The sequence below is a fragment of the Peromyscus maniculatus genome, chromosome X (genome assembly GCF_049852395.1).
Source record: "Peromyscus maniculatus bairdii isolate BWxNUB_F1_BW_parent chromosome X, HU_Pman_BW_mat_3.1, whole genome shotgun sequence".
In the NCBI taxonomy this organism is placed as follows: Eukaryota; Metazoa; Chordata; class Mammalia; order Rodentia; family Cricetidae; genus Peromyscus; species Peromyscus maniculatus.
Genome location: NC_134875.1, coordinates 55,483,415 through 55,555,503, shown reverse-complemented (window position 1 = coordinate 55,555,503; position 72,089 = coordinate 55,483,415). Strand labels below are relative to the sequence as shown.

Genomic DNA, 72,089 nt, shown 5'->3' with positions numbered 1-72,089 from the left:
CGTGGCTCGTGGCTTACCAGCATCTTCACATGCTGCTTGTCCTGGCAGTGGCTGGCAGCGTCTCCTTCTGCCTTCCTGTTCTTTTATTTCTCCTCTCTGTTAGTCCCGCCTATACTTCCTGCCTAGCCACGACCAATCAGGTTTTATTTATTGACCAATCAGAGCAACTTGACATACAGACCATTCCCCAGTACAGCCAAGTGCAGACCATCTCAGACACCTGCACTCAGGCCCATGGTCCTAATCATCCTCTATGCAAACCTGCTGGGTAATGCCACAAGGAACCCAAGAAGGGCTCCCACAGGACATACATTAACATCCCACAGCACTCCCCAGTTAAAGTTCTCTCATTGCTCTATTTATCCCTGCATAGTGTCTGTGTCTGAAGCCCTTCTAGGGCTCCTTTCCCTCCCTCTCCCATGATTCTGTTCTTTTCAGGTTTCTATGGTTACTTTAGGTTGCATACTCTAAAGATTCAAAGTGACTCTTGCTTTTTATTAACAACAGCGCTGTTATAATTGTATAATTGTATAATTGACTCATTGTATTCCCTTCCAGACAAAATTTAATAAGAGCAAATCAGAGGATTAATGGTACTTACTGACAGCCTCAGTCAGAAATCTTTCTACCTTTTTCAAACTCACCCCAAAAACACCTGACACAATTCAAGTTCTCTAAGTCACCCCAATACCATCTTATTGAGATATTCTGTCATTCTCTATGGTGCACATTTTTCCTCTTGCAATCAGTAGTCTTCACTTTCTTGGCTACAGGTGTGTTCTTGATGATCATGTGTCTAGACACTCTGTTCTCAATTGGTTGGCCATCCTGGAGTGGCCACACAGGGTTTCCTAAATCCTGTTATTCCTTGTTTGCACAGGACCTGGACTCATTGCTTATCAAAAATCTATGAGTGACAGAATCTGTTACAGAAAGTTGCATGAAATTTCACGTAGATTATCTATGATATAGTATGGAGTGTGAAGTAAAAGGAATGATTGGGACAAAGACAGCAAATAGTTGCCATGGTGAAAGGATCCATATTTCTGATACTACAGCCCCTGAGATATAAAGCTTGGTTATGAATCCAAAGTCACCTACATTAGAGAAAATAGCAAAAGACATTAACATACAAAATTAATTTATTTACAGTTCTGGCCTAAATTAAGGAAAGCCATTTGGTTATCTCAGGACCACTCCCTTGCAAGTCCCCAACTCTTCACTCTAGTCAGGTTGAACTGCCTGTCCCTACCCCCACTTTCCAACCACTTCCATCAGTCCTGACCCTGTCACCAGGCCCAGCTCCTCTTTGAAGAAACTCTAATGACATCAATGATGCCTTCCTTCTTTTCTGTATTAAGATGGCTCTGCAAAGATTATCACAACTTCCTCAGGGACCAAGTGATATGACTACTATGACCTCTTCACCCCATTGACTACTGGAGGTGCAGAGTGGGAAAGATGTTCAGTGAACATGTATGTGACCAGGCAGTTTAAGACAGAAAAGAAGATAATCCTGGGGGTAATTCAAACTCTGGGGCTCAGGGAAATCTCCATCCTATAGCTCTACCATCCCTTCCTGCAGACCTGGCCACCTCTGCTTAGAGCTCCAATAAGACCCAGATCATTTGCACTCCTGATATGATCACAAAACACCACGACAGAGAACAGGAACAAAAGAATTGAGGTGGTGATGATTCCTCCGGAGCCCAAATGATTACACTGTATATCACAGAGATGGCACAATTCCATTTGTAGAGATCGCTGTGTTTGTCAGTTAATTCTTACATTTCCAAATACTTACCCAAAGCACAGTGGTGCTGTTGAAGTTAAAAAGAAACATCCCATCAAGTGGTGATGGCACATGCCTTTAATCTCAGCACTTGGGAGGCAGAGGCAAGCAGATCTCTGTGAGTTCAAGGCCAGCCTGGTCTACAGAGTGGGTTCCAGGACAGCCAGGGCTACACAGAGAAACCCTGTCTCAGAAAAACCTAAATAAACAGATAAATAGATAGATAGATAGATAGATAGATAGATAGATAGATAGATAGATAGATAGATAGATAGATGAATGAATGAATGAATGAATGAATGAATGAATGAATGAATGAAGCGCCCCTATTAAATGTGGAATAGCAGAGTAATGGGAGATTACCATTATCAGGTATTTGTTTTTCTGACTCTACAGCCTAGACTTGGATACAAGAGAAAACCCTCCTCCTCAGAAGCCTGACCAGAGCAAGGAGAAATGGCATGTACCACTGGTTAGTGTACAACTACTCCGGAGAGCAATAAAGGAACCTAGCAAATATCTGGTAAAACTAAAAGTGATCCTATACAATAACCCTACAGTTACACTAATGATACTCAATCTAGAAAATAGAAATAACATTCACTACCACACTGTTTGTTTTATTAAACCTGCAGGAACATGATTGCTAGTAAATTATCTTAAAAATATATTATAATTCATTCATTCAAGAGAATCACATACAATGATGGGGAATGAATGGAGTAGATCTCCAACCACTCAATGAATGGAGTAGTTCTCCAATTATTCAATAAATGGAGCATATATAGGACTCTGAGTAAAATACAAAGTATGACAAGAGAGAGACAAAGACATCTATACAAAGTACTCCAACACGAAGACAAACTTAAAGCTATGCAAAAAGAATGCTTTGTTCTAATTAGGGATATAATCAGTGGTATACAAGGTATGGATTATAAAGCTGTGGTCATAACACATTAAGTAAAATACTTAATGGGCAAGCATGAGGACCTGAGTCCCATCCCCAGAGACACAATTAAAAAGCCAAGCATGGTAGTACAAGCTTATAATCGCAGCATAGTGGAGGCTAGCCTAGTCTAGCCTAACATAACTGCTGAGTTCCAGGCCAATGAAAGAACTTGGCTCAAATTAAGAAAAAAGTTCAAAGGTATACAGCAGCTGGTGACCTGAGGGTGACCTTTTGCCTGCGCACACACGCACACATGCATGCACATACCCAGCCACAAAAATATGCATCCCTCAAGTATGCAAACATGAACACACATACACATAAAGTAGAAATCATAACTGTGAATTCTAATTGAATTGTTAGCTCTGCAAGAAGGGAAGGGGCAATGAAAAGAGGGTAGACTTAAGGACTCTGTGGTGGTTGAGATAGATAATTTATGTCTTAATCCAAGCTCATAGCTACTGCATTATTTGCTATAGCTTTGATTTTTTGCAACATTTCAGAATTAACAAGCAATATTTATATGATCTTTACGATTTTCAAGTAATCTCTATGAATTTTAGAAACAATAAAAAGAGATATATAAAAATGTATTTGGAATTTCATCAGGTACCAAGATAAAGACCCGCCTTTGGGGAAGAAAGGCTAGCACACACTCACACACACACACATATATTACATGCATATAGTGATTTCTGAGGCAGTGAGCAGGACCCAGAGAGTGCAGTTATTGCTTTCTTAAAGGCAAACTCATAAATAATATTAGCGTTACTATAAATAAAATCTAGGTTAAATTTTATCTCTTCAAGCCAGTAGCTATACCTTACAAGCAAATGCCCTCAAAATAACAGCCTTGAAAACTCTTTACAAGTAATTAAATCTGGAATTATTCTAAAGCTTGTCCCACAGTGCCCTGAAGCCTCCACAACTCATATTGCTCTAATTTCCCAGGCACTTCCCTAGAGTATTGCTCAATTCCCATTATGATGAACTATATATTTAAATAAAATGATTACAACAATTTAAAACCACATTCTCAACTGGCGTGGTGCCATTGTCTGAAATTCCCACACACGGGAGGCTAAAGAAAGAAGATGGCAAGTTCTAGCTCAGCATGGACTATGTGATGAGACCCTGTTTACAAAACCACACAAGGATAAAACCTCCAATTCAAAACAAATGCAAAGTCTATAGGAGAGTAAGAATTCTGCCTATGTTGCTTGGAAATTACAGTTCATATATTAGGATGACATGTTTGAAATATGAAACACATTAATTAACAAAAAGATGGACAAAAGAGATTCACTTAAAGCTATGCACACACCAAAAAGAAATCTTAGCATATAAAGCTCACAACAAGTAATGAAGTGTAAATAATGATTGAGATAAATCATATTAAATGAGAAGGCAATCTAAAGATAAGTATGCATAATGTGATTATAAGTCTGAATATGTGTATGTGGATATAAATTTGTAAATATACAAATACAAATTAATTTTCCATCCAAAGGCCAATCAATTTGAGTAATATGCACCAACCTACTCACAGAGGCCTCATTTCAAATGAACATCAACAGGGGAGGTGATACAAAGTAATTTCACTTTATAGATATGTATTTGTGTAAGAGGCTCCACTTGACATGCCCAAATTCCAGGAATAAAATCCTTAATTTGTTTTTTTTTTTTCAGAGAGCAATCTGAGAAGCAGCCTAAGGATCTGCCCCCTGTCTTATCTTCAGCCAGCAGACTATTCAGAAAGGAGAAAAGACAACCAATCCTTCCAAAGCCTAGACTTGCCCCTCTGATCAGGAGGTCAGTCTTATCTCTGAGATTTATGGTGTGTGTGCTTTTCTCCTTGTCCTCTGTTCTCTGTGATGGGGTAAGAGTGAGGGAGGTAGGGGGTGGGGGGCTCACAAACACCAAAGTCACTAAGCATTCCTCCTGAGCCAGCTGTTTGGATGATATCCAGGTTGAAGGTTAACTCAAAGTAAACAAACCATTTTCAGTGTGTGCATGTGCACTCTTTCCTACAGAACAAATACAAATATGTTCTTGTAATATAGAATTCCAAGTGCCCCAATCATTGTGTCCCTGTCATTTATTACAGCATTGCCCTTTTTTCCCTGTGCATAATAGAGTTACCCCATCATCATCTTGAAGTTGCCGAGTGATAATGTTAATTGACACTAGTGGAAAGGGAGGTGTCATGGGACTCTCGCCTGGGATTCCAACTATTACTGACTTTTCCAGTCCCTCTGCTGCAAGTGATCTGAAGATATGCTAGAGCGCATAGGAAGTAGAAGATTAACTTCTAAAGGACAGATTCCAGATGCAGCTTCCACGAGGTTGTCATCTGTATTTGCCTAGGACTTCATGGTTATGCAATTGTTCTGGAGTCTCCCATACACCTTAAAGTAATGTTTACCCCTGCTCTGTAGATATGTCCAATAAACATGTTGTTTTGCCAAGATGGGTGGAATTATTACTTTGGTCTGTTGTCAGCTCCCTATCTGGAGTGACTAAATAGTTGTATCCTTCTCCCCAAGAAAAGTTCACACAACAGTATCCTCTTATTCTTTACAATGTAGTGTGTTTAGGAATACACTATCAAGATAATAATTTGGAGAGAACAATTACTTACTATTGGATTGACACAAGTAAATGCTCATGTTTGTTAGGCACTAGTTTAAAGCACTTAGGACATTTTACTTGTTACTGTTGTAATAGAAGAAAGAGACTAATTCATAACCACGCTCAAATTTTAAATATGAAGATAAGTAGGGAGTTTTTTGTCAAAGAGCAGAGTTGGAGGGTAAAGAGATTCTTGCAAAGCTGACTTAACAAGGTTCCTGATAAAATTAAGACAATATGATCAGGAATCAAGGGTGAGGATAGAGGAAATGAATCAATCACACTTTAAGAATGATCAGATTGTCAGGAGTTGAAATGAGCAAAGTTCTGTGCTAAAACTTACTCTGGGAGGCAAAAAATAGAACACAAGGATAATATACAGTTAAAGAAAAAAGTTCAGAAGAACCAGTGTAAATTTAGTTAGGGAGAGATTTTTTTTTTTGCCACAAATATACACCCAATGATTTTTAAATAGATACAAAGTACAGAGTTTGAGGAAAGAAGTTTAAAACAATTGCCTTTGACATGGTAGGTGCATGTGTGTATTTGTGTGTACATATATATGCTGCTTCTGTAGCTAAAATATAACAAAACTGTGTATTCTGTGTTCTTGGATCTAAAACTCTATCTCCCTAGACACAGATTCATGGGTATGGTTTTCCACCTCTGAGTCAGAACTAAGGGTTGGAGCTTAGAGATGTAAAAAAAAAAAGTGATGCGAAAAAGATTGCTTCTCCTGGGTAGAAAATTCCATAGAACCATACCAAAGTCCTTATCTCTTCCCTGTCACTCCTACAAAGTGTCCAAATGAGACACTCTGGATGTGACCAACAAAAGGTCATTTATACATTTTTCTTTTGGTTCTTCTTTATTAAAAATTAAAACTCCTAGTTTTTGAAATTAGGATTCACATTATACTAACTCACAAAATAATTAGAGGAGTATCTACAGCCAGTCCCACTTCAAAACTTCCCATGTGTATTAAAAGCATAAACATTACATCTTGTTGCTATTGACATCATATATTTTATTCATTGACCATCTGCTTTCCTGCTGTTCCTCATAATGTTAGCTAATATGACCACATTGCAGAGATGGTCTCTTCTGGAAAGAATTTCATTAACACACCAAGATCACATCCTTGTCAATGCTACCCACTCATTCTTCCCACCCCCTCTCTAATATCCGGTCTCCAGGATGCTCTAGACAAAGCTGCTCAGACCAGTTTCCCTGCATCATTCTCTGAGTTCAGAGGCAGGCTGTTGCATAGCAACAGAGGCTCAGCGTCAAATATAGACTCTGGAAGGAAAAGTGGCCCCAGGTAATGTCAATGCTATTAGAAAAGTAAACAAAGCATATCTCCAAAACAGCCACAAAAGCAGCCCACATCCTCTTCCTACCAAGGCCCCTCACTCCATGTTCCTAACCCAGTAGGTCCAGCAATTTCTGTTCTTGGTGAATTGTACCATTCTTTTATCCCTTTACTTTCTGAAAGCCTCAGAATCTCACCCACAGAAGGGGTTACATTTGAATAGAACTTGTACTCAGTACCAGCATAGTGGTATTCCACCTTCAGTGCCACCCTGTGAAGGAGTGGTCTTAATCCCATTCTTTGTCATGGATCATAAAACTATGTCTCTAAGATGGTGAGAACCAGGCTTGCCTTTTCCCAAGATTAATTAATGGAGCTAGCACAATGCTGAGATTCTGCAGGCCTGCCTTCAGTGTCTACTTTCTAGAAGCATTTAGAATCATAGCGCCTAGGCCAGCCTCTCAATTAAATTATTGATGATCCAGGTTCTTGTTTACAAGTGAGAGATCTTTGCTTAAGAGTCACCTGTTGTCCACCTAGCTGGATCTCTTATCTTCTTCTAAGTGGGAGCCTGAGGCTCTGTCCCATCTCAGTGGAATCTTGAAAGCAGCCCTGACTTCCTGTGTCCTTCAAAAGAGTCAACTCTCCCCACGACCACCTTCAACATCCCCAAATGAGAACAACAACAATGCTGTCCATCCTCACAATGTCAAGAACCAGTTTCCAAGGCACACAGTCATGGCTGCTGGAATTCCAGATGGTTCCAAGGAGGTGAAATGCACCATCTTCATTACTGGGCATCATGGCTCATAACTGATTTATCTGATTCAGGACCACACTTTTCCTTATCTCTTATATCAAAGCCCCCTCTTCTCAGGACTTTCCTATAAGTATCTGCTAGGATACCTATAAGAGTATGCTAGCATACCTCCCCATAGCTAAGGAAGTCCCAGAAAGTATGCATTCCTCAAGCCACAGATAGACCACCTTAGTTATTTAGTACAGAGAACCATGTGCACAGTAAATCAGAGGCACCTCTAAGACCCACACTGAGGTTACCACCTCCAACTGATGACATCATATTGTGATGGTACATGCCTGTAATCTTAGCACTCAGGAGCCTGAGTTCAGTACGATCTTGGGGTTTCATGAGGAGTTCTATATATACTGTACTTTTCAATAATAAAAGTTTTCCTATATTATTTATCACACTTTGGCTTCATTGAAAATAATTTTGAAAATTAATTTCTAGCATTGTGACAGAAAGATTTAATGATAATTCACTAGCCTCTCTAATCTATGTTTATTCTGTTTCTTTTCCTCAAATCATTTCCAGGTACAGAATATGATGACTATCTGAAATTATGACATCCCAAACTTTGAATTACCACATGACTCAGCAATTCCATTCCTACTTTTACACTCAAAAGAAACAAAAATATTATTTGACAATTTCAAATCTTGTACATAAAAGCTAGAGTGTCGAGTGAGGTAACCCAGACTCAGAAGGACAAACATGGTTTGTACTCACTCATAAGTTGATACTAGATGTAAAGCAAAGAATAACCAGACTACAACCCACAGCTCCAGAGAAGCTAGATAACAAGGAGGACCCTAAGAGGGACACATGGATATCACTGGGAAGGGGAAATAGATGAGATCTCCTGAGTAAACTGGGGATGAGGGGGGACAATAGAGGGGAGGGCTGGGGGATGAGAACATGAGGGAACGGGATGGTTGAGCTGGAACAGGGACAGAGTGGGAGAGCAATGGAAGAGATATCTTGATAGAGGGAGACATCATGGTATAGGGAGAAACCTGGTGCTAGGGAAGTTCCCAGGAATCCACAAGGATGACCCCAGCTTAGACTACTAGCAGTGGTGGAGAAGGTGCCTGAACTGGCCTTCCCCTGTAATCAGATTGGTGAATATCCTGTCATCATAGAGCCTTCATCCAATAACTGATGGAAGCAGATGCAGAGATCCACAGCCAAGCACCAGGCCCCCTTCCAGGAGTCCACTTGAGAGGGAAGAGGGATTCTATGAGGAATCAAGATCATGATGGGGAAACCTACAGAGACAATAGAACCAAGCTAGTGGGAACTCATGAATTTTAGATCAATAGCTGTGGAGCCTGCATGGGACTGGACTAGGCCCTCTGCATAAATAAGACAGTTATGTAGCTTGCTCTGTTTAAGGGGCTCCTGGCAGTGGGATCAGAATCTATCCCTGGTGCATGAGCTGGCTTTCTGGAGCCCATTACCTATGGTAGGATACCTTGCTCAGACTTGATGCATGGGAAGGGGCTTGGACCTGCCTCAATTGAATGTACTAGGCTTTGCTGACTCCGCACTGGAGGCCTTATTTTTTTGGAGGAGGGGATGATGGGTGGGTTGATGGGGAAGGCTGTAGGAGGAGCAGGAGGAAGGATGAGAGGGGGATCTGTGATTGGTAAAATGAATAAAAAAAATTCTTAATAAAGAAAAAAAAAGGCCACTTGCCTAGCACACATGTGGACCTAAGTTGAGTCCCCAGAACTTAAAAAAAAAAGTACATAAAAAGTTTGTAGTAGCATTATTTATAGTTGTCACAAGGCAGAAACAGCTCAATCTCCCATTTATATGAAATGCTGACAACAAGCAAATCATAGAGATCAAAGGCAAATCAGTAGCTGTTCAGGTCAGGTATGAGTGTAAGATTAACTGTTTTTAAGAACTATAGAAATCAGATAATGGTGAAAATGTCTAAAACTTAATTAAGTTATGGTTGTACAACACTACCTAGTTATTAAAAATCATCAAATGGGGGCTGGAGAGATGGCTCAGCCATTAAGAGCACTGACTGCTCTTCCAGAGGACCTGGGTTTAATTCCCAGAACCCACATGGCAGCTCACAACTGTCTGTAACTCCAGTTCCACGAGACTTGATGCCCTCACACAGACATACATGCAGGCAAAACACCAATGCACATAAAATAAAAATAAATTAAAAAATAAAAATAAAAATCATCAAATGTGTTTTTTGTAAGTATGAATTTTATTGTTTATGAAATATTTCCCAGTGAACTTGTTAGAAATGTGATGCAGTTCTCTTTTTCTTGTTATACCAGAAATTTTTTATTTAAAAAGAGGTCTTAATGTACATGTTTTAAATAAACATGAATGTGTATAAAATGATAGCAATAGCTGGGTGATGGTAGTGCACACCTTTATTCCCAGCACTTCGGAGACAGAGGCAGGTAGATCTCTGTGAGTTCGAGGCTAGCCTGGTCTACAGAGTGAGATCCAGGATAGCCTGGTCTGTTACACAGAGAACCCTGTCTCAGGAAAAAAATGATAGCTCTAGCCAAGCTCTACAAAGTCTATATTCTGTGCTCCTCTAAGTAACTGTTTTCCTTCCACATCCCACATGTGATCTCAGATCTAACTTGGGTGCAAAATTCTACATATTTCTGTTTATTTCTATATTTTTCTGACTATGGCAATGCCCCAAGCATGGGTCCACAAGAGGGTGCAGAGCCTTCCTTGTGTAATGTGATTTCAGGATCATTACTGTCTTCACAAATCTCCAGACCTTCTCATCAGACTCTACTTGGGGATCTGAATCTTGTGCATTTCATTGTGGCAGTACTTCATACCAACAACTATCCTATAACAAAGTTATCTTCAGGACATACTGAAGGATATGTACACGGCTCTGATTATAAAGATTTCCGTTTTCAGAATTCCTTCCTTTCCCTTAATAGCTTGGCTTTAGGAAGGAGATCAAATGGGAAACAAAACCATAATGCCAAAGAATTTACACACACACACACACACACACACACACACACACACACACACACACACACATCTATACAAGGCATGTTTTGTTAACATTATACTACAACTCTCCCAGTTTTGTGGTCTCAAAGAGTATATACTGAGCTCATCTTGCAATCACATTAGCTCTACCATGATCTGTGCCTTATAACTGCATACAGAATCTGAAAAGGTCCTGTACCTACTGTTTAGACAGTAGCAGTATCAGAACACTAACAACAAGAGGTTGTGAAATTGATTTTTCATAGCCACAGGGTGAATTTTAGAAGACAACAGAAGAATATTTATTCCAATTTTGGATTTTATCTTGTTTTGTTTGGAAAAACTCTTATCCACCACATCATTTACTATTGATTAGTAATGGAGATTGAACCCGGGGCTTTGCACATGCTAAGAAAATGTTCCATTTTAACTACACCCTCAAGTCCTTATCTTTTAAAAAAAATATTAAATTTTATACTGCTCAGAGCACGCTTCCAAGACGGACAATGTTGCCGATCATCTTTGTCCAGCACAGATGAAACGCTGCGGGGCAGTGAGGGGAAGGCCAGTGCTCAAGGCTGCGGAGTTACGGAGGAGGACGGCCTGCGTGTGCACTCAGAACCTCGCACTCCGGAGCCTGAGCAACTGCCAAAGACTTATTGTTAGGGGAGAGACAAGCTCTGTACAATGGAGCATACGTAAAACACCATTAAAATAACACTCAGTGTGTTAACATTTATGTAAACAACTAACTGTGCCGTGTGCTAGAAAAAAGTTTGTGACCTCGCAGAGAGAATATCTGCTGCAGCCAAGGGACCCGAGCCAAATCACCTGGGGTAGGGATGGAGGGAGAAATGAAATGTTAGCAGAGAATATAAGAGACTCAGGAAACTTTAAATCTAGGGGTGGGGGCGGCTCCTCTCAGACCGAAACCCACGCACACATCATCCCTCTTCTCTTGTATTTACCAGGGGAATAATGGATCTCCTCTAATAGAACCCTGTAGGTCTTGTGTTCAAGAACATTTGGTTGCTGAGAAATGGAAAAAACAGACTATTGTGTGTCAAATAAATGCCTGTCACCTTGAATTTTTTTTTGTCCCTGCACAGTCAGGACATAGGTGGAATTTTTGCGTGGTGTAATGTGTCTGGATAGATCCAAGGACTGGTGATATTAGGGCAGGTCCAGCATTTTTCTACACAGATGTTACTAACATGTGGTGATAGCAGGGCAGGTCCAGCATTTTTCTACACAGATGTTACTAACATGTGGTGATAGCAGGGCAGGTCCAGCATTTTTCTACACAGATGTTACTAACATGTGGTGATAGCAGGGCAGGTCCAGCATTTTTCTACACAGATGTTACTAACATGTGGTGATAGCAGGGCAGGTCCAGCATTTTTCTACACAGATGTTACTAACATGTGGTGATAGCAGGACAGGTCCAGCATTTTTCTACACAGATGTTACTAACATGTGGTGATAGCAGGGCAGGTCCAGCATTTTTCTACACAGATGTTACTAACATGTGGTGATAGCAGGGCAGGTCCAGCATTTTTCTACACAGATGTTACTAACATGTGGTGATAGCAGGGCAGGTCCAGCATTTTTCTACACAGATGTTACTAACATGTGGTGATAGCAGGGCAGGTCCAGCATTTTTCTATACAGATGTTACTAACTAACATGCCATACACTTCTGGGGCAGCCACTAGGCCCACCCAGCACCAGTGAGCTCCTCAGATCAAGGCATAGATGGGCCCTGTCTTCCCCAGGTCGGGGCCTGATTTGGGTTTGCTTGGAGGCATGATGTGAAACATCTCTTGTCACATTATGAAGACCCAAGAATAGAAAGCTTCATCACTGTAGATGTCAGGCAAGGAACAGAGGAATAATTTTTATGGTGCCGGGTCTAGATCTAAAACTTAGCCAGAGCTTGCTGCTGTGTCCCACTTTATGCCAAGCACGCTGAACATGTTTCCTCTGTTCCCTTCGGGGCATCTCTGTAGGAAAAGCCTGGCCTGTCCTTTTTCACAGATGAACAAGCTCAGGCTCATCTCCAGGTGTGTGGCAGGGCTGGCCAGAGTCCATCCCTTAACCCCGAGGGGACCCTGAGCACTCCCAGGTGCACTTTCATCTTATTTCAGAGGGGAGGAAGGAAGTAATCTCCGTTTTAGATGTTCCTGTGATAGTTTCAGTAGGATTCCTCCCATTAGTTCAGCAAGTGCAGAACACTCTCAGCCTATCCCCCTTCCTTTTTCTCTGTGCCCTGGTATGAGTCACTCAAAGTTGCAAACTTTCCTCCAAATCCCCAGATGATATGCATCTCTATTGTTTTTGTTTGTTTGTTTGTTTTGTTGTTGTTGTTGTTGTTGTTGTTGTGAGTCAGAGGTCAGAGTTCTTTGTGTAGCCCTAGCTGTCCTGGAACTTACTCTGTAGATCAGGCTGGCCTTGAACTCACAGAGATCCACCCACCTGCCTCTGCCTTCTGAGTGCTGGGATTAAAGGCATGTGCCACCACTGCCTGGCTTTCCATTGTTCTTTATAGTTCCTTTTCATTTTGTTTTGTTTTGGGTTTGGAAAAAGGTCTTACTATAGCCTGGATTAACTTTGAAGTTCTTTTTTTTTTTTTTTTTTTTTTTTTTTTTTTGGTTTTTCGAGATAGGGTTTCTCTGTGTAGCTTTGCGCCTTTCCTGGAACTCACTTGGTAGCCCAGGCTGGCCTCGAACTCACAGAGATCCACCTGGCTCTGCCTCCCGAGTGCTGGGATTAAAGGCGTGCGCCACCACCGCCCGGCAACTTTGAAGTTCTTATTCTCCTGCCTCAACCTCCAAAAGGCTAGAATTACAGGAGCTACTAGCATTCCTAGCTTCTTTTTCTCTCTCTTTTGTGTGTGTGTGTGTGTGTGTGTGTGTGTGTGTGTGTGTGTGTGTTAATCAGATTGTATATGTGTATACATGTATGTGCAGGGGCATGAAGACACCAGAATTTGACACCTCATGTCTTTCAGTATTAGTCTCTGCTTGTGTATGTGGTGTGTGTGTGTGTGTGTGTGTGTGTGTGTGTGTGTGTGTGTGTGAAAGTGTGAAAACCAAAAGTTGATGTTGATTTCATCCTTCATGTATTTTGAGACAAGGTCTCTCACTGAACCTGGAGCTCAATAATTGGGCTAGACTGGCCTGCCACAAATTATCAGGGATCCACATGTCTTCTCACCTGCTCCAGGATCATAGGCACACACTGTTGACATGGCCAGCTTTTTCACAGTTTTATGGATTTGAACGCAGGTCTTTATGCTTGCCCAACAAGCACTTTACTGATGAGCCATCTTCCTAGGTCCCTTCCTCCTCCTCCTCCTCCTCCTCCTCCTCCTCCTCCTCCTCCTCCTCCTCCTCTTTCTTTTTTAAAATCTATTGTAATAATAAGTTTTTAGTTCCTGGAGCTGGAATGATAGCTCAGTACTTAAAAGTATTTACTGCTCTTGCAGAGCACCCAAGATTGGTTCATAGCACCCACATAGTGGTTCACAACTGGCCATTACTCTAGTTCCAAGGGATCCAACACACTCTTTAAATCTCCAAGGATACCAGATATACATGTGGTACACATGTACACATGCAAGCAAAACATATATAAGCACATACATATGTAAGCAAAAAAACACGTAAATTTTAAGATCAATTAAAAATATTGTCCATGTTTAATGTTATGAATGGAAATTTAATACATTTCCCATATATGTACAAATGTATTTATAATTTCTTTACAATAATTTTTCATAAATATTCTTTCAAAACCATGAAATATACTATTATACATTGGTACAATACATTCAGAGTATTACTACTAATGTGTGTTGTTCACAATGTTATTTGAAAGTGTCTATTTCTCTATTCATTAGAAATAATGTGAACCGAGAGCTGATCGCTAAAATATATAAAGAACTCAAGAAGCTAGACATCAAAATACCAAATAATCCAATTTAAAAATGGGGTACTGATCTAAACAGAGAATTCTCAACAGAAGAATCCCAAATAGCCCAGATATACTTAAAGAATTGTTCAACAGCCTTAGCCATCAGGGAAACGCAAATCAAAATGACTCTGAGATACCATCTTACACCTGTCCGAATGGCTATGATCAAAAACACTGATGACAGCTTATGTTGGAGAGGATGTGGAGCAAGGGGAATATCCCTCCACTGCTGGTAGGAGTGTAAACTTGAACAGCCACTTTAGAAATCGATATGGCAGTTTCTCAGAAAATTGGGACCCAGCTATATCATTCCTCAGCATATACCCAAAGGATGCTCAATCATACCACAAGGACACTTGCTCAACTATGTTCATAGCAGCATTATTTGTAATAGCCAGAACCTAGAAACAATCTAGATGCCCCTCAACCAAAGAACAAATAAAGAAAATGTGGTACATTTACACAATGGAGTTTTATTCAGAGGTTTAAAAAAATGACATCATGGAATTTTCAAGCAAATGGACTGAATTAGAAAAAAATCATCCTGAGTGAGGTCACCCAGACCTAGAAAGACAAATGGGGTATGTACTCACTCATAAGCGGATATTAGTTGTAAAGTAAAGGATAACCAGGCTACAATTTACAGCCCCAGAGAGGCTAAGTAACAAGGATGGCCCAAAGAGGGATGCATGGATTTCCCTGGGAAGGGGAAATAGAAGAGATCTCCTGGGTAAACTGGGGGAGGGGTGGGAACATGAGGGATTGAGTTGGGTGGGTTGGGGGTGGGATGGAGGGGGAGAATGATAAAAGAGATGTCTTGATGGGTGGGGGCATTTTGGGGTTGGAGAAAAACCTGGTGCCATGGAAACTCCTAGGAATCCACAGGATAACCCCACCTAAGACTCCCAGCTATAGTGGATAGAGTACTTATCCGTCTCCTGTAATTATAATGGCAACTACCCAATTATCATCAGGGAGCCTTCATCCATTTACTGATGGAAACAAATTCAGAGATCCACAGCCAAGCACTGGGCTCTGAGAACGCTGTTGAATAGAGGGAGGAGGGATTGTACCATCCAGGGTGGTCAAGGTCATCACAAGGAAACAAACCCACAGACACAACAAACCTGGGCTCATAGGAGCTCACAGACTCTGGACCAACAGCTAGGGAGCCTGCATAGAACCGACCTAGGCCCTCTGCATTTGGGTGACAGTTGTGTAGCTTGATCTATTTGTGGGACTCCTAGCAGTGGAATCAGGTCCTGTCCCTGGCGCTTGAGCTGGCTTTTGGGAACCTGTTCCCCACACTGGGTTGCCTTGCCCAGCCTTGATACATAAGGAAGAGCTTAATCCTACCTCAATTTGATATGCCATGCTTTGTTGACATCCATAGGAGGCCTGCCCCTTTCTGAACAGAAACAGAGGAGGAGTGGATGGGGGAGAGCTGAGGGGAGGTGGGGAGAGGTATCAGGAAAAGAGGAGGGAGGGGGAAATACTGTGGTTGGGATGTAAAATAAATGGAAAAAATAATAAAAAGGAAATAATGTTAACCACTGCTATTCTGGTCTCCCGTGGTTGTATTTACTGCCTCCCACAATTCCTTCATATGTATGTAACATTAGGTTTTTACAACTCCAGATTATGTGGAGTGTTTGAATATGCCTATCATAGACTCTTTGGGTGGCAATTTCAGAGTGTGTGTATTGCTAAAGGGAAGATGAGGGCAATAGAGAAATCTCCCAGGATAATCCAATATGATTTAGTTGAATAATTAAGATTCTGCATATGAAATAAAGATAATGCGCCAACCCTTCTTGAAATAAGTCTGAGATTTCATAAATGACATTTTAAAATATATTCCTAGTTCACGTAGTCCAAAGATTAGAAGTAGTCTTTTAGTGTTCAGCCACACATATCAAACTACACAGTTTGTACTGTATGTCTTATATACACTCCCCCAAAGGGCTACCTCATCTCCAAAATTCTGAGGGGATATTCCTGAATGAATGTATACAGATAGAACTTACTAAGGTCACTTTTACAGCAAACAAAATTCCTCATAAAAGGGGCATTCTGCTTTCCCAGAGTATTCTGTCAGTTGCCTGCTTCTCCTCCTAGACGTTCCCATTATGCTTCTCACACGGTTGTCAGCAGAGCGAAGACATTCTGCTTTCAAAACAGAGGTGGGGGTCGTGAAAGGGAGACAGGGAGAGTTATGTGATAATAAGCCTGTTCATCATGGTTGCCACAGTAACGACCAAAGCAAGGAAACCATGACAACCAGAACACTTAATGGAGAGCAAGGTGATTTGGCGAGAAGAGCAGGGTCCTGCTTGCAGGGAAATGCTTTGTTAACCTGGTGCATTTCTTCAGCTAATTATCTGCTTCCCTTCCCAGTATCTCTAATGAATATGCTTTTTAAGATGGGCTGAATAGAGACAGTGTTTTTGTTTTGTTTTGCTTTGTTTTGTTTTTTGAGAAATGCAAGGGCACAGAGGGAGGACTACAAAAAGACATTTACAGTTTCTAGAACATCCTGTGAATCATGGTTGTCATAGAAACCTGACGTCAATATAGGAACCAAACATGATATTTTGATGGAGACGTAGGTAATGTGGTGAGAAAAGCAGATGTTTGGTCTCTGCTAAAGGTGTGGGTCTCCCATGGTGGCGGCTGAACCTCTCTGAATAGTTGAGAGGCTCAAAGATTTCAGAACCAAGTCAACTGCTTTCCACTTTGGGACTTAGTTATGTATTGTCTCCTGAGAGAAGTGGGGTCCTCTTGGCCCCCAAATAATGTGCTGTCATATTCCAGGTTGTCCTGGGCCCGTTTTCCATTTCCAGGTGGGTGGTATACAGGAAGATGAGACAGGAAATAGTTCTGTTTCCAGCTCAGCTTCCCCAACTGGGTATCAGAATACTCACTCACAAGATGCAAGACACCTAATTGACCAGTAGTCAATGATTCTCTTGTATATCCCAGATAGTTACTGAGTTATGGCATTGTTTGCATATTTAAGATTTTGATATGTATTATTTCATGGTACCATCTTTTAAAATATTTTATTACATTTATTTGTGTGTGGAGCAGGTAACTGGGATTGACCTTAGGAGTCAGTCTTGACAGCCACCTCACCATTTTGAAAAAAATCATTTTCTAATGATTGTTATGAAGCTAGGGGATTTATCAAGCATTAGCTAAAGTTGTCAAAATGTCAAGACACCAAAATTAAGCAGTTTCAAAAATAGTAAAACCGGGGTTGGGGATTTAGCTCAGTGGTAGAGCGCTTGTCTAGCAAGCACAAGGCCCTGCCTGGGTTCAGTCCTCAGCTCCGGAAAAAAAAAAGACAAAAAAAAAAAAAGTAGAACCATACATATTGGTCTGTTATATCATTAGCTAACTATGTCCTCTAAAATAACTAGCTAGACCTCCACACTATTATCATTGGTTCCCAGTAAGTGGGATTTCCTGTTCTGTAGTACCTAGCTTCCCTGACCCCCCCCCTAATGACCTTTCCCTCCATAAGTACAGCACAGAACCTGCAGCTTATTAGACACATGCTATGCCACTACCCTGTACCTCCAACCCAAATCTCTCTTGTTTATTTCAGTGTACTATTTCAGTACATGGCAACATCGCAATTTGTTTTAACCACTCACTTACTCACCTGCCTTTTTATATCTTTCAGATTTTCCCACCGTTTGGACCACTAGCAGATTCTACAGAATCTACTTTCCAAACCATTGGTCATTCACTTGGAATTTTATTTAATCGATAAATTACATGCACCCTTCCTATGTAATGCAATCTTGTATGCTGGAGAAATCACCACCCCCCAATATGTTTAAATTCAGATAGCCTTAAACAATGTCTTAGTGTATTGAAGATGAAACACCTTCTATATCCCAGCCCCAAGTCTTTCTTTCATTTTCATTACATTCATCTAAGCCTGCTCTTTGCATCTAGAATTTAGACCATCCCGGTAAAAACAGTGGTTGACAGAAGCTACTTGTCAACTGTGTCCTGACTGCCATTGTTTAAGAGATAAGGCCTGTTTAGAATGTGGTCTGCTTTTGCATTACAGAATTGGCACATGTGCGTTTTCCTTTCTCCTAGTAATTTCAAACACACAAGGTGAGTCCTGCAGAGGTGTTTTGATTCCTGTGTGTTGACGGATCTTACAAAGCTGTTCTGAATGAGGCCTTGACTCTGCTTTTTTACCCCGAAGCCTGCTGTATAAGCATTGCTCCCATCTGGAAGCTATGGAGCTGGGCAAGGGGTCCTGCCACACAGTCCCTCCTCGTTTCTTCTTATGTGAATTCATTGCTGGGTTAACTATGTGAGTAAACAGAGAAGCCTGCTGTGTATTCAACGGATTTTGTTTAGGAGTGTAGGGAGAAGTGTGCCCGGAAATTCCTCTCATCTGTGGCCTTTTCTGAAATCCAGAAGGAGGAGACATGCTCTGATTGCTAAATGCATAGTCCATCCTAGAGAAGCTTCCACCCTTCTACTAGGTAACTGATTTCTCTAGGCCACCCACCCAGGCCTGGCCTGTTGGTGCATGAGGAAGCAGCGTCAGAGGCACCCCATCTTTTTACCAAGTTCCCCTGTTTTCAAGGTACTCTCTCTTCTGTCATTGAGCCGTTTTCCAATGGGAATGACAATGACGTTTTGTTTTGTTGTGTTTTCTTATTCAACTTACTTTTCATTGCCCAAACCAGGATAGTTTCATAGCAGATGAGATGGGAAAATGTATGAAATTAATAAGTCACTAAATATACCTTAGATTAGATTACTTTCAAATATGCACTGTTTATATTGGAGCTCCTCTCTGTTTCTCTTTCTTTTTTTTGTGCTGGGGTGATGTAACAGTGTTTCTCTTTCTTTTTCTTCCTCCTCCTCTTCCTCCCCTCCTCTATTCCCCCCAAAGTCTTACCTCCTCTTTTTTTTCTCTACCATTGAATTACACCCCCAAACTTTTCTTTGCAGGACTAGAGATGAAACCTAGGGCCTTGCTCAGGCTAGGAAGTTACTGTACCACTGATCTATATCCCCAGCCCTTGGGTCATCAACAAGAGGTCTTATAACATAGCTCAGGCCAGACTTTCATTCACTCTGTAACCAGGCTGCATTTAAATTCATCGTAACCATCAAGTTCCAGCCTCCTGAGTACTGGAATATTAAGCATGAGGCAACGCACCAAGGTTCCTTTAAAGTTTATCTGAGTCAGGGTTTTGCCTGTGGCCCAGACTGGCCTCAAATTATGATCCTCCTGCTTTTGCCTCCATGGCAGCTGGGGCTCCAGGCATGAGCCACTCTGCATGCCTAACTCAAAAGTTGGCAACAATTCTGTATGTATCAAATGATTTTTCAGCTCATTGTGTGATTTCTACTCACCACCTTTATAAGGGGGAGACTGCTGTCAATCCCCATGTTTTAGAGGAATAACTGTGGGGCAGAATGATTTTTCCGATTTGGGGAATGGGACACTGAGGACTGGTGTGAACCAGAGTCTGGGAGAATGTCACTAAACTGTTAGTAAGTGAAGCAAGCAGTGTGCACAACCACACACTTTAGGAGGAGATCAACAATGAAAGTGTGCTACGATGGTGAAAAACTATCTTCGTTTTTGTCTTTCCTCTCCTCGTGTTAGTTCCATTTTGCAGATGCTGCACAAGCCTTAGTTGTTTCAATTTGGGGGATGTTCTGCTCCAGAGCTCCCATCCTCAGATGCCCCCTACTGCCCTGCCACTGCTACCTGGTATTCATCGTATGCATGACCCATGGAAATATTATTTTACAGTCATCTTTTTTAGACACCATGTATTTGTCTGTTTTTCTCCTTACAGACCAGACCTTGCAGCTTGGTTATGGAATTTGTGATTGAGATAAGTTGGCGCCACCTCGTGGAAGAATCCTGAACTGCAGCTTGAACACAGCAGGCAGTGAAGAGGCAGGAGATGTGGTTCAATCTCACCTTAAAGAGCTTTCTAGAAAACGTAGTACGAGGGCATCTGTAGGATATTAAGGTACACTGGGTATTATTACATAATTTTCAGCCTGTTTCTATGCTTGAAAATGTTTATGTGAGAAGAACAATCATTTCAACATTTTTGTTGTTTGTTTTTTTGTTTTGTTTTGTTTTGTTTTCGAGACAGCGTTTCTCTGTGTAGTTTTGGAGCCTGTCCTGGAGCTCACTCTGTAGACCAGACTGGCCTCGAACTCAAAAGATCCGCCTGGCTCTGCCTCCAGAGTGCTGGGATTAAAGGCGTGCGCCACCACCGCCCGGTCTCAACATTTTAAAATACATTTTTAGATATCTGAATAAATAGTTGGAGACCTACATTAGCAAATATGGAGCCTTCACCTTTGTGGCCTGGTTTACTTGTAGCAAATACATATAATTTACACCAAATTTTAATTTTTGTATAGTCTAGGTGTTTCACTATATGAATAGCACTATATTAGTGAACAATTAATTCCCTTACCATAGCTTACATAATGAAGAGTAGTTTATGTAAAATTCTATTTATATATAAACAGATACATTTGTATTTCTTTATTAATTCTCTAAATTTCTTAAACACAGGAATACTATAATATTTTATATTAGCATAACACTGAAATTAGCTAATTTTTATTTTTACATTACTGTATAAAAGTATCTGATTTTATTCACACTGGAAATAATAGAAATTGGTGAACCTTTATTTAAGCCTCACCAGGAATTACAGATTAACTGTAATGTGTATTTGGCTTATATATGAATGTGTTTCTGAACTCTTCTCAATTCCTTAAGAGATTTCCCAGGGAAATTTTCATGAAATGTGCTTTTCAACTGTTGACACAAAAACCAATTCTCACCTTAAAGGGAATAAGAGATAGTTGATTCTGGAGCCATTTTGAGTGACCATGACCAGGTAATGCAGATTTAGGTCACCCCAAATTCCATATTCCAATGTGGAAGCAGTTTCATAAAGTTTTATGGATTAACAGAACGAAGAAAGTCATAAATCAAGGCAAGTCAAAAATACAGTGGTGGGTACATCAGAGAGGTGGTTACAGCAAGATAGGGGAAGCTTTCCTATGGGCCCAAGATGATCTGATGACAGTCTTAGCTTTTGGGTTGGGGGAAGTTGGTGGTCTGCTTAGTTAATTGATTCCAAAGAATTGCTATCTCTTCATCACAGGATGTTATTTCTGTCAAAGAGGTGGACAAGGAATGGCTGGCTGTTCCAGAGAGCTAGAACTAGCCCAAGATAAGGAGATTAGCCTCTGGACTTGCAACATTCCAATCTCTCCACAATACTGCAATCCTAATCAGTCAATCAGTCTTTGCAAACACAGCTTCTTCAGAAGTTTTCATTTACAAACTCTTGAAATTTTAAACACTTCCAATATCCTCTAAAGGGAAGCCTTCATTGCAATCACTTGAGTTAAGGCAATGAGAAGCCTTTACAAACTGCTTTCCCAACCGATGAGAGGTCTTTCCTAACTTGTTTGGTGATTGTACAATCAGAACTGGGTAATATTTGTTCACCTTGACAAATGTTTCTCAAAGAACTTACCTTGAAACTTTGCTTCCTGGCCCAGGCTTTAAAACAAGTCACTTTTCCATAGGCGCATACACACAGTAGACACCAGATAGATCTACATGAAGTCTGAGATCTTGTGACCACCCCTCTGATGCACTGCTGAGTGGATGAGTCTGTCCAGTTCTGGGGACTATTCACAAGAATTCCACTTGACAGAAAATGTAATTTACACTCTTCAGTTGTGTGTATAAGGAATAAAGTCAACATAATGTTTTTATTATTTAGTCACAGTTTCAGTTAGTGTACAATTTCTATTAGAAACAAGAAGGCATCTTGGGGTGCCTTTAAAGGCACAAACAGTGAAGTAAAAACAGAGAGGATTGAAGTTATAAAAGCATGCGCACAAACACACACACACACACACACACACACACACACACACACACACACACACGGAATGGACCCATTCTAAAACCCTTCTCTGTGGAGTAAAGCAAAATAAAGCATCCTTATAAGGTACCCTGACACCAAGTTTTGATGGGAGAAAGAGTCTGAACTTTGTCACTTTTGTTTTTCCTTCCGAAATGAGCAAGTAAACCTAGCAAGACTGTGGCTGTATGTTGTATGCCTGTCTCTATCTATACATTTCTGAGGATAAATCAACATATGTTTTAATCAAGTAGGATTATGCCTTTTATAAGATTTTACAAGACCATATTGTTCTAGGCCTGCATCCATGAAATAACTGTGAGATTTCTCAAAATGGCATTGTTGTATCCTTTGGTCTCTCCATTGGTGATTGAGGACAATCTCTTAGTTTTCTTCCATAGATGGTTAACTGCACAGTAGAACATGTATCCTCTTACATGTTTCCCCCTTAAAGGGCTAGCTAAATTCAAAGAGTCCTGGGAGATATCCTTGGTTATCTGTAAATAATACTCCCCTAAAGTCACGTTTATAGAAAACAATATTGCTAACAACACAAATGTGCTTTGTTCTCGTGGGCTGAGCAAAAGTCTGCCAATTGCCTGCATCCCTGACAGGGCCTGCAGGCTGAATGTGTTTTGCTTTCAGTAAAAGACAAGGGCAAGGGAGAAATGGTGATGTGGAGGTATTTCAGGTTTGGAAACAGTCTATGCATCCTGGTTCTCATAGAAACTTATTTCATAATGGCTTTCATGATGACTTTTGGGAGGAGGCTAGTGTAAGCTAATGGGAAGAACAAAGTTCTATCTGCAAGTGTTTGGGCTCATTTGAGGGTGATGATGTTCAGTGGTGGGAGCTGAACCTCCCTAGGGAGGAAAGACATTCAGAGATTCTAGAGCCAAGTCAGCTGGTTCCTGCTACAGGCCAAGCTATCTTCTGAGGGATCTCTTGGGACTGTGCGACATCCTGCTCCCAAGTATTCTGAACCTACTCTCTTTGTATAAGCTGGGTGTCCATGGGTTGAGGAGAGGAAATGGCTCCTTCTCAGCCCAGCTAGTCCCTCTGTGAAGTGTGGATGAGATTGCTCACACATAGGATCTCCAAAACCTTTCTTTAGTGCTATCTCCTACTTAACAGTCCTCACTGATGTTCACATATACCTCAGAATTATATATGTATAATATATATAGTATAATATAATATATTTATAATATATATATATATATATATATATATATATATAGGTTTTTTTTTTCCAAAACAAGGTTTTTCTGTGTAGCCCTGGCTGCTCTGGAACTTGCTCTGTAGCCAGGTTAGCCTTGAACTCACATAGATCTGCCTACATCTGCCTCTCAAGTGCTGGGATTTAAGGTGTGGGCCACCACCACCACCTGGCCTATATCTCAGAAAATTTTTAAGCAAGCAGTTGATTAGCTGATCTTCCTAAAAACATGAAGTTCAAGCCGGGATGGTGGTGGCGCATGCCTTTAATCCCAGCACTTGGGAGGCAGAGGCAGGCAGATCTCTGTGAGTTCGAGGCCAGCATGGTCTACAGAGCAAGCTCCAGGAAAGGCGCAAAACTACACAGAGAAACCCTGTCTCCAAAAACCAAAAAACAAACAAACAACAAAAAAAACCCATGAAGTTCTAATATGCATTGCTCTATTTTGTCACTTTCTACTCATTTGGTAATAAATGAAACAAAGCCCGGAATTTATCAAGTAGTAGCTAAAAATGTCAGATCAAAATTCACTCATCTCAAAAATATTGTCATGTAATTTGCTCTATTACAATCAAGCCCAGCTATGTTCCCCTAAAACCAAAAAACATTCAGTGTTATTTCCCAGGACATAACATTTTTCGTTCTGTAGTATCCAGTATCATGGCTCTCCAGATGACCTGTCTATAGACAAGTGTGGCACTTCTGTTCTTACAGGATTAATTTCCTAGAAATTTTTGTAGAATCACTGTGTAGTCAGAAGTTTTCCTGTGTCCTGCCCAGTCCTGTGGTCCCGTGTTTCTCTGGTCCTGCCTGGTCCTGCAGTCCCATAGCAGCTTATAAAATAATTACTCAGAGGCTTAATATTAATTGCAAATAATATGGTCTATTGGCTCAGGCTTCTTACAACTAGCTCTGTAGACCAGGCTACCCTCACACTCACAGAGACCTGTCTACATCTTACAACTAGCTCTTTCAACTTAATTCATCCCGTAACTATTTATGTATCACCACATATTCCATGGCTTTACCTGCGTCCCATTACAAGTTGCTCCTTGGAAGGCAGTTTGGTGTCTCTCCTTACTCTCGTTTCTCCTTTCACTATCTCCTTGGATTTTCCCACCTGGTTCCATCCTGCCCTGCCATAGGCCAATGCAGCTTTATTTATTAGCCAATGGGAGTGACACATATTCACAGCAGACAGAAAGACATCCCACAGCATCATTGGGTGACATTATTCAGTTGATTTTGGGCTTTTGATTCAGCTTCTTTGATTTAGAGTGATTTTATATCTATTCATCTTTGTTATGTATGTCATTGGTGCATACTTAAACATTTACTTACTCCATTTTTAGCTTTTTAAAACTTTCATTGCATGTGCTAATTGTACATAGTTCTGTGTTGCACAAGACATAGTCATATTGTATTATTTATCCAATTTTTTGAGATGGGGCCTTATACTGTAGCCTATGCAGACAATGATTTCACTATGCAGCTGAGGCTGAACTAGAACTCATGGCAATTCTCCTGTCTCAGCCTCCCAATTGCTGAGATTGCAAGCATGAACCACTCTGCAAGGCTCATTTTTTTTAAATGATGTTATTAACCACAGTGCTCCAAGCTTAATAAGTAAGTGTCCTGTAACCAATCTTTACTGGTTCACTCACTTCTGAATATTGTTCCAGTATATTGTTGTGCCACAATTTCCTTTACTGACTCCACCATTGCAATATCTTTGAGTTGTTGGACTTTTTACAAGAAAAAGCTGCTACTGTTAACTAAAATATGGACATAAGCAATGGAACTGGGAGAAGGGAACCTAGATGATATACAATCCCTCTTTCTATTTGTACAACCCGACAAGCTATTGTAAAATTCTGGCCCCAACTTTCACAATAAAGTCTTCATTTTAAAAATAACAATGTGCCTGGCAGTGGTGGCACATGCCTTTAATCCCAGCACTCGAGAGGCAGAGTCAGGCGGATCTCTGTGAGTTTGAGGCCAGCCTGGTCTACAGAGTGAGATCCAGGACAGGCACCAAAAAAACTACACAGACAAACCCTGTCTCAAAAAACTAAAATAAATAAATAAATAAATAAATATTCCTAAGCCAGATGCAACATTTCTTTATTATTATTATTATTATTATTATTATTATTATTATTATTTATTCTTCTCTCATACATTACATCCAGACCACAGTTCCCCCACCACCACTCCTCCCAAAATCCCCCACCTCCCCTCTTACCCAGATCCCCTCCTCCTCTGTTTCCCTTCAGAAAAGAGCAGGTCTCCCAGGGATATCAAACATGGCATAACAAGTTACAATAACCCTAGGCACAAACCCTCATTCATGAGAGCAATCAAGAAATCTTAAGTGGTATCAAAAAGGGATTAGATATGAGGTAACAAGAAAACTACAGGCGTATCTCAGAAGTTGAGTCCCTTGGTGGTCAGGATACTCTGTTGTAGTTTAATCTTCCTAAGGCCAATAATTGGCTGTTCCTGTTTTATGAAAACTAACTTATCAGGACATTTCCCCACATGAAAGCACTAACTAAGGCACTGCAGAGTAAAAAGAAGACCTCAGCTTTATTATAATAGTATGTAAACCACGGTCCCCTAGGTTTCTTCCTCATTACATCCTCAGATGCACAAAGATTGTTCTGGTAACAGTGACAAAAGCTGTCCAACCAGCAGCATGATCACAGGACCAAAGGGCAGCCTGGCTTCAGGAATTCATGGCCCTAAGTTTCTCCTGTGAAACATAAAACCTATCTGGTTCAGCAGTTGCTCACACCACGTTCGAGAAAACGTTTCTGCTCCCACCACCTCATCTACCGCAGAATTTCCCCAGTCTCGTTTTGCAAAGGAAAATGTGGTATTAATTATTGTACTTATCCATCAGTGATGATTCAAATGAGATTGCCCCCATAGGATTATCATTGGAACACTTGGTCCCCAGCTGGTGATGCTGATTGGTGAGGTCTGAGAGGTCCAGTCTGGCAGGAGGAAGGACAGTACTGCAGGTGGCCTTTGAGGTACAAAGCCTTGTGCCACCATGCCCTTACCCTGCTTCGTACTTGCATTTCAAGGTATTAGCGCCGTTGTTCCAACCATCATACCTGCCACTTGCTACCATGTCTCCCTGACATGATCAAGTGGATTCTTAGCCCTCTGGACATGGGACTAGAGAATTAGGTGTTTGCCCTGCTGGGTTTTGGTTTGCTTTGCTCCAGAATTCTCCACTGTAGGGATCCATCCCTTTTAGAATGGTAATGCATATTCTATGTCATGATATGTTAGAAGTCTGTAATTTGCTCTTTTATTATACAAGCAGTTACATTTAAGACAGCACCTTGAGTCTCAGAGGAGACTTTTAACTTGGGATTGTTAAGACTAAGAAAGAACATGGAGACTTTGAAGTTGTGCTAAATGCATTTGGCATTATGATATTGCCATGGGACTATGATAGCCAGCAAGTGGAATGTGGTAATTTTAATGAGAATGTCCCCCACAGACTCATGAATTTTAATACTTGGTTTTCAATTGGTGGCTCTTTTTGGAGAATACTAGAAGGTGTGGGTGGGTGGCCTTTGAGGTTTTGAAGGTTTTCACCATTCCTAATATTCCTAATATTCTCATATTTATTCTCCCTGCCCCGTGTGTGTGTGTGTGTGTGTGTGTGTGTTTTATATTTGCATTTCAAGATGTGAGCTCTCAGTCTGCTGCTCCAGCCACCATGTCGCCTTGCTGCTGTTCCTTCTGTCATGATGGTAATGAACTTTTATTCCTCTAGAGGTTTGTGGGTTCCTTGGGGATGTCAAATTAATATAAGCTAAGTCTTTTGGGAAGAGAAACACTCACCTGAGACAATGCCTTCATTAGATTTCCTGTAGGCAAGTCTGTAAGTCATTTTATTGATTCGTGATCCATGAGGGAGGGCCCAGACCACTGTGAGTGGCAACATTCCTGGGAAGGTGGTCTTGGTTTGTATAAGAAAGCAGGCTAAGCCAGGCGGTGGTGGCACACACCTTTAATCCCAGCACTCGGGAGGCAGAGCCAGGTGGATCTCTGTGAGTTCGAGGCCAGCCTACGCTACTGAGTAAGTTGCAGGAAAGGCACAAAGCTACACAGAGAAACCCTGTCTCAAAAAAAACAAAAAGAAAAGAAAAGAAAGAAAGAAAGAAAGAAAGAAAGAAAGAAAGGAAGGAAGGAAGGAAGGAAGGAAGGAAGGAAGGAAGGAAGAAGGAAGGAAAGAAAGAAAGAAAGAAAGAAAGAAAGAAAGAAAGAAAGAAAGAAAGAAAGAAAGAAAGAAAGAAAGAAAGAAAGCAGGCTGAAAGAACCATAGAGAGAAAAACAATTAGCAGTGTTTCTCCATGGTTCTGCTTCAGTTCCTGCTTCCAGGATATTACATTGAGTGCCTGTCCTGGCTTTCCTTCATGATGGACTGTCTTAGTTGAGGTTTCCATTGCTATTGCTGTGAAGAGACACCATGACCACCACAACTCTTATAAAGGAAAACATTTGATTTGGGGCTGGCTTACAGTTCAGAGGTTTAGTCTATTATCATCATGACAGGAAGCATGGTAGCATACAGGCAGACATGGTGCTGGAGAAGCTGAGAGTTCTAATCTGGATCCACAGGCAGTAGGAAGAGAGAGTGACACTGGGCCTGGATTGAGTGTCTGAATCCTCAAAGCCCACCCTCTATGACATCCTTCCTCCAACAAGGCCACACCTACTCCAACAAGGCCACACCTACTTCAACTAGGCCACACCTACTCCAACAAGGCCATATTTCCTAATAGTGCCACTCTCTATGAGCCCATGGGGGCCATTTTAATTCACACCTCCACATGGACCATGAACTGTCAGATGAAGTAAACCCTTTCCTCCTCAAGTTGCTTTTGGTCATGCTCTTTATCACAGCAAAGGCAAGCAACTAAGACAGACATACATTATGTACTCTAGATCAATGGTTCTCAACTTGTAGGTTGTGGTCCCTTTGGGCATTCAACAACCCTTTCACAGGAGTCACATATCAGATATCCTGCATATCAGATATTTACATTACAATTCATAACAATAACAAAATTACAGTTATAAAGTAGCAGTGAAAATAATGTTATGGTTGAAGGTCAACACAACGTGAGGAACTGTATTAAAAGATTGCAGCATTAGAAAAGCTGAGAACCACTGCTCTAGATGAAGGCTACTATGTAGAGAGATGCTGGCAAGCACTCAGGCAAATGTTCTACAGAGGCCAACACAGACACGCAGGCCATACAGGCATAGACAGACAAGCCTATCGTCAAACGCAGGCAGGCTGGCCGGCAATGGGCTCCAGCTATCACCTAGCACATTAGCAAGTGTTTTAAAGGATTTTGTGATCTTAAGACCTGTCAGCATTGCCTTAAGTGAGGTGGGCGGTAATAGAGGCTAACTTGTCCCCCTTCTTTACCATCAGTAAAATGCCATTTGTCCTGTCAACTCAGAGGAACAGAGAACAAATCCTCTGGCTCTGTATTGCTTCTCTTTCAATAAAAGGGTCTATCATGCCCTAAATCACATAGCTGAACTTTCAGTTTTTCCTCCACAGCTCTCACACTTTGACTTCTAACCTCTACATGTCCTCAGAGCCAGCTTTTAGTGGAGTCAAATAGCCAGTAGACTTTCTCTGGCTTGGTCTGCACTCCTCTGTCATCAGAATGCTCACCAGGACCTTAGGAATCTTTCCGAGAGAGGCAGAGGTCCAGTCCAGCTCTTGCCTTTCCCCCTGCAGCTGAGGCTATGAGTTCTAGGTACAGGTAAGGAAGAGAATCATGAGAGAATTTGAGGAGTCATAGAAAGATAAGACATACTTTATTCACTTCAGACAAAGGCTGCTAGTCAGGTAACCACTGGCACACAAAGGACACATGCACAGGCCAGTGACACACAAGCCACATGGTGGTAGGCATATATATCTACAAACACACAGAAACAGGCTGGTAAAGGCAAAGGTTCAGGCCCCTGACCTCAAAACCATATTTATACAGAATCACATAAAAGTGGCACTCTGTCAAAAACAGTTATAACAAATTACATCACTGTTTACTTTGGGGGGTTCCCAGACATCTGGTGCCAGCCATTTTGTGCTCACTCATAATCATAGTCCAGTGTCTGTCACATACCATCATATTTTAACTGAGTTGTACCAGATATTCTTGTCTGTACCATGTTGCCTGAACGTGCATTGGACCGTATGGCCCTCTGTTCCCAACAACTGTACACAGAGGCTCTTTGGGGAGGACTTTTCGCTGCTAGCTTGGTGTTTCCAGTGATTTTCCTTATTCCTGGAAAATTATCAATAGCCTAACATCTTGCTGGCCCTCTGGGAAGATGCATGTAGATGTAGGTCATGGTTATTGTTCTGTGATATGTGTCTCTTTATTTGGTCTGGGTTTCATTTGTTTTGTTCTGTAACTTTCCTGGAGAGGTATTTCAGAAGCAACCTGACATGAGTGTAGAGTAACTAGCAAAACTTCTGAAAATGTGTCCTGGCCATTTTCAGGGTGGCAGGAAGATGTCAAGGTGGGGAGTGAGGGAGAACTGTGGACTTCCACTTTCTGGGATATTTCAGTCTCTTGGATGCTGGAATTGTAGACAGATGCCTGGTGTCCCTGCTGAAGTTGAGTTCTTATTGGAAACACTGTAATATTCATTTTCCTCTACCTACCACATGCAGCAACTTGATTCCCTAACTGGCAGCTGTTGGGCTCTTCCTTGTTACTGTGGCTGAGCTAAAAGACAATTGATCAAACAGCTAACTTGCCTATTGGTATGCCAGCAGCTGGCAGTTTGGGACTCAATAAGGATGCCTTGAGGAGCCAATATGAGTCAACCTTTCCACTCCTGAGGCACAGCCTTAACTAGAACACTTCCAGGTAATTTGCCCTGAATGTTTTCCTACCGTCAGCCTTGGTGAGCACTAAATGATCCCAAACCATTTCCACTCAGGCCGGAGGGGCAGAAATTCTTCTTAGTGGCCCAGCAGAGACAAGGACAACTATAACTTGTATTAAAAGGACAACACTGTGACTAGTACAAATGTAAGGCTCTCTCATTTGGGGTGATACATATGCTAATCTGTTTGACTTAATTATTCCACATTACATTCATACATATAACATCACTGTAGCCTATAATCGTAGACAATTTGTCAATACACAAGAAAAAATACAAAAAAAACTAAATATTATCTATATTATACGTAAACAGAATCCATTTGTGAGTGTGCCTAGACTTCATTACTAATTTTTAAATTTAGTAAGGAGTCCTGGGAATTAGGGCTTCTTTAGGAAGTGTCCTGTCAGGAATGAAAATGAACCATCCCAACAGTACCTGATATTGGAAAGACCTAATTCCCATTTGGGCTAATATGAGTCCATAGCTCTACCTACAGGGACATGTTTCCCAAAATTTAATATTTTCTGTAAATTGTAACATTGCTAGGAGCAAGGTGTAGACAGACTGAGAGTTTCTCTCTTCCCACTTTTGGTCAAAACTGTGGATTTAGTTTTACATGCATGTATAAATGTTTGTTTTGTTTTGTTTCTTGTTAACGCATACTGGGAGGGGAAGGAGGAAAGTTTTCAGACCCAGTCCAGAAGAAACAACACTTGGTAATTTGGAACAGAAATCAGGTTCTGTGTAGAACACCACTTCTCTGAGACTCGTCCTGGTGCCAGCAAGTATCCTGGGTACTTGTTAAGACTTTACATTTTGAAACTCAACCCATAATAACTAAAAAAAAAAAAAAAACCTATATGGATTCAACCCAGCACTCTGCTTTAACAAGCCCTCCAGATGATTGGCAAGCCCAGAGAAATCTGAAAACTACTGACTTGTATTACTTGCTATATTGTTTCTCGATTAACAAAGCAACAGTTTGGATAGTTCTAAAGCATTAAGTTTACTTAGTGGGGCTGGAGAGATGGCCCAGTAGTTCAGGGCACTTCCAGAATACCCAGGTTTAATTCCCAGCAATGACACAGCAGTTCACAACAGTCTGCGACTCCATTCCCAGGAGATCCGACGCCCTCTTTGGCCACTGTGGGCACTGCATGGATGTATTGTGCAGAGCTACATGCAAGCAAAACACCTATACACTTTAATAACATTTTTAATGAGGAAAAGGTTGGGTTTTTTTTAATGTTTGCTTAAGTTTTCTGATAGGTGCCAGATTTCCTGCTGTGTATTGTGTTGGCTAGAAATAACAAAGAATTGGTACAGATACCTATCAAATACTCAAGCCAGCAAAACCCATGCATGTCGCACTGCTGTTCACAAAGAGCAAGGCTGATTCTCCCGAATAGGTTCTTCCTTTCTATAGAACTCACTAGTTTGGATCACATGTGCTACTCATCTTCCCAAATAGCTGTTGCACCTGGAGCTAAAACAGGGTGGAAATGTGCCAGGGGGGAATTGCCTGAAGAAGAAAGTTTTGCCCTTCTTTCCTCCTAAAATGATGTTAAAGCCTCACATTAGGGAAGGCTGATCGCTGACTCTTTTCTCTGGGTAGTATCACTAAGCCCTTGTCCTGTCAAAACCTGTTTGCAGGATTGATGGCAACAGGCAGGATGTAAACGGTGAAATTTATAAAGTCTAATTCATTTCCTACTTCCGAACCTCTAATGAAATCCCCAAAACACAGCGGGGATGGCAGTTATCTTCAGTGCCAACCAATGATCCCACCAGGAGCTGAATCCGAACCTAGGGACCAAGAAAATCCACTACTAGAGATCCGCGCGGGTACGCGTGTGTGGTATGTGAGAGACAGAGCTGTGTGTGTGTGTGTGTGTGTGTGTGTGTGTGTGTGTGTGTGTGTGTTAGGCAACACGTTTCTTGCAAGCATCTTTTCCTCTCCTAGATGCCGTCCTTCGCCCGCCACAAATAGAAGACCACCAATCCAGTCCCCAACACACCGGAAACAGCGACAAGCCCCTGCCCCCCGACGTCATCAGTGGTCGCCTGCAGTTCAGTATTATTCTTACTCCCTTTTCCTCGTGGTCCGGACACATTTCGAGTCTCCTGTCTCCACGCCACTAGTAGCTACCCTCCCCCCTTTTTTCCCTCTTCCTGGTTTTGAGCCTGGCAAACGCACTGTGATTTCCCCCGTTAGCCCTCTCCCCTTCGGCCTCCGGGAGCAGCGGCGGTGGCAGTAGCCGCACCAGCTCTGTCCCAGACGCCTCTGCGAAGGTCGCAGCCACCGAGAATCTCGCCGCATCTTTCCGGGACCACACCGGACACAGTAACACACAGCAAGCATCCCCAGCCGGCTCCAGCCTCCAACCAGGGTTTGACCCCGGGAGTTGTTGGGCATTGGCAGGCCAGTTCATTCTTGAAGCCCGGCGTCTTTTATGCCAAAACACATACAATGCCTGTCCTGCCTCTTTCTCATTTGTTCGAGGTTGACTCACAAGGTTATCAATCATTCTGAAGTGGGAACTCATTTTTTTGTGTGAATAGTTTATCGTGACTCATTTAAGCTGCTGGACCAATTCCGGTCCTCAGTGTGCCATTTCTGGTGTGTTTGCCTTGAATTTGTAATTTTTAATGTTCTGTATTTTGTGTTCCGTGCCCAACTGCATGCCTGGCGCGCAGGGCATTTACGGAAACATAATTTCTGCGTTGGAATCTCCACTCACCCTTGTTCTGACTATGCATTTTGTAAATTAATAAGATTGCAATTCTTCGGCTTCCTCTTCTGAAGAATGGGTATGTTAGCAGTACCTACCTCTAGTGTGCTAGTGAGAAGAGAAATATTTTGTAGCACAAAGTAGTGTATTATTAGTAAGGATTACATTTTTTGAAGTTGACGGTATTGTCTTCTCACCTAAGATACCATGACCAATAAATAATAGGTTATAATAATGACTAACTGAGGAGCTTTGGTCTAGATAATAAGGCCACGCTTTTGACCCATTGTTATTTCATTCGATAACATTTTCCCTTAGCTGCCCCATTGAAAGTGTACTCTCTGGTGGTCATTAACCTTGCAGATCTACCAGTCTGGTTCCTCTATTGTATTTTAAGAGCTCGAAGGAAAAGCAGATTTCTGTTGTGATAGTAGTAGATCTGAGTCCAGAGGCGCCTGCTGAAATACTAGTTCTTGTTCCAAGGCTGATGAATTCGACCGGGGACATAAAGTTAGAAGTAGAACTGGAGAATAATTATTACGAAGGAAAAACACAAGAATGAGGATGAGCAAGTGAGCTGTAGGTAGAGCCCCCAAACTGCTGGACCATGAAGCCATGTGACCCTTTGTGGCATATTTACATTGCACCCTGCTCTCCTATCTGTATGGACCGCTGACCTTTTGCCATGTACTCTGTTTGTTCAATGAAGCTCAGAAAAAGGGCTTGCAGTCTTTCACTGTCCAAAGGCTTCCTTTGTGTGCTAGTCTTGAGGTAGCTTTTTCCAAACCTCTATTCTCCTGCCACAGTATGATTAACGTAAAGGTAAATCAAAAGGATACAAAATATCTTATTAAATGGAATTAGGCTCCTAGTATTTGTTTCTGCCACCAAGTTTCAGGAATGACAAAAGTAATTGATTCTATCTTTTTGTTTTAGTGGTACTGGGAATTGAGCCTAGGGCCTTGCACTTGCTAGGTAAGTGTTCTACCACTGAGCTATGATCCCCCCAACCTCTTCTCAGGTATACTTGAGACCGAATTTTATTAGTTTCCCGTGTTGACTTCAAACTTGTGGTCATATTGCCTCAGTCTCCCATATTAGTAGGATCACAGGTGTGGGTTGTTATGTCTTGTGTGTTGCCATATTTTTTATCTTTTATGATTTTATTTTGGTTCAATTTATTTTTGCTGCAGGTTGGTATTGATACTGCTACCCATGGCTCCTGAGTTCTGGGAATATAGAGCTGCACTACGACACCCAGGGATGCCCAGTTCTTAACAGGACACTATCCACTGGATCCAACTGAGGCTCCTAGAGATGTCTGTATGTCGCTTCTTGCATTGTTTTCTGTGGACTAATATGTGCTCTGAAATGTCATATAAATGTAGTACTCTAAATGTCCCAAGCCAGTATTTCACCCAGTGAGTTGATGGTCTAGGTCCTTGTTTACCGATGTATGGTTCTTGTATTCAGAAGAGCTCACTTAGCTACTCTCCCTGGGCTCTTCTCAGCTGTAGGAGACTGCTCTGTTCTCTGCGAGTGGATTCTTAAATATAGACCACCTGTGCTTTTGAAAGGGCCCAAGCCTTTCCCACAAGCACCTTCAACCTTCCCGTGTGAGGAGAGCTATAGTGCCATCCCTGCTCACAATTCACATAACTGACTCATCTGACTTAGGATCACAGTTTGCTTCTTTCTTAAACCTCCCCTTGGGGCTTTCCTATGAGGGCATGGCTGTGGAGGAGGGAAAGAACACCACCGTGTTCTTGCTGTCTTTATGGAACACTTTCTGGAAGAGCTCATGTCTGCCCTGTGATCATATCATCTAATACTCTAAGGGAGGGAACAGAGCAGGTGAAGCAGAGAGTCAGTGAGTAAAATGCATGATGTCAGCACCAAATGAAACTTATCTTTATTCTTTTATATGCGAAGAAAATTTTAAAATAGATTTGTTCATGTGTAGCTCTGAATGAATGTGCTTCCTGAGCATTAGGTATACGGAGGAATGCTAGGAGACTGCTGGCTTGGAAAACTCTGAGATGAAAGGGACTTTGAGGTAAGAAAGAAGTGAACACTGGGGTTCAAAACCAGATGAGGCGATTACAACAGTGGTGACCAGCAAGAAAAATGGCATGTTTCCCCTCATCAGAGCTATCTGGGATCCCTGTCAGGATGACACAGCCATGTCTGTGTGCTTAGGATACTGGTTCCTGATATTGTGAACATGACAGCAGTACAGCTTTCCTCACATAGGCGGGTTGAGTGTGGTAATGAGAGAGAGTTGACTCCTTTGGATGCTATGTGTGGTCCAGTTTTAAGACTCCCCTGACAGAGGACAGGAGAGTCTCCTAGAGCTTAGAAAAAGACAGGGGAGACAGCAAGAAGGGCAGCAGATGGCTTTTAAAGCAAGACCCACACAGTGGTAAATGAATACCTGGACCATCAACTCACTGGCTGAGATGCTGGTCTGGGAATACTTTGGGGTAATTTCAAAAGGGGGAACTAGAAACCAGGACTGTGGAATCCCACCTTTGTGCCCTCCTGAATTACTGCAAGCTATAGCTGTCGGAAAAGCAGGCTTGCTTCTCACCATCTTGGAAAAAGTTTCTTGTTCAGTGAGGAAAGTAGAATTGATTCCATGCTTTTACAGGGTGATCCTGAAGATGGAACACCATTCTATGTGTGTGGATCACAAACACTTTGCAAAAACAACCCCTTTCTGTGAATGAGATCTTGGGGTGCTTATGAAATGGAGGAATCAGTGAGTTGTCAAGTTTTTCCAGCATAGTGCTGAGCACATAGGGTTAGGTGCACAGGATGGAGTAGAAAGAAGAGATGGAGTCAGGCGGTGATGGCGCACGCCTTTAATCCCAGCACTCTGGAGGCAGAGGCAGGCGGATCTCTGTGAGTTTGAGGCCAGCCTGGGCTACAAAGAGAGTTCCAGGAAAGGTGCAAAGCTACACAGAGAAACCCTGTCTCGAAAAACCAAAAAGAAAAAAAAAAGAAAAGAAAGAAGGAAAAGGAAAAAAAGAAAGAGGAGATGGGATACTTGTGAGGGTGGTTTGGAGATAAGATTTCACCCACTTTTCCAATAGCATTGGCATTACCTGAGCCCACTTTTTCTTCTGGGAATGATTTTTGGTTCTCAGCTTCTGTTGCTCTGCAACAGTTTGCTTCTGAGTTCAAAGCGTGATTGGTGGGGTGCAGGAGCAGGGAAATGTGGCCAGCCTCGACGGGGGTGGGGGGGTGGGGGGTGGGGGGGGTCTTGGCATCATTGTGGGATGCTTTCTATGAGAGCTCATGTCTGCAGTGGAATCATATCATCTAACACTATGAAGGAGGGAACAGAGCAGGGAAAGCAGATGGTCAGTGAACAAAGTACATGATGTCAATACCCAATGAATCTTTTGTTTACTTTTTTAATGTTCAAAGAAAATTTTAAACCAAGATTGGATCTATTGTTCATACTATTTTATGAATTATTCTAAAAAAATATTACATACTTCCTCATTTAACAAATTAGAAGCTTAGTAGGGTGGTAGTGTCTTTAGGCAGGCAGATCTCTGTGAGTTTGAGGCCAGCCTGGTCTACAGAGCAAGTCCCAGGACAGCCAGGGCTACACAAAGAAACCCTGTCTCAGGGGAAAAAACAAACAAACAATTAAGCTTTTAATTTATTTTGTTTGTTTGTTTGCTTTTTGTTTTGTTTTGGTTGAGGCTTGGTTTTTTGTTTGTTTGGGTTTTTTGGTTTTTTTGTTTTGTTTTGTTTTTTGAGACAGTGTATCTCTGTGTAGCTCTGGCTGTCCTGGAACTTGCTCTACAGACCAGGCCTTGAACTTACAGAAATCCATCTGCCTCTGCCTCCTGAGTGCTGGGATTAAAGGAATGTGCCACCACACCCGGCTTGTGAATAATGTTTTGATAAATGCTGCTGTAGTTCTATCCTTTTAGTTTGTGTCAAAAGAAGAATTGATTGCTGGACTATTTTAAATATTTGAGGAACTACTATAGTGTCCTTTCTAGTGCCTGTATCAATCTACATTTCCACCAACAGTACATAGGGTTCTGTTTTCCCTATATCCTTGCCAATATTTGGTATGTTTTATTTTTTAACAATTTTTATGTGCACTGGTGTTTTGCCATGTGTGTCCAGTCCCCTGGAACTGGAGTTAGAGACAGTTGTGGCTGCCATGTGGGTGCTGGGAATTGAACCTGGATCTTCTGGAAGATCAGTCAGTGCTCTTAACTGCTAAGTCATCTCTCCAGCCTGATTGATATCTTTTATTTCTTGATAATAACTATCATAGCAAATATAAGGTGGTATCTGGATTTTATTTTATTTTAATTCACCTAATGCTTAATGGTGTTGCACATTTTTACATTTTTATATGCTTGTTGGCTATTTGTACATCCTCTCTGGAAAAATGTCTAGGGCTGGGGAAATAACTCAGTGGTACAGCACATGCCTACCATTCATGAAGCCTGGGGTTCAGTAATGCCATCATTTATAATGAATGCATGCCAGAATTGTAAAATATTTCAATTTCACATGAGAACATTTGATTTAGCTTAGCAACATCAACTGGCAAGACTAGTACATAGAATGTTGGTCATGTGCCCCTTCTATAGTCCCTGCTGGCAAGGTGGCTTTAAGCCTAAAAGCACTAATCATAGTCCCAAGAGTCAAAATGAATTCTACTCTTAAGGAGGGAATAGCAAAAGCATTTCACTGGCTCCTTATTGACAAATTCTAAGGAAATGGCAAGAGTGCAAATAGGTGGACCTGGAATATGTGTGTTTTGGCTATGGCTACATGAGGCTTATAAAATCATGTACAGATATGTCTCCTTTCAGCAGGGCTGCATATAAGGTTTGACCCAAATGCAAGCACATTGACTATCACCAACAGTACGAGAACAGTTGGGGACATTAAAAATGAAAGGCAATTTTAGATTTGGCAAGATTCTCTAGACAGTTCTCTCTGAGTCATTATGAGCCATTACTGTCTGCATTATATAATCAATCCACAAAAGCCAAGCTTTGGCCACTTAATTAGGACATATGGAAGCTGCCCTAATATTGGGGGAACTGAAAAAGGATAGTGTAGGCTAGAGAAGGAAAAGGAGAATGCTGGGAGATGGAAGGCTGAGGAAAGGAGACACAACCAACCGCCATGGGGAGAAGCATGATGTAAGATACTGGTAAGCCACGAGCCACGTGGCAAAGTATAGATTTATAGAAATGGGTTAATTTAAGATATAAGAACAGATAGCAAGAAGCCTGCCACGACTATACAGTTTATAAATAATATAAGTCTCTGTGTGTTTACTTGGGGGATGCGAGTGGGAGAGATTTGTCCCGACTGCCAGCAGGCCAGGACACAGGAAAACTTCAGCTACAAACATGCTTTCAGGAAAAAAAATGGAAATCCACTAACAGAAGAATAGTATTCCCATATCCTTCTCCTTATACAAAAATCAGTCTGAAATGGATCAAAAACCTTAATTTAAAACCTGAAATGTTGAAAATTCTAGAGGAAAACATAGAGACTATTTGTCAAGACACTGGGTGGGCAAGAAATTTCTAAACAGAACTTTAGTATCACAGAAACTCACCCCCAAGTATCATCAGATGGGAAATACATGGATTGAAAAAGTTTCTGTACAGAAAAGGAAATTATCAGCACAGCAGACAGGCAGTCCACATAATGAGAAAATTTTTACCAGCTATATTTCTAATGGGAGCTAATATCCAGAATTTAACAAAGATCTACAGAATTTAAACACCAAATAAATAAAACTGCCATAGACAAATGGGTTAATGAGATGAACAGACACTTTTCAAAAGAAAAAATGTAAATGGCCAGTAACTATTTTAAACATAAATGGCCAGTTTGACATCCCTAGTCATGAGAGAAAAATGCAAATTAAAACTACTTCGAGTCAGGCATGGTGGTGAGTACCTTTAAGTCCAGCACTCAGAAGGCAGAGGCAGGAGTTTGATGTTAGCCTGGTCTACATAGTGGTTTCTAAGCCAACCAGAGCTACAAAGTAAGTCCCTATCTCAAATAAATAAATAAATGGAGTAAATAAAAAGTGCTGTGAGACAAGCAGTGGTGGCACACGCCTTTAATCCCAGGACCTGGGAGGCAGAGATGGGCAGATCTCTGAGTTTGAGGCCAACCTGGGCTACAGAGCAAGTTCTAGGACAGCCAGAGCTACACAGAGGAACCTTTTCTCAAAAAATAAAACAACAACAACAACAAAAACCTTTGAGATCCCACCTCACCCCAGTTCAAATGGCTGTTATCAAGAAATCTGACAACAAATATTGCAAAGGATGTGGAAAGAAGAACCCTTATTCAGTGCTGGTGGAGGTGCAAATTGATGCAGCCATTATGGAAAGCAGTTTGGAAGTTCCTTAAACAATTAACTATTATATGATCCAGCTATTCCACTCCTGGACATATACCCAAAGAACTTCATATCCTAACACACAGATATTTGCACAGCCATGCTTATTGCTGCTCTATTTATGTAGCAAGGCAGTGGAAACAACCTATATGTCATTAACAGATGAGTAGATAATGAAAATTGTACACATACAAGTTGTAATATTATTCAACTATAAATAGAAATGAAATTTGCAGGAAAATTAGTGGAGTTGTAAAGTATAATATTAAGCAATATGACTTTAAGAAAGAAAAAAATCACATTCTTCCTCTTATGAAGACTGGCCTATAATATATGCATGTATATATGTAGACAGGTGTAAACATGGTTATAGTATAATATTTAGGAAATAGACCAAAAGCGGGAAATATTAAGTGACAAGAAATGACAGAATGCAGATAAAAGGACACAAGTCATGAAATAATATAAAACTAAATTTTTTATAGTTTAACTCTGTCATAGTAAAATTATAATCATAGCTGGCAGTAGTGGCTCACACCTTTAATGCCAGTGCTTGGGAGGCAGAGGCAGGCAATCTGTATGAGTTCAAGGCCATCGTTGTCTACAGAGTGAGGTCTGGGATAGCCAGGGCTACACAACACAATAAAACTCTATCTCAAAAGACCAAAAAAAAAAAAAAGGAAAGAAAAGAAAAAAAATATGGTCATAAAATTGTAATAGAGAAAGTATAAAACACTAAGTGAAGCTGCATGGCTTCAAAATGGCCAGTCTAACCACATAGATTTGACTGAGGTGTTGAAATGAGCCAGTCATAGGAATTAATTATTGCAAATGTACTTGTTCCCTTGCCATTTTTCTGAGAACTGGGAAAGGCAAGGTGTATGTGACACTGATCACTGTGACTCTGCTTTTGGAAGTTTGTAGGTGTGCATGATTATATACAGCTCACCTACAGGGACAGAAACCTTTGCGTCAAGAAATGCATATTTATTTCAAATAATAAATGTGCTTTCATAGCGTTGGGAATTTGTATTCAGGATACAATGTATTTATAGAATGCGAAACAGAAACTATGTTTGCCCAAACTGACAATGTTTCTACAATAGTATTTTTTCAGTTTCATGGGGGAAATGAAAGAAGTGAAAAATAAAATGGACTTTCTGTGTATGTGGGCCTATTATGTTTCTAATTCTGCCAACCCAGTTTTTGTTCTTTGTTAGTTTGTTTTTGAGGCAGGGTCTTACTCTCTAGTCCAGACTGGCTTGGAACTCAATATGTAGCCTATACCAGCCTTAAACTTGAACCAATTAGGCCTCAGTCTCATAAGTACTGCTATTAGAGGCTTTGAGCCACTGTACCCAGCCTCCACCACCTCAAAAGTAGCCCCCAGTTGCAACTCTATCTTTGGTTCAGACCAGAACTAACTTTCAGTCTCAGATTTAGAAATGTCATAAAATGTGATTGTTTATATCCCAGGAAAACAGCGGAAACAGAACTGTAAAAGTTCCAAAGCTTAAGAGGTTTGATCCCATAAACCCCAGTAAGAAGTTAAAGTTCCTCTCTTCATGGCTGTGACCGGGTGATCCAATACAACTGCAGTCCTCACTTTGACCAGGAGATGGCATCCAAGCGGTACCAGCTATGCATTTTAATTGAAAGGGTGGACATTTTGCAGAGAAATAGATGTGGTGACAGGGTATATTGTGCTAAGAGTCTTAGTTGGAAATGTCATATGTGCGTTAAAACTCATTTACTATTGACTCAAATCTCCCTGGCATTCTCTGATCTATCTCGGCTGTATTCTGTGTAAATTAAGATGTGCATACTCTAAAGAGCAGGGTGTTCATTTTCCATCACCGCACCTATCACAGACCAAGAGGCCAGCTCCCATTCTGCTCCAGGGTAGCAAAAAGAAGACCTTAGAGTAGCGAGGGTTTAGGAAAAATTCTTATCTGGGGGCTAGTCCTTTTCTATCTGAGGGGGAAAATAAACACGGGTGCTTGCTGATGGTGACTTTCTCTTTACTTCATCTTGAAAAATCTCTCTGAAAAATCTCTCTTTACAGCTCCCTAATTCTCAGCAGCTTCTATATTTCCCTTTCACTGCCTCCACATCTCTTTCTCTCTACACCTTTCCTTCTCTCTCTCTCTCTCCCTCCCTCCCTCCCTCCCTCCCTCCCTCCCTCCCTTCCTCCCTTCCTCCCTCCCCCTCCCTCCCTCTTTCTCTCTCCACCTTTCCTCTGCCCTGCTCTCCTTTGCTGCTGCTCCTCAGCCTCTCTCTCTATCACTCCTGCTCTGTCCCACAGCTAAATTCTGGACAATTATAAGTCACATTTTCAGGGCCCTACCCATTCTCAAAACACAGGATAAGTCACGTAGTTTCTCTTAGACTAGTAATGTCATGTTGACCCATGCACGTAGCTCTAAGTTGGTGAGGGGCCCCAGACAATAAATAATTGTCTGGATCTTGAGTGGTCAGGGTACGTGCAGAAAGGGAGCTACTGCAAGGACTATGTCTTGATGTAAACAGCCTGGCCTTGATTTAGCAATAAACAACACCTGGGAGTTAGTCTTTGTGATTCGCTGTAGAGGCAGCTTAGCCTGTTTTGCAAAATATGTAAAAGACTGTCTTTGAGACAGATGATACTGTTGCTTTCCTGTGTCAGTATAGAAGAATATTCTGGTAATATTTCTGTTCATCAGAATTATACAGCTTAAATAGAAATCCACAGCTAAATGTGTGCCCAGAGACGTAAAACACACTGCCAAAGGGCGTTGGAAAGCACCCACAGCTGCTCTTATTAGGGAGGCATAACAGTGGCACCTGAGAAAGTTACAGACAGAAAACAACCTATTCCCACAGCCAGTGACCCCACAGCTTTGCCAGGTGGGGCTCCCACCTGAAAATCTTCACCCTGGAAAAAACGCTACCCCTAAGAAGCTCTATATAAGCCCTGTGCCTGGTCAGCTGCCTTTTTCCACCCTGGCAGGGGCAGCCACTCTCCTGGATTCCTCCTTCCCAGTTAATCTCTTGAATGAGTTTTGGGTGAAGACCTTCTTTAGCTGGAGTGGAGCAGAGCAGAGACGCAATGGACACCTCTGCTGAGAAACTCCTTTCCCTGGAGGAGGAGCAGACCACTACATTCCTGCAGGAGTTTCCCCCTTAGCAGAGTGAAGCAAAGGAGTAACAACTTTCACCAGAGCAGAGACGCAAGGGACATCTCTGCTGGGAAACTAACTCCCTTAGTGGAGCAGAGCAGAGAGGCGATCATGAAGAGAAAATTATGTAAAATAAAGTATTTTGTGCTTTGAATTTTCTGGATAAATACTGCCTTACTGTTTTCCCTTGTCTCTCCTTCCTCCTCTCTCTGATTCCTCTTCTCTCCTCAATTCCACATTACCCTCTCTCTCTCCTCCCTTCCCACCCCTCCCCTCTTCCTCCTCCTAGGCCTTTTCTCCCTTCCCCTCCCCTCTGCTGGCAGAATCTTCCTGTGCAGTCTGCATTGGTCTGGAATTCATTATGTAGCACAGGATGCATTGACTCCCTCTGTCTCAGTGCTCTCTGAATACTGGAATTTATATGTATGCACCACTGTACCTGTCTAGAGCAATAATTTCTATAACATTTTAAACTGATTTTCAAAAAAAGTCAGTGAAATGATTCCTAATGATACTCTGCTATACTTACAGATCAGTGCCTAGCCCAATTGTCATCAGAGGGGCATCATCCAAAAACTGATGGGAAGAGAGAGATGCAGAGACCCACAGCCAAACATTAGGTGGAGCCAGGAAACCCCACAGGAGAGGGGGAGGAAGGGTTATAGGAGCCAGAGGGATAGAGGACACCACAAGAATGTGGCCCACAAAATTAACTAAGCAGGGCTCACAGGGAATCACAGAAACTGAATCGACAAACACAGACCCTGTATGGGACTGTGCTAGGTCCTCTGCATGTATGTTATGGTTGTGTAGCTGGGTGTTCTTGTGGGACTCCCAATAATGAGAGTGGGGGTGTTTCTGACTCTTTTGCCTGTGCTTGGAACCCTATTCTTCCTATTGGGTTGCCTCTACCAGCCTTGATATGAGGGTTTGTGCCTAGTCTTATTGTAACTTGTTAGGCCATGTTGGGTGGATATCCCTGGAGAGGCCTGCTCTTTTTATAAAAAAGGAAAACAGAGGAAAAATGGATCTGGGAGAGAGGGGAGGTGGGGGGAGGGAGTGGGAGCAGTGGAGGGAGGGGAAACTTTGCTCAGGGTGAATGTATGAGAGAAAAATAAAAAATAATAATAAAATAATTTTCTGGAAAAAAAACTAATTTTCAAGAAAATATCACATTATTTTTTGCTGGTTGAGTGTTTCACGGTGTGGATGTTCCAAAATTTACTCATTAGTATACTAGTGATAAAATTTAGTGCCCTTACTGGTTTTGTGTGACAAATAACAATATCTGTAATACCCTGCTACTGACTCTCACATATATTTGAATATATGTGAATTTCTGTTAATGCAAAGCACTCTTACCCATTCTCACAACATTGCTGTGTGAATGCACTTGCTTCATCAGATATTTGAAATGATTGAACATCTGATAGTGAAGAAATAGTCTTGCATCCTTGTTTTCATTACAACTTGGTCTTGCTGTCTCCAAAACCCCCGCCTATGGAATTAACCCAGTACGTTTTAAGAACACCATGTTGCTTGGTGTATTCTGATATTCCCTGTCATAAGCCTTGTATGAGGAGCATTTTCAGGGTATGTAGACTGCTAAAGGGAACAGTTTAGGAGCAAGTCCATGTGACCATAACAAAATGAAGTGAGTGTACCTTGTTTGTGCCCAGCAAACTAGCTTAGAAAATTACAATATTCTAAAGAGCCTGTCTGGTGTAAGAGAAAGTGTGGTGGTTGGGGGCGGGGGTTGTGGCGACCACTCCCTCTTCTTCCTTTTCTGTCTCATGGTCTTGTGTCCTGTCTGAATTCCTTTCCCAGTGGGAGCCCAGAGAAGGAGGAAGAGGATGCTGAGAATGGCAGTCCTATGACCAGAGCTTTCCCAGCATTCCTTCCTCACACTGCCCTGAGAGTGAATCTGTGCAAGGAAAACGGGTGGTGTAAGGGTGTACACCTATTTATGCTCAGCCTGGCACTGCCATACCGACACTAAAAAAGGTCGTGCCATTTGGACTCCTTGAATACAAAGAGGGATGGTCCTAGATTCTGTATGAAACCCACTCTCTGCCATTGCTGTCGTTGGAAGGTGTGGAAGTGGTGAGATGTATACTGGCATTTATTTATTTATCTACAAACAAGGAGCCTAAAGTTAGCACCTGTGGTAGGGAGTGGAAACATGATTCTTGTGTCAAATTACACAGATATACAGTCAGAGGGGTTTCGGGATAGCTACCACTTGTGACATAGTTGATTTTCAAATATTCATTTTTACATAAAATAGTCAGCAACAACATTATATGACAATGCTTTGATATGGTGGACGTCAGGCCAATATTATGTTCTAACAGCTTTCCTATAACTTGCATACAATAAAATCTACCCATTTGAAAGATACAATGTGGTGACTTGTAGTAATAAACAGAGTAGTGCAACTGAGGTTTAGATGTTTCCATCACCCTCAGATGTTCCATCCTGCCTCCATTCAGTTAAACCCCAATTCCCTCCCTCAACTTAGGAACCACAAATAGTCTTCATGTCTTTACAGTTGCCATTTCAGTCATTGCATATGAACGGAATTACACAAAATTTAGTCTTCCTTTTTATTTTTACTTTTTTGAGAAAGGTCTCATGTAACCCAGGCTAGCCTTGAACTCACTATCTAGTTGTATATGACCTTGAAATCCTGATCGTCCTGCCTTCACCTAGTGAGTGCTGGAGTTGCAGCTATATACCACTACACCCAGATTAGTAGGGACTCAAAGTCAAACCCAGGACTTAGGCAAACAATCTATCAAGTGAGCTACATCCTAGCTCATAGCATTTAATCTTTTGCATCTGGCTTTCTTCAGTTCACCTGCTCATTCCTGATCAAAAATATTAGTACTTCATCCCATAAATTGTGAAAAGTATAATATTGTGTCTTATTTAGCCATGCATTCAATGGTAAACACATGGGTTGTTTCTAGTGTTATGAATGATGATGGTACAGATATCTGTATACAAATTTTTATGTGTATGGATCTTTTTGTTTATTTTGGGTGTTGTCCCAATTGGTTTTTATTGTCAACTTGAGTAACTCGGGAAGAAGAAACCCAAACTGAAGAATTTCCCATATCAGTTTTGGCCTGTGGCCAAGATTTCGAGAGATTGTCTTGACTGATGATTGATATGACCAAGCCCACTGTAGGTGGCACCTTCGCTAGACAGGTGGGCATGGACTGTATAATAAAGCTAGACCATGAGCCTGGTAGCAAGCCAGGAAGCAGTTTTCCTTCATGGTTTCTGCTCCAGATCCCCGCTTTGAGTTCCTTCCCTGGCTTCCCTCAGTAATGGACCATTACCTGGAAATGCAAACCAAAATTAGCCCTTCTTTTCCCCAAGTTGTGTTATTACAGCAACAGAAAGCAAGCTAGCAGAGATCTGTACATAGTATAGTTGGTGAGACACGTGGGAACTCCCTGCTTAACTGTTTGAAGAAATGCAAGGCTATGATCATGACTGCCAATAATGCTCCTCCAACTCCTCCCTTTTATTTTTCTCTTCCTTCTTGAGTCAAGGTCATACTGTGCAAACCAGGCTGGCCTCAAATTCACTGTGTAACCCACCAGAATGACCTCAAACTCATGCTAGTTGCCAATCCTTCTGCCTTGGCCTCCCAGAATGCTGAGATTACATGTGTGTCTCCACATAGCTCATATCCCCAGCAGCCCTGAGGAGCATGGGCTTTGTCTGTAGTTTTCCTCCTTATTAGAACTGGGGCGTAGGTTTTGAGAGGCAATATCTGAGAAGTGAAGTATTATATTCATCACACCAAATCTGGGGGTACATAGTGTCACAGATAACTTTAATCTTCATCACTTGATCAAGGTGGTGAGTAGGTACCTTTCTGTTGCTGCTGCTCTCAGCTTGCTGTCATGACAACATGCCTGCCTGCTGTCATGCTTCCCTGCTACAATAGTGATGGACTCTTAGCCCCCAAAGAAATCCTTCCTCCTATTAGTCACCTTCCACATGGCATTCTATAACAGCAATAGAAGAGTCACTAAAATATCAGTCTAACCCTGGAAAATAAAACCTCAACCCCATCACAACTTAATCCTTATTAAATATTACAGACACCTCTACTAAACAAAGAATTAAAAAAAAACTCAACCAACAAACTTTCCTAGATGTGTAAATTCTAACACAAAATCATAAATAACATGAAAACCCAAGACACCATATGTCCTCCAAAAATTACCAATCTCAGAGTATCAACACATTATGACACCAGCTTAGACGAAATTCATGATAAATATCTCACAAGAACGAACATAAATATCTAAAGTGATCAGAGAGAACCCGAATAAATTTCTGACTAAATTCCAAGAAAACACAAATGGCTGAATAAAGCAAAAATAAGAACACAAAGTTCAATATGGAAATAGAAATACTTCAGCCGAACTGAAAGAAAACTGGACATTGAAAAGTTCAAAAAGTCAAATAAAAGGCTCAGAAGAAAGCTCCATGGACAGAGTCGATCATGTAGATGACAGAACCTCAGGCCTGAAGCTACACTGCAGACGAGGGGCTAATATCCAGAAATAACAAAGAATTGCAGAAATTAAATACCAAGAGGCAAATAGGCAAATGAACTGAATAAAGAATTTTCTTAAAAAAAAAAAAAAAAAGGACACAAGTGTCCGATGACTATTTTTTAAAGTGTTCCATATCTTAGCCATCAGGGAAATGCAAATTAAAACTACTTTGATGTACCACCACACCCCAGTCAGAATGGCTATCATCAACAAATCTGACAACAAATGTTGGAGCATATGTGAGAGAAATGAACCTTCATTCACTGTTGGTGAGGGTGTAAATTAATACAGTGGAATCATTTTGGAGATTTCTCAAAAAAGCTAAAAGCAAATCTGCCATATGGCCCAGTTACTTCACTTCTGGGCATATATCCAAAGAACTCCAAACTACCACAGAGATAGTTGCACCCCAATGTTTATTGATGATTTATTCACTATAGCAAACAATTGGAATTAACCTAGTTGTCCATAAACGGATGAATAGATAATGAAAATTTGATATGTATTAAAAATGGAATAGTACTCAGCTCTAAAGAAAACCGAAATTTAAAATGTTCAGGAAAAGGGGTGGACTTGGAATGTATAACATTAAGTGAGTTCACTATAGAGATCCACAGAGGTTTCCTAGTGAGAACTTACTCAGGTTCGAAGAATCTGAGCTTTACCCAGGAGGGCTGCATAATGGGATGATTTGACCTTGGGCATGGTTACCAGGTGTTTGGAAGGGTCTGCACTTGGCTGAGTGGTGTGCTTTGATCTAGCAAGGAGGAGGTCTTTTGCCCTGCCCCTTGGCATTGTTATAAAAAGCCGTGTTGAAGAGGCAGAAGGGGCCAGTGGATTTTGACGTAGGTCTTCCCAAGCTATCCTGTGTTTCTGTCTTTCTCCTCTTGGCTATCTTTGTATCTAAAGGTTTCTTATCCCTCTCTCCTCCTCATAGGAACCCCTTTAAAAGGTGGAGCCTGGGCCGGGCGGTGGTGGCGCACGCCTTTAATCCCAGCACTCGGGAGGCAGAGCCAGGCGGATCTCTGTGAGTTCGAGGCCAGCCTGGGCTACCAAGTGAGTTCCAGGAAAGGCGCAAAGCTACATAGAGAAACCCTGTCTCGAAAAACTAAAAAAAAAAAAAAAAAAAAAAAAAAAAAGGTGGAGGCTGGCCTCCCACAGGCCACACAACATGCTCTCTCTCATATGCAGAATCTAGCCAACGATATATGTATATATGTAAACAAATGTACATGTGGGGACAGTATGACAAGAAGACAAGAGAACAAGGCTAGCTAAATTAGGGGATGAGGAAGGACTGAATTCAAGTAATGGACATGAGTTATGAAAGAGGATATCAAGCTGATTTTTTTTCTGGTTCTTATACTTTCATGGATTTCTTTTTTGTTTGTTTTGGTGATGGGTAAGTGCATAAAATATATCCAATACTGAAAATGTAAAAATTAATGTGGACCTTCACGGCCTCCATTTTGAATGGCAATTCTAACTGTATAAATGTTCATTAGGTGGTATAGACTTTGGGTCTGGTTAATTTTGGTGTGTGATGTTTTTATTTATTTTCAAGGGAGATTTTTTTTAAAATAACACTTATTCTAAAAAAAATAGAAATACTGAAGAAAAGGAAAATTGAACTGCTACTGGAAATTAAAGGTTCAATAAGTCAAATAAAAAGCTAAAAACACTTCACTGATAGAATGAATTGTATGGACAACATCAGGATTGAAGTCAAGGTAGAGAAATTGGATCATTCAGTCAAGAAAAACATCAGTTTTAGGAACCATCTCAACAGAACATGTGAGATCTTTGGGACACCATGAAAAGACCAAACCTATGAATTATGAGCATAAACAAAGATTTCATACTCAAAGCATAGGGCATACTTTCAAAATAATCATAGAGGAAAATCCCCCAATTTTAGAGATGAAATGCCTACCCAGGCACAGGAACACTAAGTATACAGGACCATGTCATATTATAGTTAAAACACTAAATATACAGAACAAATCAAAGGAATTAAGATTTCAATACAGAAGGAATAAGGCCAGGTCTATCAGATTAACAACTGTTATAGAATATTATTTTAAGATGTGTTACATTTGTTTATGCTGTAGAACATTTATTTAATGATGCAAAGATGTATTGCATTCTTTTATGTTGCATTTGTATAACTCTATGAAGATGTGTTACTTTGCTTGTCTAAAATACCTGATGGTCTAATAAAGAACTGAATGGCCAATAGCAAGGCAGGAGAAAGGATACGCGGGGCTGGCAGGCAGAAAGAATATATAGAAGGAGAAATCTGGAAGAGCAAAAGAAGTAGCCAGAGAAGGAGGAGGACATCAAGGGCCAGCCATCCAGCTACACAGCAAGACACAGAGTAAGAGTAAGATTTACAGAAGTAAGAGAACAGGAAAAGCCCAGAGTCAAAAGGTAGGGAATAATTTAAGAAAAGCTGGCTAGAAACTAACCCAAGCTAAGGCTAGGCATTCATAAGTAATAATAAGCCTCCATGTGTGATTTATTTGAAAGCTGGGTGGCAGGCCCCCCAAAAGAGCCAAAAAACAGAAAACAAGAATTATCATCAAAAGTCTTACTCAGCTATGAAAACTGCACTACCAAATACCCAGGCAAGAAATACCCACGATCTCAATAGTAACAAGTCAGTAATGGAGGTAACTAACAACTGTTTTTGCCCTGCTCCACAGGGAAGATTCACAGTTGACACTGTAAACTTGGTCAAAAGCTTATAGATCAGAGATTATATTATTCATGATTGAATATATATATATATATATATATATTCATTAATTTTTTACTAGATAGGATGTACCCATCAAATTGTTACCTTCATAACAATGTTTATACCCATAGATCAACTTTACTATCAGCTTTGGTCAGAGAAGTTCCTTTTCACAGTGGTAATGACAGAGACTCATAACAGGTCAAAGTGCTGAGACTAAAGGACTGTTGAATGTTGAATGCTCAGCCATAAATATAAGCCATAAATATCATCCCTTTCAAGACTCGGGGACTATTGTATGTGGTGATATTTTGTTTGTGACATAACAAATAAAGCTTGCCTGAAGATCAGAGTGTGGAGCTAAGCCACTAGTTAGCCTTAGAGGCCAGGCAGTGGTGGCACACGCCTTTAATCCCAGCACTCGGGAGACAGAGGCAGACAGATCTCTGTGAGTTCAGGGCCACCCTGGGATACACAAGATTGATCCAATCTAAAAGAGAAAAAGAGCCAGGTAGTGGTGGCACACACCTTTGATCCTAGCCCTTGTGATCTCATGCCTTTAATCCCAGCACTAGAGAGGTGGAGACAGGAAGTGATATGGCTGGGCAGAGAGAGGACTATAAAGTGGGAGGAGATGAGCTCAGTGCTCTCAGGCTGAGGAGGCTTAGAGGTAAGAAGTCTCTAGTGGCTGGCTGTTCTGCTTCTCTGATCTTTCAGCTTTCACCCTATTTGACTCCAGGTTATTATTATTAAGACCAATTAGGATTCGCGCTACAATTGTAGGAGCACATGATCGGAAAGAATAAAAGGATCAGAAGGGGTGGAATGAGGTAGAATCCTGGCTTCCAGATGGCTTGGGTAGCTCTTGCCCTCAAGTCTCCCATCTTCAGCCCATGTAGCTTTTTCTTTGGCTAGCTCAGTTCCTTATACATGGCTTTTCTAGCCAGTCATTTCATTGTTCTAGCTTCTCTGACACCCTGGAGTCTCCACTGCAACCTCATCCTCAGAGCTTTACACAGTGGCCTCTCAGGACCTCCTTGCAGATACTACAACCCTGTCCCGCACTGACTTGCCTCCGAGGGACATCATTCAAGATGACCCTGCCAATCTTGCTCTTAAACCATGGCTGCATGGGCCTTTGTGTGCTGGCCCTGGGTAAATACAACCCTATGCAATTGTTTTCAAGAAGGGAACCCCATTAGCATCATTCTAAATTAGGCTTTTTGCTTTCAAATGAATTTACATGTTCACAAGATAGAGCCTTGTATGGATGGAGTCTTGCCCTCAGGACACCATATTTCCTTGGGGGAGTAGAGAAAGGGTTTTATCTAGCTTACAATTAGTGGTTTTGATAGATGCTACAACATAGGTATGCTTTGAGAATAAAATTTCAAGTGTAGGTTGTAAGACTCAACATGTCATATATTGTATACATCCAGGATAGGCCTATCCATAAATTCAGAAAGCATATATATGTGCTTGCCAAAAGGTGTGAAATGAATTAGAAGGGGCTACTAACAGCTATAGGCTTTGGGGAAGGGATAATAGAAATACTGTTTAATTATATAGTAGTTATTATTATACAGCTTTGTGAATATGCTAAAATATCACTGAATGTGTCCACTTAGAAACAATAGAGTGTTATATGGGGCTATATTTCAATAAAAAGAGAAAAAACAAATTTATACTGGTCATTGGATTATGGACAAATTCTTTTTCATTGGAATTTTAAGTCATAACTTCTCCAAATGGTTTGTAGCACGTAATAAATCAAGAGTAATGAGTCTTTCACCAAAATTTGAGAGCTTATGAGACAGACATGGTGAGAACTGCCCGCAATCCTAGCACTAGCCGGGTGGTGGTGGTGCACGCCTTGATCCCAGCCCTCGGGAGGCAGAGGCAGGTGGATCTCTGTGAGTTCAAGGCCAGCCTGGTCTACAGAGCGAGTTCCAGGAAAGGCTCCAAAGCTACACAGAGAAACCCTGTCTCGAAAAAACCAAAAAACAAAACAAGAGGTAGAGGCAGAAGGAGCAGCAGTTCAAGGTCAGTCTTGACAATAAAGTGAGTTTCGGTCAGCCTAGCCTACATAAGATCCAGTCTCTGCCCCACCCCCACCCCACCTTACAACAAAAATATTTACAAAATATTTTTAAAAAGAGAACTTTTATTGTTTCAGGAAATCCTTGCCTTAGCAGGTTGAGGAGGCATGTACTAGCTGGAGCTAATTATTCCTCTCTAATTTTTTTTTTTTTTTCGAGACAAGGTTTCTCTGTGTAGCTTTGAAGCCTGTCCTGGAGCTCACTTGGTAGCCCAGGCTGGCCTTGAACTCACAGAGATCCACCTGCCTCTGCCTCCCGAGTGCTGGGATTAACGGTGTGAGCCACCACCGCCTGGCTAAATATGTTTTAAGCAAGAATTTCAGTCCTTTTCCAGACTAGGGGGTTAAAATATATTCCTCACCTGGGGAGAAGGAATATGGTAATTATAAAACACCATTAAATCCTCAACCCAATTCTCATTACCTAAATTCAGTGTGGATGCGCTCTCTCCTCTCTCTCCCTCTCCCTCTCCCTCTCCCTCTCCCTCTCCCTCTCCCTCTCCCTCTCCCTCTCCCGCTCCCGCTCCCTCTCCCTCTCCCTCTCCCTCTCCCTCTCGCTCTCCCTCTCCTCCCTCTCCTCCCTCTCCCTCTCCTCCCTCTCCCTCTCCCTCTCTTCTCTCCCTCTCCCTCTCTTCTCTCTCTCCATCCCCCCCATCTCCTCTCTCTCCCTTTCTCCCCCTCCTTCCCTCCCTCTCTCCCTCCCTCCCTCCCTCCCTCCCTCCCTCCCTCCCTCCCTCTCTCTCTCCCCCCTCTTGGAATACTATCTTAAAATTTCTGTTTGGTATCAGGGCTCAAGCAGCATTGGAGCAATATTCATCTGGGTAAGTCTCAAAGTATAAAGTGGTGGGTGAGAAGAACTTATCCTCAGTTCCTTAGAAATGAACTCAGACCCTGGCCCTATGGTAATTTAGATAAATGAGTGGAGCTTTGAAACTTCACAATCCATTCGGCAGAAGAAAAGGGTGCTGCACAAGGACAGTAGCACCTAGGCCACATAAAAACACCTTCGGAAGAGGGAAGCTAAGGAAGGAATAGATTGGAGGACCCTGCCAGCCAACTGAACTTCCTGTACACAGTTTGTATACCCTATGGACAATGATGGGCCTTTTACTGCAGTGTTAATAAAACCCAGGCGGGTTGGTGGGAGGGGGGCACAGCTTTAATCCCAGCACTCAGGAGGCAGAGGCAGGCTGATCTCTGGGTTCGAGGCCAGCCTGGTCTACAGAGTGATCCAGGACAGCCAGGACAGTTACACAGAGAAACCCTGTCTCACCCCCCCCCAAAAAAAAGGAAAAGAAATAAAAACCCTTCAGAATTTCAACATGACACCAGAGCATTAATGCAAGCAGAGGCGACTTGTGATCACAGCACTGTGTCATATACCATGGGCCATACCCATGGAGCCTGTTCTGGCCTTGAGTATTAGCTGCTCCTTCTCTGACCATTGTTATCAGTCAAGTGGGAGCATCTTCTCCAGAGATGAGGCTCTGTTCCACCTGCGATATCTGAGTTGAGGCAGACTGGCACTGGAGTCCAGAGGCAGTGCCTTTCCATCAGAGTGCGCTCTTCAGAGTCTCCAGGTGCTATTAACTCCCCTTGATCTCCAGCTAGTTCTCAATCTTCCTGCCCCATCCTTCTTCCTTTCCCCACTTTGACATGTGAATGTCACCTCAGTAAACTCCTTTCACAAGGCTGTCTTTGTGGGGAGATCAACCTATAAAACAGGAAGTCTCCACAGCAGTATTCCAGCTAAAAACCACAAGCAGAGGAAAACTGAAAACAAGCAATAACTGATATTTATTTTGTCAAACAACAAACGAGGAGTCAAAGATGCTCCCCTGAAATAACCTGAGTAGAAAGTAAACCTAAATTTACTCTATTTTCCAATTAGCTTTCATTTGATAGAAAAAATGTTAATGATGGTAACAGCAAGATGCAGGTTGTGGAGATATATCCTACAAATGACTCTTTCATCAAAAGTTAAATTGAAGAGGAAATTGAAATGTATGAATGTATACATTAAAAAAATTTAGGACATATAGCAACCAATCAAAATGTGCAGGTCTTATTTAGTTTCTAAACCAAAGCCTTAAAAACACATAAAACAACTAGGAATTTGAATTATGTTATATATATATATACATACATATATATATATTTATAAATGTGTGTGTGTGTGTGTGTTTAAAGGAACTGTGAATATGTGTGGAGAGTCCTTAGAAATGTCTTAGAAATGTGCCTTGAATTTGAAATATGTCTATGTAGATAAGGATAAAGAAAAATTTGGCCAGGGCTTAACTATGGAAGCTAGGTGATAAGTACTTGTTTCTATGCTATTCTTCCGGTTTTTTTTTAAATATATTGGAAATTTGCCATAGTAGAAAATCAAAGTTAATGTAAAAACAAATATTACTGCCTGGCGGTGGGGGCACATGCCTTTAATCCCAGCACTAGGGAGACAGAGGCCAGTGGATCTCTGAGTTCGAGACTAGCCTGGTCTACAGAGTGAGAGCCAGGACAGCCAGAGCTGTTACACAGAGAAACCCTGTCTCAAAAATAAAACAAAAACAAAATAACTAAATAAATTTTATTTCAGAAAGGGAATAAGGCACACAAAGTATTAAGAAAAATTAGGTCTTGGAAAAACCAAATAAATAAAAAGAAGAAAAAAGAAAGGAAAAATTAGAAAAAAATCCACCTTTATTTCATTTTCTCATTGTCCCCTGCATTTCTATATGGTGGCAGAAAGAACTACAATTTGAAGTGGAGTAGGTAGAGCAGATGTTGGATGTGTTTAAGTTTTTGACATCTTGCTCATCATAAATACTTCTAAGCCAGTTTTATTTTTCTTTATTGATTTTTTACTGTTGTTTTTGACTCCATTTCAATTGTTTTTCCTTCACTTTTCGTGTGTGGCGTGCTTCCGTGTATGCACGTTAATACACATGGGGGGTGTGCCCGTGTGCCGGTGCCAACCATCTTCCATTGCTCTTCTACATTATTCATTGAGGTAGGATGTCTCAGTCAAAGCCAGAGTTCCCATATAGTCTAGCTAGCAGGCTTGCTCCAGGGATGCCTCTCTGCCTCCTGAAGTTGCAATTACAGGCTTCCCACAAGACATTTGCACGTGTTCTGTGTTTACACGAGTTCTGGGGATCCTCACGCTTAAATACTATGTACTTTAACCACTGAGCTATCTCACCAGCCCTTTGAATTCTGAGACAAGAATCCAAGTTTTGGAGCAGAGAGGGCATCCAGGAGGGGCATCCTGAGAACAGAGGGAGATGGAAACTCAATCCCCCCGAACAGTGGCAATGGCTAAGAGCCCCCTGGGAACACACTGCCCCTCTCCTTCCGACAGGCACATGCTCAGGGCTCAGAGTGACAGGGCCCAGCCTGGAGATGTCACAGTGACCCTGAGGTGAGGAGGGGGCCTGGACTCGGCCTGGCCAGAGACTCGGGGCCAGAGGAGGGGCCGGGGCGGGGGGCGGGGCTCTGTCTGTGACGCAGCCTCACGTGACTAGCCCACCACGCAGGCTCACACCCCTCTCCGGGGCTCTGGACCTGCCCTGGCTCGCTCCCTCCGGCCCGCCGTCCCCATCCCTGGCCGAGGCACCTGTTCGCGGTGGCGCAGAGCGCGCGGCCCGGGCAGCGCGGAGAGCGGGAGCGGAGCGGGTGAGGGGGGCGGCGGCCCGGGTCTGCGGAGCCCGGCGTCGTCGGGGGTGAGGGCGGCCCCCGTCCCGCTGTCGCCCGCCGCGCAGGCCGAGGCAGCAGGTGGCCGTCCCAGTGTGCGCGGCGGCGGCGGGGCGGCCGGCCGGGGGCGGGCGCAGGCGGGGACCCTCGGGGAGTGGGAGCGCGCGCCCCGCCCCGCGACAGCCGCCCCCAGCCCCCAGCTCCCCTGCAGCTCGGCTGCCCACGGGTGGTCGGCGGGGCGGGGGCGGCCGTGGGGGCGGGCGCAGGCGGGGACCCTCGGGGAGTGGGAGCGCGCGTCCCGGCCCGCGACAGCCGCCCCCAGCCCCCAGCTCCCCTGCAGCTCGGCTGCCCACGGGTGGTCGGCGGGGCGGGGGCGGCCGTGGGGGCGGGAAGAGCCGGGCGGGGGCGGGGGCGCCCAAGGCAGCGCCGCAGGTCCCCCTCTCCCTCCCCGCCGTCTCCCCATCGTCTCCCCATCCCATCCACCCATCCCATCCACCCAGCACCCTCCTGCCCGGTTGGTTCGCAGGTCCCAGGAGTCGGGCTCCTCAGCGCACCTGGTGGTGAGCATCGCCGGAGGGGAGAAGGCGAGGAGAGGCCCAGGTGGGTGCTGGCGCGGGGCTGGAGGCCGGACAGGGGACAAGGGAACGAATGCAAAGCCGAGGCCCACATCCCAGGGCCCAACTTTTCCCTCTACTTTTATCCTTGTCTCCCATTCTCGGCTTCTGTTTTTCTTCGTGTAGGGGCCTTGGAAATGGGTTCACAGGGGAAATGATAGACTTTTGGGTGGGAGGGGTTCAGGCCCAGACTGTGCCCCTGTTCTACGTATTGATCAGTCTACGAAGAAAAAAAAAATTCTATCTCTTGTTTCCTAGGAATAATGGCGTCCAAAGAGCAACAAGTCATAAAAGATCTCGCAGTGCAGAATGAAGAAAAAGAAAACAAAAAAGGGAAGGCCTCCAAGCAAAGTGAAGAAGAATCCCACCAGCTGGAAGAAGTTGAAAACAAGAAGCCTGGGGAAAATGTCCGAAGGGGACTAGTTAGGCGACTTGTGCCTAATTTTCGTTGGGCCTTACCAAACAGACATGTTGATCACAATGAAGGAGGAGAGGATGTTGGGAAGTTTGTAGGGCAAGTGATGGAGGTCAAGAGAAAGACTAGGGAGCAACAGATGAGGCCTTATGGGCGTTTCCAGACACCAGAACCTGACAATCACTATGACTTTTGTCTCATACCTTAACAATTGAAGGTTTTCTCTGAGCTCATAAAGTGGCTACTCTTTTACAAGCTTGTATTTAGTGAAGTACTTTTTCTGTAAACTTGGTGTTTCCACTTAACACTTTCTACTTAAAGATTGTTTTACTGTTGCATTTGATTCTAAACATTCCTATCAGCATGGCAATTCAATCCATTTTAGAAAGAAATCTTTTTCCATGATCTGAAATTAATAAAGCAATTTAAAAGGCAGTATATAATCAGTCATTTTCTTTTACTCCGGCCCTTACATTTCCTTCATAGTGTCTTAACTCTCCCAGCTACTTGGACTCAAATCTATACTCACTTATAATTCTTTTTTTCATGTTTCCAATTAATCAGCAAGGAACAGCCATACCTTTGATTCATGATCCAATATTCTAATAATGTAGGTCTAGTGTTTTTCAAAGAGTGTTTTCTTTATGAAAACTCCTTGGGAAGGTGTTTTTATATAAGACCTCTGGCCCTTCTCCACACTCATAATGTAGACTTCCAAAACCTTCATTTTAACAAGATCCCTTGGTAATTTTGAGGTACTCCAAAGTGCTATTGGTGTATATGTGTGTATGCATAAGTATGTATGTATCATAGATTAAGCACAGACAAAAGCAGGATGAATAATTTTAGTAAGAACTTTTAAAAAGTACAAGGCCTTACATTAATTACAAATTATGACAAACTGGAGGGTAGTCACTGTGTGAGCCTAAGTATGGCTGAGGGAAATGTCCATCTTGAATGACCTTTGGTTCTTCACCCTTATCAGTCCTTTTAACATCTAAGGTCTCACTTGTTATCTTTACTACATCCCATACAGTCTGACACTTCCTCTTTATACATGAAAGCCCTGGAGTTGAGAGACGCTAACTCCTGGGCTACCCTCATGCTGTATATCCTACTGGGTGGATTTAGGCTGGGACATTTTGTATGGCACCCTCTCTTTGAGATGCAGAATATTTAATTTGTAATTGACACAAGCTGAGGAAATCAAAGAATCAAAAATGAAACTACATTTCTCTATATCTCCAACAGACACTTTAATAGAACACTGGGAAATAAAATATAATACAATAATAATGAAAAAGGCTATCAATTTGGAAAGGAGGGGCATGGGTGCAAGGGTTAGAAGACAGGAAGGAGGGAGTAAACATAAGATTTTAAAGTTTTTAATAAAATCTTAAAAGATTCTTCAGCCCAGTATTATTCAAAGTAAGAATTACCGCCCATTATGATTCATGAAAAAAAGTTTATGCATCATAAAAAGCAGTTAAAATCAGAGTCTGGGTATTTGAGGTTTTATCTAGTGGTCAAACTCTCCTGCCTGGTATGTGCAAAGCCCTGGGGTTAACTTCAAACATCACAAAATGAAGTTGGACTCCCATTAGTGTAAATAATTGTTTGGACAAACACTTTTATCTGCAGAAAAAAAGCACTTCTTACAATGTGTTTCTTTTTAAATTAAAAAAAGTTTGTGTGTGAGCTTTTTGCCTGCATATATGTATGTGCACTGGGTATGTGCCTGTGCTTGTGAAAGTTAAAAAAAAAGGTATTGGATGGAGTTCAGATGGTTGTGAGCCACATGTAGGTGCTGGAAATTGAACCCAGGTCTTCTGCAAAAGCTGTAAGTGCTCTTAACTACTGACCCATTTCCCCAGCCCTTTCAAATGTATTTCTAAGGGCTGGCAATACAGCTCAGTGGTATAGCATTTTCTAGCATGTATGAGTCCTTGACTTCACTCCCCAGCACATCAAAGAATTCTAACTAGGGTACAAAAAAGCTTATTTTTATTAGTGTATATTTATTTTACAAATAATGGGTTTCATACATGTACATCACACATGCTTATTTCTCATCCCTTCCCACTTCATGCTATTCGTTTCTTCCCCTCCCCATAACCTTCTACTTTCTTTTTTGCTTCTTTTTCATTGAGAGAGAGAGAGAGAGAGAGAGAGAGAGAGAGAGAGAGAGAGAGAGAGAGAGAGAGAGAGAGAGAAAGAAAGAGACACACAGAAAAACAGAACCTAGGGTCTTAGGCATGCTGCACAAATGCTTTACTGCGGAGCTAGATTTCCAGACCTCATTCTATTTTTAATTTTGAGACAGGTTATCACTAAGCTGCTCATGGTGGCATTGAATTCACTCTGTAGCCCAAATAAGGCTCGAATGCAGGCTCCTCCTATGGAAGTACCGGGTGTTAAAGAACTGTGCCGCCAAGCCCAGCAACTTTTTTTTTTTTTAGCTCTTTATATGTTCTAGCCATTAATGTCCTGTTAAATGAATAGCTGACAAATACTTCCTCCTTGCTTTTCCCTGGACTCTGTTGTTTCTTTTACGACACAGAAACTAATTTAAAGCAGTCCCGTTTGTATTACTTCTGGGCTTTTGATGTCCTATTCAGAAAACCTTTGCCTGGGATCTTCAAGTGGTTTCTCTGTGCTTCAGGTCTTCCAGGGATGTTATCAGTTCAAACTTTGATTTCACAGAAAAGAAACTGGACAGGAAAACGATTTACCTACAACCGTACAGCCGGTTTGTGGAAGACCTGTGTCCACAGCCTTCATCATACCAATTCCTGATTAAGGGGGCTTGTCGTCTCACTCCAGTGACTACACAGAGCATTGTTTGAAAAAAATTTTACAGCATATACAGATTGCCAATAGGTGTGAATGAATGATCATGCACACTTGTATACAATCATTGTTTGTTGCTCATACAATTCAGTCATCAAAGTTGCTACTTTCTGAATCAAAACATGGTAAAGGCCAACCCCCTGCCTATATCATTTTAGAGCTGTAATCTGCCTAGAGGAAGGAGATGATAGTCTGGTCAGAAAACACACAGTGATAAACTATGGGCAATTAACAAAGGTTTGCAGATTGAAGTTCATGAATATCCCTTTAGTACTTTTGAAAACTAGTACTTGAGCCTGTCTCACCAATCAGCAATCCTTTATCACCCCCACTTAACCTGTTCTTTTTTTAAAGCTAAGAATGTGGGAGGACTCAGAACATGATTCCATCCAGGGAAGGAAAACAGAAGCCCCTTCATCGGGGTTGTGGAAAGGGCAAGGGATGAGTGCAGAGATTCTGGAAGGAAAAAAAAATCAATGTTTGGATTCAAAATATGCTTTGTTCAATACTTCAAAGATCCTTGTCCCTTTAATGCAATAAGGACATAATGTTCTTGAAGCAGTAAAGGTCAGGGAATAGGTCCACTGTGCTCTTGGCTTTGAACTAGATGAAAGCCCCCTCTTGGGCTGGAGGAGTAGAGTGCTTAGTTTCACACTTGGAAGACCCTTTAGTCACCTCACAATACTACACACACACACACACACACACACACACACACACACACACACACACACAAAAATAATAATAATAATAATAATAATAATAATAATAATAATAATAATAATAACCCATCTCCTGGTACTTTGTTTAGTGTTAAAAACAAAAAATATCTAAAAATAAAGTTCAAGGTCCATGATATCATTGTTTAAACTTAAAGGAAGCTTCATTTCTCAGGGTTTCTGTGAAGGTGGAGGACAAGGATTTTCTGGGTGAAAAAAGTTAAGAAAAGCCAGATTAGAATGCTACTGAAAGAAAGCTGGATTATTCCAGTGAGTAGTTCAATTAATTTATACATCTTATTTGAAGGTCAGAATTCTTTGATATTGCTTGGTGATATAGTCTGTCTTTTTAAAGTGACAAATAGATATCAGCAACTGTCTCTAATAACAGTCTTTGAAAATAACACAAGTATTTTATGAAACCAATAAAAATGCAACAAAATATCATCAGACTCATCCCTATCAGTCTTTTATGTGTTCATTTTGTAGATTTGGGTTTCCTAAGGAAATGTGCATGCTTTTATATTGTGGATCAAGACTTGATAAAAGCCCAATAATTAATGAGAGAAAGTGTGAGGAAATTTTCCAAAACAGGAGAGACAAGCCTACATAACAAAGCAGTTGTATTAGTATGTGTCTTGTTGCCATAACAAAATGCCTGATAAAACCAGCAGAAAGAAGGGAGATAGGAACAAAGGATTTACTTAGGCTAATACTTCAAGGCTATGAATCCATCATGGTAGGAAGTTATGGTGGCAGAACCTCGAGGCAGTTAGTGATTTCTGTCTGTCATCAGGAAGAAATAGGGAGAGACAAACGCTGATACTCAGCTTACTTTCAATTATCTGAAGTTTGGCATTCTGAATGGTTCTCAAAATAAATGTGGATGAGAGTGTGGGGATAGGGTAACCATCATACTTTCTTTGCTTGTGAGAATGTCTAATCATGGGGTTGCTGTAGAAAACAGTTTGAATGCCCTCCCAAAATTTATACACATAGTAGTGTTAGCTGAGCAGTGGTGGCACACGCCCTTTAATCCCAGCACTTGGGAGGCAGAGGCAGGCGGATCTCTATGAGTTCGAGGCCAGCCTGGTCTCCAAAGCGAGTTCCAGGAAAGGCACAAAGCTACACAGAGAAACCCTGTCTCAAAAAAACAAAAAAAAAAAACAAATTATACACAGAACTACCCTATAAATTTAAGATACCAAGAGAATTAAAAACACATGTTCAAAGTTTCTACACTAATGTTCATCATATTATTATTTCTTATAATAGCCAAAAAGTGCTAATTACCTAAACACCATTTAACCAAAAAATTAGTAAATAAAACATGTCATAGCCATACAATCCATTACTCAGCAAGAAGACAAATAGAGCAATAATAAATATTCTAGCACGGATAAACTTTGTCAATATTATGTTAAGGGAGAAAGCCAGACAAAAAAAAGGCTACACAATTGCATCTAGAATTCTGTGTATCTAGAATGCCTAGTACAGACAGGACTGTTATGACAGAAAAATGGGAGTGGGAGACAGTGGCTGAGCAGAACAGGTATGAAGAGTAACTACTAATGAGTATGACGTTTCCTCTTGGGGTAATAAAAATATTCTGAAACTAGGTAGTTGAGTGGTATAAATATTCTAAAACTAACAAGTATGCACCTTCAGGGGGTGATCTTTATTGTACATAAATTATCTCCTTATAACTATGAATAAAAATAACATACCAAAGGGGCAGCATTTGATAGCCAGAAGAACAATTTAGTATAAATAAAACAGTTCTTCAGCCTGGTGGTGGTGGCGCACACCTTTAATCCCAGCACTCAGGAGGCAGAGGCAGGTGGATCTCTGTGAGTTTGAGGCCAGCCTGCTCTACAGAGCAAGATCCAAGACAGCCAGGGCTACACAGAGAAAACCTGTCTTGCAAACAAAAACAAGGCTGGGCAGTGGTGGCGCATGCCTTTAATCCCAGCACTCGGGAGGCAGAGGCAGGCGGATCTCTGTGAGTTCGAGGCTAGACTAGTCTACAGAGTGAGATCCAGGAAAGGCACAAAGCTACACAGAGAAACCCTGTCTCAAAAAACCAAAAGAAAAAAGAAAGAAAGAAAGAAAGAAAGAAAGAAAGAAAGAAAGAAAGAAAGAAAGAAAGAAAGAAAGAAAGAAAGAAAGAAAGAAAACAAAAATACCAGTTTGCTTCTCTCACAATGATTAAAAAATGAATAAGAAGTAGAATGTGTAACACAGGCCCATTTGTGTATAAAAAGTCTTTTGGGGCCTGTGAGATGGCTCAGCAGGTAAAGACCCCGGCCACCAAACTTGAAGACCTGAGTTCTATCTGTTATCCGCGTAGTGGAAGGAGAGAATGGACTACCACAAGTATTCCTCTGATCTTCACACCATACCAAGGCATGCACCCCCATTTCCCCAACACGCAAAATAAATTGATTAAATTAAACATGTGTGAAGCCTTTTTTGTTTTTTTGTTTTGGCTTTTTGAGACAGGATTTCTCAGTGTAACAGCCCTAGCTGTCTTGGAACTCACTCTGTAACCCAGGCTGGCCTCGAACTCAGAGATCCACTTGCCTCTGCCTCCCAAGTGCTGGGATTAAAGGTGTGTGCCACTATGCCCAGCTGTAAAGCCTTTCATTATGAACAAGAAGTGGCTCAGTGGGTAAGAGGGCTTACTGTGAAAGCAAAACCTGAATTTGAATCACCAGCACCCACATAAAAATCCAGGCAGGGCTGCACAAGACTATAGCCCTGCATTGGGTGGTGGAGACACAAGTCTTGGGAGATCACTGGTCCCTCAGCTTAGCCTCCAGGCCTAGCTTCTACTTCAGTGAAAGAGCTTGTCTCACAGGAATAAGGCAGAGAGTGGTGAAAACATCCAGTGTCTTCCTGTCCTCCTCTGGCCTCTATATATACTCATCTGGGTGAGCACACACCAGCACATTTACATGTACACACTTACATACACACATCCAAACCCAGATCCCACACACTACCACATATACACAAACACAAAAGTCTTTTTTTTAATTTTTTGGTTTTTTTGAGACAGGGTTTCTCTGTGTTACTTTGGCAACTTTCCTGGAACTTACTCCTGTAGCCCAAGCTGGCCTGGATCTCACAGAGATCCGCCTGCCTCTGCCTCCCATGTGCTGGGATTAAAGGTGTGCACCACCACCGCCCAGCTCACAAAAGTCTTTTGATATATGATAAAATTTATTTTTCAAATCAAAAAGAAAAACTGAGCTATTCAGCAGATTGTCTGCTTGTCCTACATTATGCTGATTTGAGGATCAGTCAACTAACACTTCTCCTAGAACGAGTCAACTAATGCATCAGTCAACTAATGAATCTCCTAGAACCAGACATTAATTCCCAACATCCCATTGTATTAAGAGATGTTGATAAACGAATCCCAATTTATGCAAGGCAGAGCATGAGCATGATACAGCAAAAACTGTACAACCTAGTCTTATCTACGAGTTAAGAACATAAGCTAGATTCCCAGGTATGTTTTTAGGTGTATGCTCTTGGGTAATTTTCTGAGACTCGGGTTTTGCATTTATTATTTGGGGACCATAACATTTATCTGTATGGGGAAAACATTCACAGTACTTGATATTTTGTGTTGTAGTAAGGTCCTTCATTGAAGGAATTTGAGCATAGTATTGAAACTTATTCAGGTTTTAAAATTAGAGAGAATCTATACTAACAGCTAGTGGCTCATATCTCGCCTTTGTTTTTCATAACCAAGAGTTTTCAATAACCTAAACCAAATAAGAAATCAGTGGTCAACCTATCGGTTTCTTTACTAGTAATAAGTACATGTCAAAGTAGGCTAACTTCTCTAAAACTTTTTGCAATCTTAGACATTTAGCAGAATAAAATTATAATTATGACTCAGATATTATTTTGTTCAATGCAGATAAGAAGAGGTGGGATCTGCTCCACACACTCCTTTGATAACCTAAGGGGCAAGAAGACCCATCATTTTTAACATCCAACTATCAAGATTTTGTTTGGTGTTTATATGTAACTAGAATCTAGAGGAAGAAAGAGGGCTTCTGGGAGATTATGATGAAGTTTCCTGTGGGAGATATGAAACTGGTACCCAATTTTGTTCATAGTTCAAAAGCCAGAAATCAGTCACCTAACTGTAATGCAGCCTAAGAAAAGCAACTCATGAGCATGAATCCAGGAGAAAAATCTAACAGAATTTAGTTAACATGAGACCTGTTTCTGCCAGAAAATCATAGCACCAGTCATCAAATAACAGAGTTCTCCCATTTAGAACTATTCTGTCTACTAAGACATTGGTGACATAAATTAAAGTAACTACATCTTCCTTCCAAACCTCTCATTTTCTCCTACCCGAGTTTCTGGTGTCACCACTGAATGCAAGAGGTCATGTCAGGTTCAAGAGTCACTTACAGCATTCTTAACCCAAGGAGAATAGCCATCCCAATATTTTTCAAATTATGCCTTCATGGTCATTGGCCATCTTATTATTAAGACTAACAAGGTAACATCTTGGGGCGGTGAGTAAGCAGTGAACAGCACTGGCTGCTCTTCCAGAGGACCTGGATTTGATTCCCAGCACCCACATGGCAGCTCACAAACATCTGTGACTCCAGTTCCAGGAGCTTCTCTGGCATCTTCTGGCATTCTTGGGCACCAACACCCCCACACATATTCTTTTAAAGATATTGTCTTCTGGTCCTATTTCCAGACATATTTAGGAAATAGGCGAATACATAATACACGATAGGCATACTCTGACATTCCCTTTGCCATGTTTCTAGAGTCCTGCATTTATATACAATTACTTGTGCATCAACTTTATTTATATGAGATAAATTAGGAGACAAACAGCTGAATAAACCAGTGGAGTCTTCTTGCACTGGAAAAAAATTAAACTCATTATCCTTATTGTATGCATGGATGTTTATAAATTTGGCTGTGCTTCTTAACTTAAAATAATTGTCTGTTATATGCCTGGTGCCTAGTGCTGTCTTGTGTGTTAGAAATTACAATACTGAGGAAAGTACAATGAAGTCTTGGTCTTTGGGAACTCACATTCTTCCTGGAGAAATCAGAGGCGTCTAAAGAAGAAATACCTGAAAGAGGCGAGGGACAAAACAGTCAGATACCTGAGGGGAGAGTTTTCTTGGCAGAGGAAATAACAAAGGAAATGTCTCTGAGTTGGAAAAAGGCTTGACCAAGTTGCCTAAAACTACATTCCTTCCTGCTTTTATCTAAAGCCCCGGAATCCATTCTCACAGATAGGTTGACATTGTTGCCAGTGTAGCAAATGTGTAGCAAATAACAATCTTTCATTTCTACTACCTATTCCAACACACTCCTTGGAAGTTGTTCTTTTCCTGTCTTTTGGCCAAAATCTAGGATATTTCTCATGACTTTTTTATTTGCTTTTGTAAAGTGAAAACTATGCCAATTCTAGTTATGAAAGTTTCCATTCAGTGAAGGTAGATAATAAATGAGAAGATATTAGAATCTTACGTCATAAATATGATTCTGTTTATCTAATATGGGTACTTTCTAGTCTGCAAATTGATTTAAGGCTGGCATTCTCTTATGTAGCATTTTCAGATATTCTGATACGACATGTTCTCTTGAAATGGGCAGCTACAAGTCAGATATGTGATGCAATAATAATCCCAGTACTTTGAAGGAAGAGGAAGGAGGATCTCTATGAGTTTGAGGTTAGCCTGGTCTACATAGTGTGTTTCGGGCAGCCAGAACTACTTTGGAAGACCATGTCTCAAAACATACAGAAAGGCTGGGCAGTGGTGGCGCACACCTTTAATCCCAGCACTCAGGAGGCAGAGCCAGGCAGATCTCTGTGAGTTTGAGGCCAGCCTGGTCTACAGAGACAGGCACCAAAACTACATAGAGAAACCCTGTCTCAAAAAACAAACAAACAAATACAGAAAGAATATAACATAGCCGGATATGGTGTGACACTTGCAATCTTAGTACTTGAGAGACTGACATACAATCACTGAGAATGTGAGGTCAGCCTGGGCCACATAGGGAGTCTGAGGCCTGCCTGGATAATATAATGAAATCTTGCCTCAAAACAACAACAAAATCCTGGCTCAAAAAATGTGTGAGTGTATGGGAGCATATATATGCCAGAATTATCACTTTTGATTCTTAGCCTTTAAGCTTCTGGTAATGTATCTTGAGGTCTTTTTTTTTTATAAAAGTGCCCTTGCTCTTACATAAGAATACCACAACCTAGATCTATGATAGCACTAAAACAGCTCTCTCTCCTCTTGGCCTTTGTTGTGTGTTGAAAAGAATGCATACATCCTTTGAGGAAAAAAAAGACTCCCAAATGCAGAGTCCATGCTCCTTCCAACCATTCTTCATTCAGATGGCAAAGTAGCTGGCTAGCCAATCTCTTGATTTCTCTGCAATTATTTATATAATTAAATAAATATGATGGCATCAGGTTCTAGGAACCTTGAATGATCTTGAAACTTTTTTTTTTTTTTTGGTTTTTCAAGACAGGGTTTCTCTGTGTATCTTTGCTCCTTTCCTGGAACTCAATTGGTAGCCCAGGCTGGCCTCAAACTCACAGAGATCCGCCTGCCTCTGCCTTCCGAGTGCTGGGATTAAAGGCGTGTACAACCACCGCCCGGCGATCTTGAAACTTTTGTCCAAAGTTTGAAATAAAAAGTTTCTGCTCCTATGTCAAGAAAGGATACACATGAATTACCAGTATCCCTCACTAGAGATCTTCTTCTGAACTTCAAACATCTTGGTCTTGCAAACGTTTTTGTAGGTTGGAAGTGGGTGTTTGTCTACAGATGACAGAATCAGCATCAATTCCAACTATTTGTAAGATCTTCCACCACTTTATCACCTTTACAAATGGCAGCAACTGTCTTGGGATCTGGATTAAAAAATAACACCAAAGTAGGTAACGTTTTATGTTCCAGCATAGCATTATAAATACTAAAAGGCTTGCAATTCATCTCACATGTAAGGCACTGTTTGTTTGTTTGTTTGTTTGTTTGTTTTTCAAGAAAGGGTTTCTCTTTGAAGCCCTGGCTGTCCTGGAACTTGCTCTGGCCTCAAATTCAGAGATCCACCTGCCTCTGCCTCCCGGGGTCTGGGATTAAAGGCATGCGACACCACCACCCAGCTGCAATTTGGTTTTCAAATTTTATCCTACTTATAAATTTAGGGGGAAATGAGTTTGTCTCGGGGAAAGGGAGAAGGAATGAGCATAAATAATCTCCCTTGCACAGTATCATTAGGCCTGTTTTTTATGACCTTCAAAAACATCAGAGGGTCCACCACCCATTAATGGAGAGAAGAGATAATGCGGATGGTGGGGCCCAGTAAAGGTTAGAAGTAGGGAGAATTATGAGCCAGAGTTCCTCTGCCCTATTCCTTTACTTGGCTTTCTCTTTCTCCTAGTTCCATGTACTGCTTACTCCAGCCCTCTACGTCCTTGCTGCCCTGATGACACAGCGTATGGAAGCTGTTATCTTTCATTCCTGTCATTGATGCAAAGCATATATAGTCTTCAATTCTTCTTGCATCCTTTAGCAAAGGAGCTATTCCTTTGCCTGTATCTATGCTTGAAGGTGCCTAGCTCTCTTTCGAAAGTTAGTTGCTAAGGTAGGTGGCCGTTCTTACTGTGTTTTAGGCTTCTATAGAGTTATTATTATGTCTTCAGAAATCTTAGAAGCTTTGGAGGAGCTATTTGATGTCTGGTGAATATATCTTTTGTTTTCCTGTACAATTAGCAACACAGATTTTACTGACTTCTTTGCTGCTTGCCCCGCTTTTATGTATTAAGAAGCAGCCTTAGGATCATTTAGTGAAGTTATTTCACAGAGAATATCCTTAGTTGGCTATGAAGGTGGTGTGATTGCTTTTTATTGTCAACAGCTATTTTCTGAACAATTTGATAGCACATAAGCTAAATCTGCCTTTGAGTTTTATTTAAACCTAACATTATTTTACTTGAAAACTACTGTCACATGGATCTTATGTAAAGCACAATTGCCTGTTTGCTTTGTTTCATTGCTTTCCTTTCATTCCTAACTTTCCTTCTTCTTCCTGAACAATTCAGATACAACACCATCAGATGAAGAAGGTCAAGGATTTTTTGTTTTTTGGTTTTTTGTTTTGTTTTTTTCAAGACAAGCTTTCTCTGTGTTGCCCTGGCTGTCCTAGAACTCACTTTGTAGACCAGGCTGGCCTTGAACTCACAGAGGTCCACTTGCTTCTGCCTCCCAAGTGCTGGGATTTAAAGACATGTTCCACCACTGCTCAGCAAAGGTCAAGTCTTTATCATGACTGATAAAGGTTAGGAAGGCATCAATGTTGGGAGAGTGGTTCATTGTAAGGTGTCAGAGTCCAAGATTTCTAAGGAAAGCCTCCTAAGCAAGAAACAGTCAAGTGAGGAAAATGAATCCTGGCTGGTTGAACAGGGTGTCTACATGGAGATGGTGTGTGGTAAAATAAAGCAAGATTTCAGGTTCTGAGCAGTTTAAGAATCAGGCACATAGCAACTGGATATGGCAGTACACACCTGTAATCACAACGCTCTAAAGCCTTGGGTAGGAGAATTGAGGGTGCTGTGCTAAATGGGGCTACACAGTAAGGCCCTATCTCAAAACAAACAAACAAAGCAAGGCAAACAAAAGCTTGTGCATGTAAAAGGCCATTGCAAATGTGAGAAGGGCGTATGTTTAGCAGCCATGTGAAGAAGAGGTGAGTCTAGAGCAAATATCTCAGCCATCACAGGTTGCCAAGGTGGACTATAGATTAGGGACTGAGAGATGGTGGAGGGGCTTCTAAACAGAGGAGGAACCACAGCAAGTGAGAGGTTACTTACATATAGGGAGATGGATAAAGTAAAGAACTATATAACAATAATGGGAACCAAGGTTCTCATCATCATACAAGGGAGTTACAAATACAGAAAAGGAAAAATTAAAATGCTCGATGGTGTTAGATTGCAGTGAGTTATCAACACAAAGTCATGGCTTTCAATGTATACAGTGGTGTAAATATATGCACATGTGAATAACTATGTCTTTCTCTGTGTGAAAGGCTAAGTATCATTTATTCAAAATGCTTAAGATCAGAAATATTTTGGATTTTTTATTTCTTTGGATTTGGTAATAGTTATATATACTCGGAGATATTGTGTGGGTAGTACCCAAGCCTAAACACAAAGTCTCACTTGTTTCACATACAGTTCCTATATATAACTTGAAGGTTATTGAATATATTGCTTCCAAAATATTTCTACACGAAACAGAACTTTTGTACATTGAATCATCAGACTTGTGATATATTGGTACTGGAAAGGTTTTAGATTTGGAAGCATTCTGCAGCTTATATTGGCATATAAATGTTGCCTAATTCTTTCCACTGAGAGAGTTACAACACCCCAGCAACAAAAAAAGAAAAGCTTCTACTGTTCATATCTTGCCCTCCAAACATCATTATTCAATAAAAGGAATGGGGACTCTGGGTAAATGTTTATTGTGTGGGTGGGATAGGCAGAGAACATAGTGAGCCTGAACTGACTCACTCTTCCAGAAATTAAAACACTCAAGCAATGTTGGGGGCATACCAAAAGGCTGTAGAAAGAAGCCTAAACAGGATTAAAAACAACAACAACAATAACAAGTAAAGGACTGAGTGAACACCAAAATAAATAACGATGAATTGTAGCATAATCTGTTGAACTAAGACAGGAAAATATGAGGTTTTTAATAAAGTAAATGAATAAATACACATCATTTAAATTGCTTCAAAATAACTTCCCATAAAATAATTCGTTTCAAGGGGAAAAGGGTTCTAGAAATTGCCTCCTTAAACAAGTAACAAAAAAGGGTATGGTAAATAATAACACAAATTGTGACCCACCCGAAAGGATAGAAAGAGAACACTGTAACATCACTAATATGATGGTCCTACCAAAGATGCATAATCTGAATCCATCCAAGAGGAACTATCAGGCACATTTAAATGACACTACTGAAAATAGACGTCATCTCAAAGTTGTGTGGGAAGGGATGGGAGAGTGGACAGGAGGTAATGGGAGGAGTAGGGGGGATAAGTGAATACTTTCCAAAGACACTGTATGAAATTCTCAAAAAAGTAATAAAATATTACAAACAGGACATCATAGAAAATAAATGACTCTAAGTCCATGAAAGCAAAAGAAATATTAACAAGTTCTATAATAACAAGAAGATGTGACCAGTAAATTCAACAGGTCATTCTCAACTGGACCTTTGTTTTATAAAAGGACCTCATTAGAATAACTGGTAGAACTTTATTGGGGTCTGGTCTGAGTTTAAATGGAGGTAATGAAGGTAATGTATCAGTATTAATTTTCTTTCTTAAAATTATCTATCTATCTATCTATCTATCCACTTATCTCAGATATTGTCTCACAAAGCCCAGACTGGTCTCAAAATACTATGTAGCCAAGAATGGCCTTGAATTTCTGATCTTTAAGCCTGTCTCAAGTGATGGAATTACAGGTGTTTGCTAGCATCCCAGCTGTTAATTCAATGTTAATTTTATTATCTTAACAGTTGTGTTATGGTTACATAGGAAATATCTTTTGCACAGTTTTAGTCACTAAAGATCTATCACTAGATGTGTGTTTGTATAATCTAATATTTAGTACATTATTATTACAGTTATAGGTTTAAAACAACTCATTTTTATAGTGATGTAGGTCAATATTTTGAATGAGATTGACTGATTCTCTGTTTAAGGCCTCATAAGACTGAAATCAGGGTGTTGACTGTCTCAGGCTCTTATCTGTAGAACTGGGAGAATAAGTTCCTTCTAAATTCATTTAGGTAGTTGGCACAATTCAAATCCTTAAAGTTATAGGAATAATGTCCTTATTTATTTGGTGATTTGTGGTAGCACAATTTGAACCAACAAGAGCTATTTTCTCTCAGCTCCCTTAAGTTTTTCTCTGACCTTGCATATGGCTCTTGGTTCAAATTGTGTTGAGAATGTGAAAAATTATGGGGACTTTTGAAGTTGGAGTAAATACATTTTGTATTATGTCTTGGCCACAAGTCTATGGGGGCCAAGGAGTGGAATGTGGTGGTTTGAATGAGAATGGCCCACATAGGCTCATATATTTGAATACTTGGTCACTAGTTGGTGAACTATTTGAGAAAGATTAGGATATGGCCTTGTTAGAGCATGTGTGTTACTGGGGAGACCTTGATCTGGAGGAGGTGGGAATGGGGGGTGGGGTGGAGGGAGGGGGAGGGGGGCGAGAGTGGGAGAACAGGGGAATCTGTGGCTATTATGTGGAACTGAATGATGTTGTAAAATAAATTTACTAAAAAAAAAAAAAAAAAGGTTTCAAAAGCCCACACCAGGCTGTTTCTCATTCTCTTTGACTTTACTTGCAGATAAGGATGGAAGCTCTCAGCTATTGT

The 72,089-nt window shown here is 41.3% G+C and overlaps 1 protein-coding gene across 2 annotated transcripts; it reads left to right on the top strand.

Annotated features, from left to right (window-relative positions):
- The first annotated feature begins 33,217 nt into the window (after window positions 1-33,217).
- Bex4 (brain expressed X-linked 4) lies at window positions 33,218-57,292 on the top strand. Of its 2 annotated transcripts, XM_042269825.2 has the most exons (5): window positions 33,218-33,403; window positions 34,261-34,299; window positions 34,518-34,647; window positions 56,535-56,608; window positions 56,881-57,292. In XM_042269825.2, exon 5 carries the CDS (start codon window positions 56,886-56,888, stop codon window positions 57,243-57,245), a length of 360 nt encoding a protein of 119 aa, XP_042125759.1. In that variant the 5' UTR covers window positions 33,218-33,403; window positions 34,261-34,299; window positions 34,518-34,647; window positions 56,535-56,608; window positions 56,881-56,885; the 3' UTR covers window positions 57,246-57,292. The 2 variants fall into 2 exon arrangements, with proteins under 2 accessions (XP_042125759.1, XP_042125758.1); XM_042269824.2 differs by lacking the exons at window positions 33,218-33,403; window positions 34,261-34,299; window positions 34,518-34,647 and adding an exon at window positions 55,835-55,990.
- The last annotated feature ends 14,797 nt before the right edge of the window (window positions 57,293-72,089 follow it).

What these genes read in the sequence shown, in the direction of transcription:
- Bex4 (XM_042269825.2), top strand. Translation starts at nt 56,886, where the DNA reads ATGGCGTCCAAAGAGCAACAAGTCATAAAAGATCTCGCAGTGCAGAAT.